The sequence below is a fragment of the Hyla sarda genome, chromosome 3 (genome assembly GCF_029499605.1).
Source record: "Hyla sarda isolate aHylSar1 chromosome 3, aHylSar1.hap1, whole genome shotgun sequence".
Lineage (NCBI taxonomy): Eukaryota > Metazoa > Chordata > Amphibia > Anura > Hylidae > Hyla > Hyla sarda.
The window spans coordinates 222,247,257-222,319,345 of record NC_079191.1 but is presented as its reverse complement, the minus strand read 5'-3'; the positions used below and the strand labels follow the sequence as shown (position 1 = coordinate 222,319,345).

The 72,089-nt window shown below is 42.8% G+C and overlaps 1 protein-coding gene across 11 annotated transcripts; it reads right to left on the bottom strand.

Annotated features, from left to right (window-relative positions):
- Positions 1–15,591: 15,591 nt before the first annotated feature.
- MANEA (mannosidase endo-alpha) lies at positions 15,592–68,825 on the bottom strand. Of its 11 annotated transcripts, none has more exons than XM_056566132.1 (7): positions 68,677–68,825; positions 63,920–63,963; positions 49,872–49,963; positions 49,213–49,755; positions 32,155–32,264; positions 26,184–26,260; positions 15,592–17,019 (listed from the first exon to the last, which is right to left on the bottom strand). In XM_056566132.1, the coding sequence occupies exons 4-7, from the start codon at positions 49,727–49,729 to the stop codon at positions 16,383–16,385; spliced, it is 1,341 nt and encodes a 446-aa protein (XP_056422107.1). In that variant the 5' UTR covers positions 49,730–49,755; positions 49,872–49,963; positions 63,920–63,963; positions 68,677–68,825; the 3' UTR covers positions 15,592–16,382. The 11 variants fall into 11 exon arrangements, with proteins under 11 accessions (XP_056422107.1, XP_056422111.1, XP_056422114.1 ...); XM_056566136.1 differs by lacking the exon at positions 68,677–68,825 and adding an exon at positions 68,481–68,615; XM_056566139.1 differs by lacking the exon at positions 68,677–68,825 and adding an exon at positions 68,488–68,614.
- Between the last annotated feature and the right edge of the window lie 3,264 nt (positions 68,826–72,089).

Here is a 72,089-nt window from a genome sequence, read left to right as displayed (position 1 = left end):
TATGGCTGGAGGCTGTGTGTCTGTGGGGGAACATACTACACCTAATGTGGGGGGGACTATACTGCACCTAATGTGGGGGGGACTATACTGCACCTAATGTGGGGGGGACTATACTGCACCTAATGTGGGGGGACTATACTGCACCTAATGTGGGGGAACTATAGCCTAATGTAGGGAGAACTATACTGCACCTAATTTGGGGGGACTATACTGCACCTAATGTGGGGGAACTATACTGGACCTAAGGTGGGGTAAACTATACTGCCAACCTAATGTGGAGAACTATACTGCACCTAATGTGGAGAACTATACTGCACATAATGTGGGGGACTATACTGCACCTAATGTGGGGGATTATACTGCACCTAATGTGGGAGAACACTGCTAGCCTAATGTGGGGGGAACTCTGCTGCACCTAATGTGGGGGGAACTCTGCTGCACCTAATGTGGGGGGAACTGTGCCGCACCTAACGTGGGGGGGAACTGTGCCGCACATAACGTGGGGGGAGCTGTGCCGCACCTAACGTGGGGGGAACTGTGCTGCACCTCATATCGACGTTCGCTCACGTCGCGCTCCCAGCATTCAAGGGCCGGCGATACTAGGTCCTGACGCCGGCCCTAGAGCGTGACGTGCGTGAACATCTAGGGGGGGGGGGTTTCCATGTCCATTTTTCTTGGGGCCCCCAAATTCCTTCAAACGGCCCTGTGCGCAGAAGACGTCTGCTGCGCACGGACGTCCCTGTGCGTCGTCGTCAAGGCAACGTCACTAGTCCTAGGCCGGCCCGGAGAAGAGGGCCTCCCGGTGAAAATGGACAGCCCAGAACGACTAACTCTCCCCATCGGACGGTCCCTGCAGCATAGCTGGCCCGGACCAGCTCACCCTTCCTTCCCACCGAGGGGAGGTGAGTAGAAAACTAAAAGGGGTCTGGATGATGACAAAGGCCGCAGTGGTCTTCAACCTGCGGACCTCCAGATGTTACAAAACTACAACTCCCAGGATGCCCGGACAGCTGATGGCTTTCCAGGCATGCTGGGAGTTGTAGTTTTGAAACATCTGGAGGTCCGCAGGTTGAAGACAACTGAAAGGGATTGACAGGCGGAGAGTTCACTCGAGTATAAGCCGAGGGGGCATTTTTAGCACAAAAAATCGTGCTGAAAAAGTTGACTTATACTCGAGTATATACGGTATATATTCTATATATATATATATATATATATATATATATATATATACAAGCAGTCCAAAATCACAACACCAGACAGGTCAAGGATCTTCAAAGAAACTGGGTAGTCTTTATTAACCCCACATCAAGAGCAACGTTTCGGCAGTAGTAGCCTTTGTCAAGCATAACAAGTTTGTGAACAGTGTACATATATCAGATACATTTCATTTGTCATAACACAAGTGACATACATGTGCAATCAATTAAAACCACACCTCTACTGAAATATCATTGGTTCGATCATCTACCTCTACTAATGATGTCAGGTTGGTATAGTAACCTCACATATACAAAGCAATAATTGCTGTTATAAAGTGGCCAGTGCTATAAACAATACAGTGCATAGTAGTGCCAGATGGGTACCTTCAATACCAGTCTTCCGTCATCGGCGATCATCTCAATGTCAGACCGATCATAATTTCTTGTACATGTGCGACTGTTTGTAAACATAATCACTGCGCATGTGCCGGGCGGTCACAGACACCCTCATGTCTGTGTCACTTCCGCCCTGCACCATGTTTCATCCGTTCTGTCAATCATGCTTACCTCATGCCCTCACCCTCAATGTGCATTCTGTGATCTGTGCGGCTGCGCAGACAATGTCCGCGATCACAGCGGAAAGCCGCGCATGCGCACTTACCACATATTCAACCATATTTGTGCACCTGCGTGTACCATACTGGCCATCGCAACGTTCTGTTGAACATATTGCAATCGCAGAGGTTAACCGCGCGTGCGCACTCGCATGGCCAGAATTTGCCAATAGAGGGGACCATGATTGACCTTAGAGAATATCAGAGAATTATTTTTATTTATGAAATGCATTTACACACATGAATATAGAGGAAAAAAAAGGGGACAATTGTTTTTTCTATCATAATGACATTGATCATGATGGTTTTGACTTCGGCTGCATTGAAGGACCTTCACAATATTGAGTGTTTCCCATAGTGATTCATTGATCTAAAAACAATAGAGAGGAAAGAGTAGTATTAAAATCACATCATTCCAACGAAGTTGCATATTCTGAACAGGAAGAAAGTAAAAATATAAACTGAAGAGGAGAGAAAAGAAAAGGAAAAAAGGGGTTTGGAGTGAAGATACAGAGATCATGAATATGTTGAAAAAATAGAGTGTATAAGAGGGAAAAATAAAAAGAGAGAAAAAAAGGAAAAGAAGGAGGGGAGAGGGAGGAAAAAGGGGCAGGGGAAGGGGAAAAGAAACATAAAGAAAAAGGGGAGACAAAACCAAGAAAAAGAAAGAGAAAAAAATTACAGAAGAAAAGAAAGAAAAAAAAGGGGGAAAAAGAAAAACAAGCCAAGTAAGTGAAAAAAGGAAAAGAGAAGCACGGGAAAAAAAGCAGAGAATAGGAGGGAGGGGAGGGGGGAAAAGATTAAAAAAAAGGGGAAGAAAAGGAAGGAAGGACAAAGAAAAAGGGAAAAGAGAACAAAAAGAGGGGAAAAAAGAGAAAATTGCACATAGAATACAAAAATATATTACATAAAAGGTTTTAAGCTAAAATCTATATTTAAGCCCTTGGGGGACATTGTATCCAACGTGTGGATCCATTTAAGTTCCTTTTGGCGTAATAACCTCTCTCGATCACCACCTCGACGTAATGGAGGAACATGGTTAATTATACGGAAACGGATTTGACTTATATTATGCCCCATCTCCAAATAGTGTTTGGAGATGGGTAAATCCCTCCTGCCCGTTCTAATGGAAGATTTATGCCCATTAAGACGAATTCTACATTCATTAGTTGTCTCGCCGACATAATATAGCCCACAAGGGCATTGTAATAAGTAGGTTATATAATTCGAGCAACAAGTGTAGTGGCTCCTGATTTTGAAGGGTTGCCCTGTATAAGGATGGTGAAAGGTATCACCCTTGACCATACTGTTACAGTGGCTACAGGATCTACACGGGAAATTCCAGTTTTTTTTAGATCCATAAGAAGGGTCTGTCCACTTTTGTGTTTTTGGCTGCCTATATCAGATGTAATCAATCGATCTTTTAATGTTTTGCTCCTCCTGTAGGCCATCATAGGGAATTCCCTAATTTTGGTGGTTCTACTCACAAGTGTCCAATTTTTACGTGAGATGTTTGCAATCCTGGAACTATTTTTATTAAAAGTGGACACAAATGGGATTCTCTCGGAGGCTGTCTTGGGTTGAGGTTTTAATAAAGTGCTTCTGTCTATAGAGGTAAGTTTAGTCTTGTGAGTATCCAACAGTTGTTGTGGATATCCCCTTTGACGGAACTTAGTACACATCTCATTTAATCTAGTCTCCGTTTTAACTGGATTAGAGGTAATACGTTTTACTCGGAGAAACTGGCTCCAGGGGAGGGATCTGATGGTGGAATGGGGGTGAAAACTGTCATAGGCCAAAATACTGTTTCTGTCTGTTTCCTTAACATAAAGGTCAGTAGACAATGTGGAATTCTCCAATTCCACAAGGGTATCTAAGAATTTTATAGCACAATCTGAAACCACCATAGTAAACTGTAGTTCTGGATAAATTCCATTCAATTCTTCAAAGAATAGATCAAGTTGGAGTCTGGTGCCTTTCCAAATTACAAAGGTATCATCAATATATTGGAACCATGTTCTGACATATTGAAACCACTGAGATGTATAGATGTACCTTTCTTCAAATTCAGTCATATAGATGTTTGCGTATGTTGGGGCCACATTGGACCCCATAGCCGTTCCTCTGTTCTAGACATAGAAATCATCCCCAAGCAGAAAGTAATTCTGCCTGAGGATGACCCCCAATAAGTCCAGAACAAAGGAGCGGGCTTGTTCACTTAACTCAGTTTTTAACAGACAATTTTCAACAGCTTTCAATCCTTTCGAGTGCTCTATTGATGTATAAAGATTAACTACATCAAATGATACTAGAAGGCAATCTCTGGGGCAATCCAATTATCTGAGTTTATTGATAAAGTCTGTGGTGTCTTCTATATACGATTTTGCCGACAATGCATGTATTCTTAAAACTTTATCCAGATAGATAGCCAATGGGGAAATAACGGATTCCCTCCCGGAGACAATTGGTCTGCCGGGAGGGTTTCGCAAGTTTTTATGTATTTTTGGCAAACAGTATAATACCGGTGTTTTTGGATATTTTTGTGTCAAGAAAATTTTTAGATCTTCATCAATAATGCCCTAAGACATTGCCTTCTCTATAATAATTTTTATATCCTCCTGTATTCTAAACAATGGATCACTTTCAAGTTTTTGATAGACCATATTATCAGACAGTTGCCTGTCAATCTCACTAAGATAAAGCAAGGTATCCATCACAACCAAGGCTCCGCCTTTATCGGCTGCCTTGATTGTGATGTCCTTGTTGCTTTGTAGCTGCCGCAAAACTTCTAGTTCTTTTTTTGTTAAGGTTACACCATCTCGCTGTATCTTGTTCTGACTGAGCACGTAACTCCTCGATCTCACGTGTTACAACCTCTATATAGGCTTCAATACCATTATGTCCGCGAGGTGGCATTAATGTGCTTTTGTTAAATAAACCCAAAGTTTTTAATGATAATTCAGTCTCTATGTGAGTACGTTTCTCCAACTCAACATTATCAGAAAAATGGCCTTTCAGCCTTAACCTTCTATAAAACATGTTCAAATCCACCATCAATTCGAACCAGTCTGTGTTTACAGTTGGGCAGAATGACAACCCCTTCTGTAACACAATCTCCATATCTGTTAACTGTAAAGAGATATTTACCACTAATGAGGGTGAGTCCTGTTGTGTGGTCGACCCCTTGGTGGTCTGGAGTTGTTCCGTTGGCGGGCTGTTGTTCCTCCTCTTCCTATGTTTTCTTCCACTGTAGAAAGAAAGCCATCAGGGTTTATTGCGGTTACGGGGGCGTTGCCGTCGCCGACTGCGGCCTCTCTCTCCGAATCCGTGTGTGATTGCCACATGTATATTTTTCCTTCATTATAGTCCTCCAAATCTCGGTGCCATTTGTTCCTCTTTGTCTCCTCTAGGTCCTGTTGATGCTTTAGCAATCGTGAGGCTAATTTCTCTTTTGCCTCCTGGTAATCCTGAGAAGATAATAAAGTCTTAAGTGATTCTCCCACTTCAAGGCATTTAGGTTTGGTCTTATCAATCTCCGTCTGAAGAAATTCCATGTTTAACAACATAACATCGAATGCATATTTGTTGGAAATTTGTATAAACTTCATATGAAATGCATCATTGTGTGGAAATAGGTTAGGGCTAAGGTTAGACCGCATGCCCCACGGTATCCGTTGCTCACGGAAGTACTTGCTCAAAGTGACAAGATGCAATTCTAGAGTGATGAGGCGCCTTGACTCATTGTCCCATTTTTTGCGCAGTAAATCTACTGAAGGTGCGCTTAAAAAGGTAGCACCTTTTTGAACAGTATTTAGGATTCTATGTGCATCCTTTTCAGTGTAGGAAAGGGTATTGGGGGTGTTATCACCTGACATTCCTGTTCTTGTCGGTGTAGACATCATCCCAGTGGATCCAGATGACTCTCCGTGCTTGTCCCAAATAGGCAAATGGATAGAAGAAGGTGGTGGGACAGCACCGGGGTTCGACCTCTGTGCCCGTGGTTGCCCAGGCAGCCAGCCCAGGATATTTGTACAAGCAGTCCAAAATCGCAGCACCAGACAGGTCAAGGATCTTCAAAGAAACTGGGTAGTCTTTATTAACCCCACATCAAGAGCAACGTTTCGGCAGTAGTAGCCTTTGTCAAGCATAACAAGTTTGTGAACAGTGTACACATGTATATCTCACAGATACATTTTATTTGTCATAACACAAGTGACATACATGTGCAATCAATTAAAACCACACCTCTACTGAAATATCATTGGTGCGATCATCTACCTCTACTAATGATGTCAGGTTGGTATAGCAACCTCACATATACAAAGCAATAATTGCTGTTAGGCTGGGTCCACGCTACGTTTTGTCCCATACGGGAGCGCATACGGCAGGAGGGAGCTAAAACCTCGCGCTCCCGTATGTGACCGTATGCGCTCCCGTATGTCATTCACTTCAATGAGCCGACCGGAGTGAAACGTTCGGTCCGGTCGGCTCATTTTTGCGCCGTATGCGCTTTTACAACCGGACCTAAAACCGTGGTTGACCACGGTTTTAGGTCCGGTTGTAAAAGCGCATACGGCGCAAAAATGAGCCGACCGGACCGAACGTTTCACTCCGGTCGGCTCATTGAAGTGAATGACATACGGGAGCGCAAGGTTTTAGCTCCCTCCTGCCGTATGCGCTCCCGTATGGGACAAAACGTAGTGTGGACCCAGCCTTATAAAGTGGCCAGTGCTATAAAAAATACAGTGCATAGTAGTGCCAGATGGGTACCTTCAATACCAGTCTTCCGTCATCGGCGATCATCTCAGTGTCAGACCGATCATAATTTCTTGTACATGTGCGACTGTTTGTAAACATAATCACTGCGCATGTGCCGGGCGATCACAGACACCCTCATGTCTGTGTCACTTCCGCCCTGCACCATGTTTCATCCGTTCTGTCAATCATGCTTACCTCATGCCCTCACCCTCAATGTGCACTATTTTTTCAAATTATTCATAATCTCTCCATCTTCACTCCAAACCCCTTTTTTCCTTTTCTTTTCTCTCCTCTTCAGTTTATATTTTTACTTTCTTCCTGTTCAGAATATGCAACTTCGTTGGAATGATGTGCTTTTAATACTACTCTTTCCTCTCTATTGTTTTTAGATTTATTAATTACTATGGGAAACACTCAATATTGAAGGATCTGCGCTTGTCGTGGGCTAAATGGCTATGCTGTGAGATTACCTGAACACTGTGGCTAGCTTTCTCTGAACTAGTATTTCCTGTTTTCAGTTTTCTTGTTTGCCTACAAATCCCATGATACCATTTTCCTCCTTCCCACATATAAGCTACCCCACCCATTGAGCTGCAGACCTGTGGTTTTCAATCAGAATGCCTCCAGCTGTTGCATTACTTGCAGATTGCTCTCTCCACCCATTGAAGCAGACAGGCTCCTTGTCATCAGCTGACTAGTGAGTCAGGTCTCGACCGCATTGCAAGCTGGGAAAATTCCGAGACAGCAGTCATTTTGTATGCTGTTAATAAATATTGGGATGAAAATCACATAAGAATTGAGAAAACGTCACACACAGGTAAAGACACTATATTATGAACTAGACTAACTTTACAGCCCCTGTAGCATAGTCAAATCAAAAAAATTCCCAGAATACCCCTTTAAGTCTGTGACAGCTCTATTTTACCCCGGAAAGAATACTACACTGGTGTGCATCATCTGCTACATTTGTAGATATTTTCCATCTTAGGGTGCGTTCACACTATGCAATTCCGCCGTTGAAATTGTTCCGTGCAAAGAAAGAACATAGCGGATTCCGCGAGCACTGCATCGCCGTCAATGGTGACGGCCCAGTGCCCCATGGCCCTAGCACCGAAGTATCGTTGGCGGTGGCCGCTCGCGCAATTCACTTCCAGAACTACTGCAACATTTGACACCATGCAACAAAATCTACAAAGGTTTCCCTAGTTGCTGCTTAGGCAAACATTTAGAAGGAACAACAGCATGGCACTATACATTGTAAGGTTAGGTTCACATTGCTGTTTGCATCCGACATATTAAGGGGTCAAGAGGACAAGCAGGGCTCTGTGCACTGAGGACAAGCTCTGTACACTGAGGACAAGCAGGGCTCTGTGCAGTGAGAACAAGCAGTGCTCTGTGCACTGAGGACAAGCAGGGCTCTGTACGCTGAGGACAAGCAGGGCTCTGTGCACGGAAGACAAGCAGGGCTCTGTACACTGAGGACAAGCAGGGCTCTGTGCAGTGATGCTCTGTGCATGTTCCCTGCTCACACAGCAGGATGATTGACAAGCCAGGAGCCTGCAAAGAGCCCTGCTCTATCTTTCTATATTTAGTCTTCTCACAGAAGCAATTGCTGCAGGGACATCATTTTTTCACCCAAAAATACACACATTTTTTAATCAATGTATATTACAAATATATATATAATGGTATTATCTACATTATATAAAAAGTTTTTGCTAACAACATGTACACTTTAAGTAATAAAGTGTCCATGGGAGTTGAAAGTTTATACATTGTATCTTTGATTTTATTATTTGTTTGTGTTTATTTTTTGTAAAACTGTATTTGGTATTGGATAGTAAAAAGCTTTAAATAACTTTTCATTAAGTTATTTGGTCCCTTAACCTCCCTGGCGGTATGATTCCGTCTGGAAATTTGTACCAAAAGCGGTACAATTTTTTGCATTGAAATTCCACATCTCCCCCCGTCACATTCCCCTCCCTTGTCACATTTCCCCCCCCATATCCCATTCCCCCCCCTTGTTGCATTCTCCCCCCCCCCCCCCTGTCACATTCATCCCCCCTGTCACATTCCCCCCTGGTTACCTTCTCCCCCCTCCATGTTACATTCCACTCCCCCCCTGTCACATCCCCCCTTTGTCACATTCCTCCCCCCTGTCACATCCCCCCCCCCCTTGTCACATTCTCCCCTCTGTCACATTCCCCCCTATGTCACATTCCCCCCCCCCCCTTGTTACATTCTCCCCTATGTCACATTCCCCCCCCCCCCTTGTCACATTCCCCCCCCCCCCCTTGTTACATTCTCCCCTCTGTCACATTCTACCCCCCCCCTTCTCACCTTGTTCTGCAGCAGAATACACTAGGTTTGCCGGCAGATTTCAAACCTAGTGTATTTGCTGCAGAACAAGCCCTTTCCCCTTCAGCCAATCACAGGCTTTACACCACTGCGGCCTGTGATTGGCTGAAAAGGGAAAGGTCCTGTAAGATGAATAGAGCAGGGACCAGAGCGCACGGAGGGGAACGACATCTTCAGGGACCGGGACTAGGTGAGCAAAAGCTTTTTTTTATTTTCTTCCTTCTTACTTTTACACTTAGTTCAGGGTTTTCTACCAGGGGGCCTCCAGCTGTTGTGAAACTACTGCTCCCAGCATGCCCGGACAGCCTTTGGCTGTCCGGGCATGCTGAGAGTTGTAGTTTTGCAACATCTGGAGGCCCCCTGGTTGAGAAACACTGACTTTTAGTATATGTCTTTACCTGCTCTGGCCGGCCCCCGCAACGGGAGCCGTCCCGAGCAGATAATCACATATTTTCCCGGGGGCTGCATCACTACATCGCAAAAAGCAAAAATCGCGATTTGATTGCTTTTGCGATATACTGTGCAGCCCGCACAGCAACTCTGCAATTCTACCCCGAGCGTGACTCGGGGTTACCGCTTCTAGCAGCGAAAATTAACCCCGAGTCACACTCGGGAATACCGCTAGGCTGGTTAAAGAAGTTGACTGTGAATTTTAAGTTTGCCATTGCAAATAAATGAGGTTATGTGCGCTCAATTTAACCCCTTAAGGACCAGGGTTTTTTCCGGTTTTGCACTTTCGTTTTTTCCTCCTTACCTTTAAAAAATCATAACCCTTTCAATTTTGCACCTAAAAATCCATATGATGGCTTTTTTTTGCGCCACCAATTCTACTTTGTAATAACATCAGTTATTTCACCCAAAAATCTACAGCGAAACGGAAAAAGAAATCACTGTGAAACAAAATTGAAAAAAAAATGCCATTTTGTAAATTTTGGGGGCTTCTGTTTCTACGCAGTAAATTTTTCGGTAAAAATGAAACCTTATCTTTATTCTGTAGGTCCATACGATTAAAATGATGCCCTATTCATATCGGTTTGATTTTGTCGTACTTCTGAAAAAAATCATAACTACATGCAGGAAAATGTATACGTTTAAAATGGTCATCTTTTGACCCCTATAACTTTTTTATTTTTCTGCGTATGGGTCGGTATGAGGGCTCATTTTGGACTTTGGAATTTTTTTGCGCGTACGCCATTGACCGTGCAGTTTAATTAACAATATATTTTTATAACTCGGACATTTCCGCACGCGTCAATACCACATGTTTATTTTTATTTACACTGTTTTTTTTTTTTTTTTTTTTATAATAAAGGGGGGTGATTCAAACTTTTAATAGGGAACGGGTTAAATGATCTTTTTTCACTTTTTTTTGCAGTGTTATAGCTCCCATAGGGACCTATAACACTGCACACACTGATCTTTTACATTGATCACTGGTTTCTCATAGGAAACCCGTGATCGATGATTCTGCCGCTTGACTGCTCAGGCCTGGATCTCAGGCACTGAGCAGTCATTCGGCAATCGGACACCAGGAGGCAGGTAGGGACCCGCCTCGTGTCCTACAGCTGTTCGGGACGCCGCGATTTCGCCGCGGCGGTCCCGAACAGCTCCCTGAGCTGACCGGCATGGTTTCACTTTCACTTTAGACGCAGCATTTAACTTTGAACGCCGCGTCTAAAGGGTTAATAGCGCGCGGCACCGCGATCACTGCCGCGCACTATTAGCCACGGGTCCCGGCCTCTATCCGCTATGATGCGCGTCGTGGCCCCACGTTATAGAAAGGGAAAGGACTCAGGACGTACCGGTACATCCTTTGTCCTTAAGGGGTTAATGGAATATGTGGGTAAACTAAAATACTTTGCTTACAACAAAAATCAAGGTTGGTCAGTACTATGTTTTATTCTATTGCAGTTCTAAATTTATTGCCTGTCAAATACTGAAGAAATGTACAGCTACATAGAAAAAAACAGAACAATAATCAATTGTTCAATTCAATGAAAAGACAGCTTTGTCATTACTGAAGAGGTTCAGGAGAATCCTTTAACCTAAGTGTGCACTGTATTTGGTGATCTATCAGTATCGATAGATCTTTCCATAGCTGCTAATAGATGCTTCATAGGAATATCAACTAAACAGATGGTGGTTTAACATGTCTTTGCTTGTGAATGTCTGTGTCAAGAGGAAATCTGTCAATACAATGTAGAAACCATAATGTATCAGCGCACTAGGGACCTACAAAGCCTTCATAATGGGCAGGTAAGACACGTGTACAAATACTATTTGACAGATGATTTTTTTTTTTTTTTTTTTTACTTGAGGGCACTGGATTGAGGACATTTTTACTTTAGTCCATATCTATATGTGCGCCCATATCACAGACCACCCTTAAAAATCCCAATTCTGAATAAATCACCTTGCTCTTCTCTTCAGGTCCCTAAATCACGATTCTGAATACATCAAGCTTGCTCCTCTGTTCGGGGAAATAAATCATGATTCTCAATAAATCACCCTGCTCCTCTGTTCGGGAAAGTAAATCACGATTCTTAATACATCACCTTGCTTCCCTCTTCAGGTTACTTAATCACTTTTTAACATGAAGATATTTAAAGTAAAGTATAAAAAAAAAAAGTCAAGCAATTCTGAACGGACAGGGGCACAGGCTTTAATGTAAGTTCAGTATGAAAAGTCTCATAAACTGACAGGAATTTTAAAGTCTAAGAAATGGTACAAGCACAATCGGAATAATCCATGAAGCATCGAGAAATTCAACAGCTGAGCTTCTCAGATAAACAGTTCTCTCTCTGCTTCCAAAATGAAGTCATTAGGTGATGTTTGAACAGCACCCAGAAAATAGAAGGCGGGATGTAACAAGTGTGAGGCATTCTAAGGAGAGTGTGATATTACATATTTCGGTAGAGAGCCTGTTCGACTTTATCTTACCGTACTTTTCATTGTTTTCTACTCCATCTGTTTCGACCTGAAACTGGATAAATTAATGTGTTTTAGAATTATTTGCCCTGCGTGGTCTCCTGATAACTTAAAATAATTTTTTTTTATTTTTGTAGTCTGATATTGGATTAGAATATAATGCATTGGTTCTACCTGACATAAGAATTCAGTAGTATCTTAACCCCTTAAGGACGCAGGGTTTTTCAGTTTTTGCATTTTCGTTTTTTCCTCCTTAATTTTTAAAAATCATAACCCTTTAAATTTTCCACCTAAAAGTCCATATTATGGCTTATTTTTTGCCTCACCAATTCTACTTTCCAGTGACATTAGTCATTTTACCCAAAAATCCATGGCGAAATGGAAAAAAAATCATTGTGCGACAAAATCGAAGAAAAAGTGCTTGTATCTTGTAACTTTTGGGGGCTTCCGTTTCTACGCAGTGCATATTTCGGTAAAAATTACACCTTATCATTATTCTGTAGGTCCATACGGTTAAAATGATACCCTACTTATATAGGTTTGATTTTGTCGTACTTCTGGAAAAAATCTTAACTTCATGCAGGAAAATGTATCCGTTTAAAAATGTCCTTCTGATCCCTATAACTTTTTTATTTTTCCACGTACAGGGCGGTATGAGGACTCATTTTTTGCAACGTGATCTGAAGTTTTTATCGGCACCATTTTTGTTTTGATCGGACTTTTTGATCGGAATTTTTATTCATTTTTTAATGGTATAAAAAGGGACCAAAAATACTCTATTTTGGATTTTTTTTTTTACGTGTACGCCATTGACCGTGCGGTTTAATTAACAATATATTTTTACAGCTCGGACATTTATGCAGGCGGCATTACCACATATGTTTATTTTTATTTACACTGTTTTATTTATTTTTTTATGGGAAAAGGGGGGTGATTCAAACTTTTATTAGGGAAGGGATTAAATGATCTTTATTAACACTTTTTTTTGCAGTGTTATAGCTCCCATAGGGACCTATAACACTGCACACACTGATCTTTTACACAGATCACTGTTGTGTATTAACACGCCTGTGATCAGTGTTATCGGCGCTTGACTGCTCCTGCCTGGATCTCAGGCACGGAGCAGTCATTCGCCGATCGGCCACTGAGGAGGCAGGTAAGGGCCCTCCCGGCGTCCTGTAAGCTGTTCGGAACGCTGTGATTTCACCGCGCTGTCCCGACCAGTCCGACTGAGCAGCCGGGATACTTTCACTTTTGCTTCAGACGTGGCGGTCAGCTTTGATCGCCGTCTCTGAAGGGTTAATACAGGGCATTAACGCGATTGGTGATGTCCTGTATTAGCCGCGGGTCCCGGCCGTTGCTGGCCGCCGGGACCGACCCGATATGACGCGGGGTCAATGTGTGACGACGTGGCATATCGCCGGAGCCGGCGGAGGACGTAAATATACATCCTTCGTCGTTAAGGGGTTAAACTGATAACATTTCAATCTAGTTATAACAATACAGAGGATACTGGAAGCATTGCTAATATAGGTTTTTATGAACAGGGTCTTGTCTTTTCTTACACTTTGATACAATCACAGCTGATTAGCCCCTGCTTATTTATTTCGCATACTTTTTTTTTTGCTTTGTTACCTTGCATTTGCACGGTTTCCAGTTATAATAATACATTTGCAAAATAGAAAAGCTGAAGCTCAGCTGTTGGAGACACTTATAACAGGGGACAGCATGCTAAAAACGTACCAACATATTCCCATTATCTATAGTTGTATATTTAAATGGGTATTGTCAGATACCAAAACTTTTTATATGTTGTACATCTTGGCAAAACATTAACCTTTCTAATATACTTCATGGCTTATAAAATCATGGCTTTGTCAAAGCTGAGGCACAGGCATGGACAAAGTCCAGTAAGTGAGGGTGGGCTAGCACTTCTCTGTGCTCTCTACTGTCTGATAGTACTCCTCTGTGCTCTCTCCTGTCTGACAGGACTCCTCTGTGCTTACTCCTGTTTGATAGGACTCCTCTGTGCTCCCTCCTGTTTGATAGCACTCCTCTGTGCTCTTTCCTGTCTGAAAGTACTCCTCTGTGCTCTCTCCTGTCTGAAAGTACTCCTCTGTGCTCTCTCCTATCTGAAAGTACTCCCCTGTGCTCTCTCCTGTCTGAAAGGACTCCTCTGTGCTCACTCCTGTCTGAAAGTACTCCTCTGTGCTCTCTCCTGTCTGAAAGTACTCCTCTGTGCTGTCTCCTGTCTGAAAGTACTCCTCTGTGCTCTCTCCTGTTTGATAGCACTCCTCTGTGCTCTCTCCTGTCTGATAGCAATCCTCTGTGCTCTCTCCTGTCTGAAAGTACTCCTCTGTGCTCTCTCCTGTCTGATAGTACTCCTCTGTGCTCTCTCCTGTCTGATAGTACTCCTCTGTGCTCACTCCTGTCTGATTGCCCTCCTCTGTGCTCTCTCCTGTTTGATAGGTCTCCTCTGTGCTCTCTCCTGTCTGATAGTACTCCTCTGTGCTCTCTCCTGTCTGATAGAACTCCTCTGTGCTCTCTCCTATCTGAAAGTACTCCCCTGTGCTCTCTCCTGTCTGACAGGACTCCTCTGTGCCCACTCCTGTCTGATTGCCCTCCTCTGTGCTCTCTCCTGTTTGATAGGTCTCCTCTGTGCTCTCTCCTGTCTGATAGAACTCCTCTGTGCTTTCTCCTGTCTGAAAGTACCCCTCTGTGCTCTCTCCTGTCTGAAAGTACTCCTCTGTGCTGTCTCCTGTCTGAAAGTACTCCTCTGTGCTCTCTCCTGTCTGATAGCACTCCTCTGTGCTCTCTCCTGTCTGATAGCAATCCTCTGTGCTCTCTCCTGTCTGAAAGTACTCCTCTGTGCTCTCTCCTGTCTGATATCCCTCCTCTCTGCTCTCTTCTGTTTGATAGGACTCCTCTGTGCTCTCTCCTGTCTGATAGTACTCCTCTGTGCTCTCTCCTGTCTGATAGTACTCCTCTGTGCTCTCTCCTGTCTGATATGACTCCTCTGTGCTCTCTCCTGTCTGATATGACTCCTCTGTGCTCTCTCCTGTCTGATATGACTCCTCTGATCTCTCTCCTGTCTGATAGCACTCCTCTGTGCTCTCTCCTGTCTGAAAGTACTCCTCTGTGCTCTCTCCTGTCTGATATCCCTCCTCTCTGCTCTCTTCTGTTTGATAGGACTCCTCTGTGCTCTCTCCTGTCTGATAGTACTCCTCTGTGCTCTCTCCTGTCTGATAGTACTCCTCTGTGCTCTCTCCTGTCTGATATGACTCCTCTGTGCTCTCTCCTGTCTGATATGACTCCTCTGTGCTCTCTCCTGTCTGATATGACTCCTCTGTGCTCTCTCCTGTCTGATAGCACTCCTCTGTGCTCTCTCCTGTCTGATAGCAATCCTCTGTGCTCTCTCCTGTCTGAAAGTACTCCTCTGTGCTCTCTCCTGTCTGATATCCCTCCTCTCTGCTCTCTTCTGTTTGATAGGACTCCTCTGTGCTCTCTCCTGTCTGATAGTACTCCTCTGTGCTCTCTCCTGTCTGATAGTACTCCTCTGTGCTCTCTCCTGTCTGATATGACTCCTCTGTGCTCTCTCCTGTCTGATATGACTCCTCTGTGCTCTCTCCTGTCTGATATGACTCCTCTGATCTCTCTCCTGTCTGATAGCACTCCTCTGTGCTCTCTCCTGTCTGAAAGTACTCCTCTGTGATTTCTCCTGTCTGATAGCAGTCCTCTGTGCTCTCTTCTGTCTGACAGCACTCCTCTGTGCTCTCTCCTGTCTGATATCACTCCTCTGTGCTCTCCCCTGTCTGATAGCAGTCCTATGTGCTCTCTCCTGTCTGATAGGAGAGGAGAGAGCACAGAGGAGTCCTATCAGACAGGAGAGAGCACAGAGGAGCACTAGCCACCCTCACTTACTGGACTTTGTCCATGCCTGTGCTTCAGTCTGGGCAAAGCCAAGATTTTATAAGCCATGATTTCTATAAAAAGGAAATACAATTGTCTTATGAAGTATATTACAAAGGTTAATGCTTTGCCGAAATGTACAACATATACAAAGTTTTTGAATCTGACAGTGCCCATTTGAAGAATATTTATTTACGTAGTGCAATCAACTATTTCGAAACAAGGAACTAGTATAAATTTGTGGAAAGACTTGTTCAACGTTACAACCATGTAATCTTGAATATCTAGATATAGTATTTTTATATTTAGTGTCTTAAACGATTTACCAATCACATTATTGTTGCTCAGCAATAAATATCACACAATAGACTAGTGTGCTCATGACACTAAGGATGCCTATGATCCCTTGTGCCCATTCTTACCTTTCCATGAATTAAGTTTAAAATTTCAATATCTCATTATACAAATTCAAATATTATACAAATTCAAATAAGTAAAACTAATAAACTTTACTTTAAATTCCAGTGTAAAATATTGATTTGTCAGCAGGTAAATACCAAATAAGACCTTAAACACCAATTAGAATATTGAACCCAAAAAATTAAACAAGTCATTAAACCAGCCATTGTTCTCTCTCCTTCATATATTTTTCCGACCACTTTCGCGTGAACTCCAAGTAAATATTTGGCTTATGAGGCAAATAGTCCTCATATTTTATGTGAGCATTTTTCTTAGGCACTGCTGCTTCAATCTGAGTTCCTTCATGCCATTCATTGAATGAAGTGATGGAAATAATGCTAGGGCGCACCATCAAGGCTGCATTTAGAGAAGTCTCATAATATTTTCCATTTATTCTGTTCCTGGTATTTTTGAAGTTCCAAGGACGTATACTAGTGTCTATATATCCTGGCCCAACGCTTGGAATGAACATTAAATTGTTGGAATCACAAAAATCTTTCAGACTTTGCCAGTGCTGGTGAGAGGAACCATATGTAAAACCATTTGTAGCAAAATAAGTGTAAATTCCATCAAAACCACTTCTCTGAATGTCAAGCTTATGTTTTTCTTCTACAAGCAAGGCCACAAAGATTCCATCGTACTTCGTATTCCGAATGCTATGGGATCCAGAAGTTGTAAAGAGGTGAGCCCAAGAGTCAGGTGATGTTATATAGGAATCATAAATGTAAAACATTGGTAAACTTCTACCAGTTCTTGTCTTGTATCTGTAAAATGCAGGGTGGTCCCCATATCTATAATATAAATACATAAAATTAATAGTCAGAAAACAAATAACATCAAAATATATATATTTGTATACATAATCTTTGATAACATAAACAATTTAACTATATATAGGTATTATGACTTTTTTTTCATAAAAATGAGAAGATACAAGGTGAGATTTATTAAAACCTGTGTAGAGAAAGGGTGGGGCAGTTAAGCTGTAAAATAAGGTGAAAAGAAAAGAATCTACAGATTCCCCAACAGCCAATGGAGAGGGAAACATCAGCACATTAATAATGTAAATGCCATTTCAGAAAACTTTTTACAATCGGGGGGGGGGGGGCTTATGGGTAGAGATGAGCGAACTTACAGTAAATTCGATTCGTGACGAACTTCTTGGCTCGGCAGTTGATGACTTATCCTGCGTAAATGAGTTCAGCCTTCAGGTGCTCCGGTGGGCTGAAGAAGGTGGATACATTCCTAGGAAAGAGTCTCCTAGGACTGTATCCACCTTTTCCAGCCCACCGGAGCACCTGAAAGCTGAACTAATTTATACAGGAGAAGTCATCAACTGTCGAGCCGAGAAGTTCGTGACAAATCGAATTTACTGTAAGTTCGCTCATCTCTAGGTATGGGTACTAAGGGAGATATTTATCAAAACCTCTGGAGAGGAAAAGTTGCTGAGTTGCCTATAGCAACCAATCAGATTGCTTCTTTTACTTTTCAGAGACCTTTTCAAAAATGAAAGAAGTGATCTGATTAGTTGCTATGGGCAACTCAGCAACTTTTCCTCTGGACAGGTTTTGATAAAGCTCCACCAAAGACCCCGACCAATCATTAGACTAAACAAGCAGAATTGTGCAGCTAAGTGCTGTTTCTCCCCGCTGAAGACAGGCTCCATAGACTTTCTTCCCACTTATTCTGATGATCAGTGGGGGTCTCATCACCCAGACCCACTCTAATGAAAACTTTTGACATGTCTATATGTCAAACTTTTTAAAAGAAATGACAGGTACACTTCAATAAATCCAATGATAAGCAATGGTAGACCAGGACTTTTTTTGATGGCTTATCCTAGTACACAATGAAAAGGCCTGTGCCATGGCTCTTCCAATCAGCTGATCTGCAGGAGTGCTAGAAGTTGGACCCCCACAATTTCAATATTTATGGCCTATCCTAAGGAAGTTTATAGAAACTAGAAACTAAACAAAGTTCTACTGTTAAGTAGGGAAGAAATACTATCCAAAGGATAGGGGATAAGATGTCAGATCGCCGTGGTCCCGCTGCTGGGGAGCCCCGGGATCGCCGCTGCGGCACCCCACTATCATTACAGCACAGAGAGAGTTCGCTCTGTGCGTATTGATGGGCGATACAGGGGACGGAGCAGCGTGACGTCATGGCTCCGCCCCTTGTGACATCACGGCCCGTCCCCTTAATGCAAGTCTATGGGAGGGGGCGTGACGACCGCCACGCCCCCTCCCATAGACTTGTATTGAAAGGGGCGGGCTATGACATCACAAGGGGCGGAGTCGTGACATAACGATGCTCCGTCATTACGTGCAGAGCGAACTCGCTCTGTGCTGTAATGATAGCGCAGTGCCAATCCCGGGGCTCCCCAGCAGCGGGACCGCGGTGATCTGACATCTTATCCCCTATCCTTTGGATAGGGGATAAGATGTATAGGGGCGGAGTACCCCTTTAAGGACGCAGACAATTTTATTTTTACGTTTTCGTTTTTCCTCCTCGCCTTCAAAAAATCATAACTCTTTTATATTTTCATCCACAGACTAGTATGTGGGCTTGTTTTTTGTGTGGCCAGTTGTCCGTTGTAATGCCATCACTCACTTTACCATAAAATGTATGGTGCAACCAAAAAAATACTATTTGTGTGGTGAAATTAAAAAGAAAACCGCAATTTTGCTAATTTTGGAAGGTTTTGTTTTCACGTTGTACAATTTACGGTAAAAATGACGCATTCCTTATTCTTTGGGTCAATATGATTAAAATGATACCCATGATAACATACTTTTCTATTACTGTTGCGCTTAAAAAAAAAAACGCAAACTTTTTAACCAAATTTTAAACCCAAATTATTTTTCCGTATAAGCGGCGGTATGAGGGCTAATTTACTAATGTACTTTTTATTGATACCATATTTGCTTATATAGAACTTTTAATCAATTTTTTATAACATTTTTTGGGAATAAAATGTTATAAAAAAGCATCTATTTTGGACTTTTTAAAAAAAATTTTTACCTTCACTGTACAGTATCATTAACATTTCATTTTAATAGTTCAGATATTTACGCACGCGGCGATACCAAATATGTATATAAAATATTTTTTTAACACTTTTTGGGGGTGAAATAGGGAAAATGGGACAATTGAAATTTTTTAGGGTGGATTGGGTTTTTCAAATTTTTTTTACTTTATTTTTTGACTTATTTTTATACTTTAATAGTCCCCATAGGGGACTATTTATAGCAATCGATTGCTAATACTGTTCAGGGCTATGTATAGGACATAGCACTGATCAGCATTATCGGTGATCTTCTGCTCTGGTCTGCGGGAAGGAAGATCAGAGCAGAAGACGCCGGGTAGGCAGTGGAGCCAGGTGAGGGGACCTCGGTCTGCTGTGCTGGATGATCGGATCGCTGTGGCAGCGCTGCGGGCGATCCGATCATCCATTTAAAGTACCGCGATGCTGCAGATGCCGTGATCTGTATTGATCACGACATCTGAAGGGTTAATGGCGGACATCCGCCGGATCGCGGATGTCCGCCATTACTGTCGGGTCCCTGGCTGCGATCAGTAGCCGGGATCTGCCGTGCATGATCCGGGCATCGCTCTGATTCTCGCGGTTATGCTTAGGACGTAAATGTACGTCCTGGTGCGTTAAGTACCACCTCACCAGGACGTACATTTACGTCATCTGTCGTTAAGGGGTTAAATGGGCACTGTCATATTTTTTTTTTTACATATCTCTAATATACTTCTATTATTTTTCCTTTCTGTCTCCCCCATAAAACTGTATGGGGACGGAGAGGAGACAGGGCGTCACCGTCGACCTCTAGGTCGACGCTACGCGCCTTAGCGCTCACATGAGCGCCAATAGCGGCACCCCGTTAGGGAGATCGCGGGGGGGTCCCAGCGGTTGGACCCCCCGCGATCAAAACACTTATCCCCTATCCTGTGGATAGGGGATAAGTGTAATACCGCTGCAGTTGTCCTTTAATAGTTAATTTCCTCATGTGGTTGGGCTTTTTTATTTTTTTTTATTTTTTGATTCAAACAAAAGGAGGTTTTAAATGTAAAAAAGGGGAATTTTTAAAAATGTTTTCTTTTCTGAACATGCAATTGCTTGTGCAGTACTCTGTAATAAATATGCACTGCAGTGTGCTATCAAACTGCCAACAGCCTCTAATAAGGCGAGATCTATCATGTCAGCCATAGAGGCCATCAGGAGGGAACTTGCCAATTTCAAGGTGTTGGTTGGCTGATGGCATCACTTAAAAAATTCTTGTTCCTCCAGATCCACGTGATCAGACACTTATCTCTATTCACAGGATAAGAGATAAGTGCTATAGGTTGAAATAGCCCTTTAAGTTGGACAAGCCAAAATGAAATACAGAATTAAAATGAAGTACTATCATTTTGCAGCTGACTGTACAATGTTAACATAAATCGTGGTCTCATTTTTAAAACTGCACTACAAAAATCTACTAATATGCTTAATTTAGATGTAAAGTAAATGTTTTGTCTTACAGACTATTATGCAAATATATGGCAAATATACAGTGAATATGTGTCAAAATCCCCAGGGGGTCTCTGGAGGCCCTGCAGGAGCATTGCTTTGACCTCAAAACATCATAATCAGAAAGGTAACCCATATAAACACCCTCCTGAGCACTTTTTATGCAACCCTTTAATATTGAAAGGAAAGAAAAAAATATATTTTAAATTTAGTTACTGCAGAAAGTTTGCAGATTTATTGTGGTTTTTAACTTGTCCTATTGGAGGCAATGGGAAAAATCTGTAACATAATAGAGCGAGTGCAATTTGAAAACCTGCATTGCAGGTCAATTTATGTGTGGATTTTTTTTTACCAAGTGTGTGACAAGATTTCTACAAATACCTATCGACACTGCTGCTACTAAAATCTAGGGCAATACACCTGCAGTGAACGGTTTCTGCCCTGTGTGCATATACCCCAAATCTAAAGGCAGGAATCAATTACGTCTCGGCTATCAGGGTAGGAATGGCGGGCCTGCCGTTAGGGGCCCGGACAGAAACTAAAATTAAGGGGGCCTGGCTGCCTGCTGCACCAGTTGCTTTCCTGAGGTCTTCTGCTCCCAGGGGCGGACTGACAGGGCAATGCCTGAGCCTGAGAGGGGGTCCCCTGTTGGCAATTTCTGCATGAAGGCCCTTTGAAATCAGCGCAGGGGCCACGGACACGCTGGATATCTGGGAGAAGGGCAGAGCGAGAGCTCCTCTCCCTCCCTCGCGCTCCCCTGCCTGAAGTGCTATTGGTGGAGCAGGAGCGTGCTTAGTTTCCTGCTTCACCACAGATACTAACACCTGCCGCTGGGAAGAGGAAGCCCTCCCCTGCCTACAGCTGGTGCCACCAAGAAAGTATCTATCTCAGTGTTTCCTAACCAGGGTGCCTCCAGCTGTTGCAAAACTACAACTCCCAGCATGCCTTTAACTGCATGGGCATGCTGGGAGTTGTAGTTTTGCAACAGCTGAAGGCACCCTGGTTGGGAAACACTTGTCTCTCTCTTTTTGATCTATCTATCTCTCTCTACCACCTATCTATCTTAGTGTTTCCTAAACTAAATTTGTGTGTGGGAGAGAAGCAGCTACAGGTGTCTGGCATTCGCTTATCTCCTATCTGTACCGAGTCCAATGCTTCTGCACAAGGTTTGATATATCTCCCCCATTGCTCTAGAGCAGTGTTTCCAACCAGAATGCCTCCAGCTGTTGCAAAACTAGAACTCCCAGTATGCCTTTGACTGTGTGGGCATGCTGGGAGTTGTAGTTTTTTCTACAACTGGAGGCACTCTGGTTGAGAAATGTATCTATCCTATCTATCTATGTACCTGTCTCCTCTCTATCCTATGTTTTTATTTCATATCTATCTATTTCATATCTATCTATCTATCTATCTATCTATCTATCTATCTATCTATCTATCTAGCAACAGAAGAATGCAGCAGCACACTGCCAGCACAAGGATATAGGTGAAACATGAACATGCAGATAAAACATGGAGAGCTATACAGCTATGGTGTAATAGATGCAAATGTGAAACTATGAGATAGTGAGGCACTTAGCTAGCAAATTTGTCTCCACCGGCGGTCAAATAGCTTGGACCGTCCCACCGCGATAAGGTGGCCTCATTGGGACGGATCCTACACTGTGAATATGCCTCTGTGTGAACAGTTCAGTAAGCATGGCAGGATCTGGAACATCCAAGACACCTTATATACACACCTGATAGAGGTGGGTGGGGTGCAAGGCCAACATGGAGGTAGCCACTCCCCCGTATGTGTAATACAGACAAAGAATAAGTCAGCCAGCACTTTAGTTGATACCAAACTATTATATGGACCTGGCCTACAGGTGCACGCTACTAGGCTAAATATACAGCAACAGAAGAATGCAGCAGCACACTGCCAGCACAAGGATATAGGTGAAACATGAACATGCAGATAAAACATGGAGAGCTATACAGCTATGGTGTAATAGATGCAAATGTGAAACTATGAGATAGTGAGGCACTTAGCTCGAGTTTGGTATCAACTAAAGTGCAGGCTGACTTATTCTTTGTCTGTATTACACATACAGGGGAGTGGCTACCTCCATGTTGGCCTTGCACCCCACCCACCTCCATTAGGTGTATATAAGGTGTCTTGGATGTTCCAGATCCTGCCATGCTTACTGAACTGTTCACACAGAGGCATATTCACAGTGTAGGGTCCGTCCCAATGAGGCCTCCTTATCGCGGTGGGACGGTCCAAGCTATTTGACCGCCGGTGGAGACAAATTTGCGAGCTAAGTGCCTCACTATCTCATAGTTTCACATTTGCATCTATTACACCATAGCTGTATAGCTCTCCATGTTTTATCTGCATGTTCATGTTTCACCTATATCCTTGTGCTGGCAGTGTGCTGCTGCATTCTTCTGTTGCTGTATATTTAGCCTAGTAGCGTGCACCTGTAGGCCAGGTCCATATAATAGTTTGGTATCAACTAAAGTGCTGGCTGACTTATTCTTTGTCTGTATCTATCTATCTATCGATCTACAACCAAAGAATAAATTGGCCAGCACTATTGATCCATTGTAAAAACCTGGCCTGCAGGTGCAGGCTGCTGGGCTAAATATACAGCAACAGGAGAATACAGCAGCACACTGCTAGCACAAAGATATAGATGAAACATGAGTATATAGATAAAACATGAGTATATAGATAGAACATGAAAAGCTATACCGCTGTAATGCAATAAATGAAGATATGAAACTATGAAATTATGAGGTACTTCACTTGCAAATTTGGCGCCAAATAGTGTGGACCGTCCCACCTGCACCTGCAAGCCAGGTTTTTACAATAGTTTGGATCAATAGTGCTGGCCAATTTATCCTTTGGTTGTATTACACATACGGGGGAGTAGCTACCTCCATGTTGGCTCTTGTACCCCACCCACCTCTATTAGGTGTATATAAGGTGCCTTGGATGTTTCAGACCTTGCATGCCTGCTGTACTGTTCACACAGAGGCATATTCACAGTGTAGGGCCCGTCCCAGAATGAGGTCACCTTACCGTGGTGGGACGGTCCACGCTGTTTGGCGCCAAATTTGCAAGCTAAGTACCTCATAATTTCATAGTTTCATATCTTCATTTATTGCATTACAGCTGTATAGCTTTTCATGTTCTATCTATATACTCATGTTTTATCTATATACTCATGTCCATATCAAATTTAACCATCTATCTCAGTGTTTTCTAACCTGGTGCCTTCAGCTATTGCAAAACAACAACTCCCGACATGCCTCTGGCAGTGTGGGCATGCTGGGAGTTGTAGTTTTGCCACAGCTGGAAGCACCCAGGTTGGGAAACACTGGTCTATCTATCTATCTATTTTTTTTATCTTCTATCTATCTCATATTTATTTATTTCATATCTATCAATCTCTCATATCTATCTCTCATATCTATCTCTCATATCTGTCTCTCATATCTATCTCTCATATCTATCTCTCTTCATATCTATCTCTCTCTCATATCTGTCTATCAATCTTTCATATCTATCTATCTATCTATCTATCTCTCATATCTATTTATCTCTCATATCTATCTATCATATCTATCTCTCATATCGATCTACATATCTATCTCTCATATCTATCCATCAATCTTTCATATCTATCTATCTAAGGTATCTATCTATCTATCTCTCATATCTATCTATCTCTCATATCTATCTAAAGCAAATAAAAACGGCACAACCAATATCTAGAGTACAAGTGAAATTCAGGGTGCCCACATAACTGGAACCTGGGTCCGCCGGTTCCTCAATCCAGACAATAGCAAAATACGATGCAGCACTCCACAGGTTGCAAATAAACGGTGGTTTTTATTCCATCATGTGCATTGACAACGTTTCGCCAGTCTCACACTTGAGAAATAAAAACCACCGTTAATTTGCAACCTGTGGAGTGCTGCATCGTATTTTGCTATTGTCTGGATTGAGGAACCGGCGGACCCAGGTTCCAGTTATCGTATTTTGCTATTATCTATCTATCTATCTCTAGGGTAAAATAACACTGCAGCACTCCAAGATGTGGTAAAATTTTTTAGAAAAGTGTTTATTCCATCAAAAATGCAGAAGGCAACGTTTCAGCTGCTAACATGCAGCCTTTCTCAAGCCTTGAGAAAGGCTGCATGTTAGCAGCTGAAACGTTGCCTTCTGCATTTTTGATGGAATAAACACTTTTCTACACGTTTTTTACCACATCTTGGAGTGCTGCAGTGTTATTTTACCCTCTTCAAGTTTGGAGTTCCATGACTGGGATCTCTCACTGAATTTCACCCACTTTCATCTACCCTGGTGGTGTGCTGCTTTTTCTTTATTTCTCTCTCTCTCATATCTATCTATCTATCTCTTTCTCTGTCTCTCTCTGTCTCTCATCTATCTCTTAAATCTATATATTTCATATTCAGGGGCAGACTTACAGGTTGGCACTACCTACTAGGGGCATTACCTACCTTGGGGGCACTATCTACTAGGGTCACTTACTACCTGGGGACGATACCTACTGGGAGCATTACCTACCTAGGGGCACAACTTTCCTGTGGGCCCTACCTGCTAGGGACATTACCTACCTGGGGGGCACTATCTAATGGGGGGATATTACCTACTGGTGGGATTACCTTCTTGGGGGCACTACCTACTGGGGGCATTACCTACAACCTACCTGAGTGCATTACCTATTACTTACTGGGGGCATTACCTATGTGGAAGTATTACAGGGGGGCATAACCTACTACCTACCTACTTAGGCATTACAAACCTACTGGGGGAATTTGCCTTTTATAGGGGGGATTCCCTACCTACCTACTGGGGGCATTACCTAACAGGGGAGGGGAAATCCCCTACAGATCACCACCTTATCCCCTACCCTTTCCCCCCCGCAGGCCTTGAACTGTGTAAGGGGCCCTGAAATTTCTGATGGCAGCCCTGGTCTCGGCACTCACCAATGATATGCAATAGATCAGTTTATAGATATCACATCTTTCCACTTAGAGAAACAGGATGTCTTTCCAAGACAAATGCCTTCCTCCGCTATCCTACAATGTTCCGACACCGATCTTGTGGATGCACACTTCTCTCCCCACTCTGTATCCATGAGACCAGGATGGCCCCATGGAGTTACATTATAAGTCTGTACAGGTCACGTTACACAGAGCCAGGAGAGAACAGGCTATGCACGGTTGGGGTCTGATCCAAACTTTCCATATGCCTCTACGGCACATCAAAGGTTTTCTTTTTGACAGTGCCCATTTAAGTTGTATGTGGATGACATTTTTTGCTTGTTCTCCTCCTGGCTAACAGCTTTCAATTTTATAAAACACATATCACATATAAAAAATAAATTCACAGGCCAAAACTGAAGCCAACTGAATACTTACTTGTCAACAATATATATTACATCAGTATGCAAACTACGGTCATCTCGATTTTTGTAAGGCTCAATGTGAAATGTAACCTAAAAAAAGGAAATTTGTATTAAAACACAAGCAATCATGAATGTAAAAAAATAAAAATAAAAAAAATGGAGTAAAAACTAGATTAAGATGACCTTTCTAAAACTGTTTATCTCTGAAAGGCCAATCTGGTCTGAAAATACATCTAGCAAGAGAAGGATATCTGCAGTTCCATTTTAAACAATAAGATGCAAACATATGTATAAGGAGCTGTCAATGTAAAGGTCATTCACACACAGCATCAGGTATTACAGTAACTATAGGACTAAATAAAATAATGGTTTAAAGGAAAACTTTATGAAATATGCTGATTTCTAAATATAGAAATGAAGGGGTTTAGGTGCACTGGTCTCATTACTGTATCCAATGATGCACCGATCCGTCTGCAGAGACTCGTGGAGGGGAGTCACAGCAGAGGATGAACATTCATCAGTAGGTGTTTTACAGGAACAGGCGAATCAGTGCATCAAGGGGTACAGTAATGCCCCAAGTGCACCTAAACCCTTCATTTCTATATTTAGAAATCAGCATATTTCACAAAAATGGCACACAGGACTAGAATAGCAAAGGAACCCTTTTTATAAGTATACCATGCCATATTAGCCCATATAAGCTGGCTACTAGCACTAAACTGCTAATAGTTTCCCTTCAAATACAATCAATGTGTATCTATGTCCAGTCAAAATACTGACCCAACATGGACCTCAGTCTTTACAGCAGTCTTTAACACCAGAACTGCTATGTGCTTAAAGGGCACCTCTCATCAAATAAACCTTTGATATATTTTAGATTAATGAATGTTGAATAACTTTCCAATAGCATGTTAATGAAAAATATGCTTCTTTCTATTGTATTTTTCCCGATCAGTCCTGTCAGCAAGCATTTCTGACTCATGCTGGAGTCCTAAACACTCAGAGCTGCCAGCCTGCTTTGTTCACAGACAAACAGGCTGTGAACAGAGCAGGCTGGCAGCTCTGAGTGTTCTCCTTTGTGAACAAAGCAGACTGGCAGCTCGTAGTGTTTAGGACTCCAGCATGAGTCTGAAATGCTTGCTGCCAGGACTGGTAGGGAGACCCCTAGTGGTCATTTCTTCAAAGTGGAAAATTAAATAGAAAGAAGCATATTTTTTAATAACATGCAATTGTAAAGTTATTCTGCATACATTAATCTATAATATATCCAAAGTTTTTTTGATGAGAGGTACCCTTTAAACTTGTCGAAGAGGCTTTGGAGGCATCCCATTGCTTCAGCAACTGGATCACCCACTACACCCCCCTTGTGACTCCATTTTGTCTCCATTGCTAAGTCAGCAAAGGACAGAAGAGGAAAGGGAGGGAACTAGAGTCTAATAGGTTTTCATTAATTAATTTATTTTCAAGTGCAACTGTTGTCATTTTAAACCTTTTAACCTAACCACAGTACGTAAAAGGTGTGTTCAATTCTAATGCAGCCATACTTTTGCAAGGATTTTAGCAGTTTGTATCATCCTAAAAACAGCTTTTATGAAGAGTCATCCACAGTTGGATAGACATGGCCAGGGGTTCGCAATGCCCCGCGGCCGCCATGCCTATCTCTATGACGTAAGTGAACGGACCACTGTGTGATTGACACATAGGTGCCCAGAGCATGGACCTTCATCTGTTTACCGTGCCCTCAGCGAGTTCTCAGAGCTAGCGCTCACTCCTGATAAGCTCATAGTGCATGTGTAATGTTAGAACAGATAAGTTGTTCACTCCCAGCATCTAGTGAGCATGCTCTCTGCTTCTAGCATTAATGAGGCCACCTCCGCGTGGTGGATGGGGGACATGTTTTGATCAAAGAGTGCGCTAAGAGCTTCCATTTTTTGACCAAGAGTGCTGCTGCAACCTTTCTCTCTTTTTCGTATACTCTGTATTTGCCACAGCAGCGTGCACCCATGTATTAGGTAGTTGTGCTGGCTATTTTTCTTTTTTGTGTTTTTGCTTTACAAGCAAGGAGCAGTGGCACCCTCTCTAGCCGTGCACCCCTCCCTGTTCACAGGAGGTTATAAATTGGTAGTGGATCCTTCATGTCACCCAGTCAGAGGCCATATGCCCAGCAGAAGGTGAGGGAATTAAGCATGTCAGGGTCCCATCCAAAATGGGGCCACCTCATAGGAGGTTTTTAATTTCAATTTGATAGTGGATCCTGCATGTCACACAGTCAGAGGCCATATGCCCAGCAGAAGGTGAGGGAATTAAGCATGTCAGGGTCCTATCCAAAATGGGGCCACCTCTGTGTGGTGGTTGGGGGCCACATTTTGATCAAAAAGTGCACTAAGAGCCTCCATTTTTTAACCAAGAGTGCTGCTGCAATCTTTCTCTCTTTTTTGTATTCTAGCATTACACGTGCACTATGAGCTGGGAGTGAGCACTTGATCTGAGAACCGACAAAGGATGCAAGCGCTAGGGAACTGTGTGCCAATCACACAGCGGTCCCAAAGCTTACATCAACAAGATAAGAGGGGCGGCCGCAGAGCATTGCAAATCCCTTGCCCCACCTATTCGACTGTGGATGACTCCTCATAAAATCTTTTTTTAGGATAATGCAAACTGCGAAAATCCTGGCAAAGGAATGGCTGCATTAGCACTGAACACACCTTTTACATACTGTGTTAGGAGGTGAAAATGAAGACAACAGTTGCACTTTAAACACGGTTTTAATGTTGCCAAGAGTAATAGAGAAAGCAATAAGTCCTGCTTCTCCTGCCCACACACAGTCATTGACAGCTCTTCTGTTTGAGCTTGTATTCCAAAACACATAGATGACTATAATCCTAAAATCACTATGTGCAACACAAACAACAGTCAGCTGGAGACATGTAAAACACACGGCCACATGACTCTGGAGCACCAGCAATGTATTCTATGGTTGATGAATTGTGCCTTCTCATTTGAGGCTAGGGAGGAATAAGAACCTGAGCTTGTCAGAGGCGTAGCGTGGGGGGTGCAGGGGGGGCCGTCCTCACCGGGCGCAACATCTGGGGGGGGGGGGGGGGGCACACTCTCCGGGATAGGAATACTTCTTTTTATGTGCCCGGGCCGGCTCCCATGTGTGGCTGCAGGTGGGGGCCGGCCAGAGCATATAAAAACTAATACTGTATACAAAAAACCAGGGGGCCTCCAGCTGTTGTGAAACTACAACTCCCAGCATGCCCAGACCGGCAAAGGCCCCCTGGAGGCCCCCTGATTTTTAGTATACAGTATTATTTTTAGATGCTCTGGTCGGCCCCCGCCTGCAGCCACACACAGGAGCTGGGCCGGGCACATAGAAAGAAGTATTCCTATCCCGGACATCCCTGTGTCCCGAAAAATCTTTTCGGGACATAAGGATGTCCGCCGGTCACTCACCATTCCCCGGCCAGCGCATCCTCCTTCGATCCTTCGCTTCTCCGCCTCTATGGTTGTACGCACGGAACGTCACTGACGTCCCGTGCGTACAACCATAGTGACGCAGGAGGACCGCAGGATCATCGCAGGAGGACGCGCGCTGGCCGGGGCCTGGTAAGTGACCGGCGGCGCCTCATCTTCAGTGTTCCGGTCACTGCTCCCCCGGTCCTGGCACCTACTGCTATAGTCCATAGGCCATAGCAGTAGATATGACCCCGGGCCGGAGGAGCGGTGACCGGATCACTGCGGGGGCAGCAGTACAGACATACAGCCTCCAGCCATACACTGTATATGGCTGGAAGCTGTATGTCTGTGGGGTGGGGGGAAGCTGCCTACTATTGTGGGGGAACTGCTGACCTAATGTGGGGGGGAGCTGCCTACAAATGTGGGGGGAGCTGCCTAATATTGTGGGGAGGAGCTGCCTAATATTGTGGGGGAACTGCCTACTATTGTGGGGAACCTGCCTACTATTGTGGGGGAAATGCTGACCTAATGTGGGGGAGCTGCCTACTATTGTGGGGGAACTGCTACTATTGTGGGGGAGCTGCCTATTAATGTGGGGGAGCTGCCTACTATTGTGGGGGAGCTGCCTACTATTGTGGGGGAACTCCCGACCTAATGTGGGGGAGCTGGCAATCTAATGTGTGGGAACTGCCAACCTAATGTGGGGGAACTATACTGCCTACCTAATGTGGGGGGAACTATACTGCCTACCTAATGTGGGGGAACTATACTGCCTACCTAATGTGGGGGAACTATACTGCCTACCTAATGTGGGGGAACTATACTGGCTACCTAATGTGGGGGAACTATACTGGCTACCTAATGTGGGGGAACTTTACTGCCTACCTAATGTGGGGGAACTTTACTGCCTACCTAATGTGGGGGAACTTTACTGCCTACCTAATGTGGGGGAACTTTACTGCCTACCTAATGTGGGGAACTTTACTGCCTACCTAATGTGGGGAACTATACTGCCTACCTAATGTGGGGGGAACTACAAGGTACCGTACATCATGGTAGGAGTGGTAGTCTTATACAGTGAGTATATCCTAAACTCTACATTTTAACTGTAAAAGTTGGGGGTCGTCTTATACGCCCAGTCGTCTTATACGCCGGCATATACAGTAGGAGTCACGAGTGACAGGAGTCAGGACTGACTGGAGTAGTACTGGGCTCAGTGGGATGGCTGTGTAGTGCTAGCATCTCCAAAACTGAAGTTTCTTTGTAGATTTGTAATCATAGACCTGCTGAAAATGTGGAGAATGTGTAATGCATGTTCGCACTCAATAAAGTGTTTGAAAATAAACTTGTATTTAGATGCATTTTACTTTAATTACATCAGTATTTTCATAACAAACAATACATGTGCTTAGGGGGTAAGGGTTTCTTTAACTAATCTAGTGGAAGAGACTCGAGTGCTAAAATCCACGGGTTAGGAGGCGCAAATTACTTGTCTTGCCCCGGGTGCTGACAACCCATGCTACGCCACTGGAGCTTGTTCAGTTTTTTTTATTGGGCTGGACAAAGCTAAAGCATTAAACTGATCAATTCCAACTTTGGGAAAGTCTGGCATGTAGAAATGATAAAGAGTGATAACTGCAGAGTCCTAACTCACTCCCCTCTATTGCAGTGGTCAAAGCAGCACTTTAAAGGGGTTATCCAGGAAAAAACTTTTTTTTATATATCAACTGGCTCCAGAAAGTTAAACAGATTTGTAAATGACTTCTATAAAAAAAATATTAATCCTTTCAGTACTTATGACCTGCTGAAGTTAAGTTGTTCTTTTTTTTGTCTAAGTGCTCTCTGATGACACCTGTCTCGGGAACTGTCCAGAGTAGACGCAAATCCCCGTAGCAAACCTCTTCTACTCTGTGCAGTTCCCGAGACAAGCAGAGATGTCAGCAGAGAGCACTGTTGCCAGACAGAAAAGAACAACTCAACTTCAGCAGCTGATAATTATTGGAAGGATTAAGATTATTTTAATAGAAGTAATTTACAAATCTGTTTAACTTTCTGGAGCCAGTTGATATAAAAAAAAAAAAAGTTTTTTCCTGGAATACCCCTTTAACTTTTTGCCATGGACAAATAGGAATAAATCAAGTAGCACACACCATCCGTCTTTTCTTCTTGCTTTATTGTATTTTCAACTGTACAAACAATGAATACAATGCTGGGAAAGGAAGGAAGGGAGACAGGGTGCGGAGGAGAGCGAGACTCGCTCTCCCCAGCACTCTGTCTCCCTCCCTGCCTTTCCCAGCATTGTATCCAGTGTTTGTACAGTTGAAAATACAATAAAGCAAGAAGATAAGCAGGATGGTGAGTGCTACGTGATTTATTCCTATTCGTTCATGGTTATTGCATATCTTGTTCCGCACGTCTAGCACCCCATACCACAGCGCTAGGATCATCGCACCATACATGTATTGCTGTGCCGAGGCACTGCCTGTCTTCCCTTTGTGATTTATGTCTTAACTTTTTGCACTTACCTTTATGCTATATTTATGAGCAATGTCTAATATATTTGGTACTAAGTCATCAGATGGGATGCCGCTGTCATCACTCATGTGTGCTGGATACCACGACAAGGAGAGCACTCCTGTAAATAGTATTTAACAAAGTTCTTGTTTTGACACTTTGAAAAAACATACACAGTATACAATTGTAAAACAGACAACTCTCAACATTATTTTTTTTATAAAGTAAATACTTGCATTCCCTATGAAATAACAATGACCAATCTTTCACTTCTCCTAGAAATGTATGAGTAAATTGACAACTGGGAGTTACCAGTTGGCGGTGTGTCCCTGCACACAATGACACTGTCCAATCAGTGCTGACAGTATTAGACTGTGTAGGGACACATCCCTTTGTCAAGATGAATGGCAACATACAGTTGTCAATTTATCCATACATTTCTAGGAGGTATAACAGAAAATCTGCACAATAAAGAGTAATAAGAAACCATGTTCCAGAATTGTTCTTTTGTGGAGAATACAAATATTTACTTAGACATGTCTATAGAGCGGACAGGTCCTTACACTGTACACAAAGAGGACCCGCCACGGACAACACAATCCCAATGAATTGTTCTTTAGTAAGAGTGTATAGGTATGCCATAACTGAGCACAGAATCAATGAAGACTTCTTTTGCTTATTGTGTAAGCAGATATGTTGTATTTTACCACTGTTGTTTCACAGGTGGAAACCAGACTATTTTATATGTCACAGGTTAAAGATCTGATAAGTTTTTTGTCTGCTGGGGACTTAACCTTGTTGCCGTAAAGTCCTTTCAATATACCACTCTGCAGTATATCACCTGTTGGACAACACTGTATTTTTTTTTTAGAACCTTCACAAGTAAAGGGGTACTCCAGTGGAAATTTTTTTTTTTTAAATCAAATGGTGCCAAAAAGTTAAACAGATTTGTAAATGACTTCTATTAAAAATCTTAATAATCTTCCACTACTAAACCTTACTAAAGAAAAGAATTTCCTCTGTAGCATCCATCTGCTAAAAAGTAATGGAAGGGTAAAGATTTTTTTTTATTAGAAGTCATTTACAAATCTGTTTAACTTTGTGGCACCAGTTGGTTAAAAAAAAAAAAATAAATAAAAAAAAAAAAAAAGATTCCACCGGAGTACCCCTTTAACTGCATTGTAATAAAAAAAACTTCAGGTCCACTTATAATCTGAAAACACCATTTATACATTATTGGTGCATACAGATGGATTTTAACCCCTTAAGGACACAACCCATTTTGGCCTAAAAGGATATAGACAATTTTATTTTTGCATTTTTGTTATTTTCTCATCGCTTCTAAGAGGCATAACTTTTTTATTTTTCCATTTTCAGACCCATTTGAGGGCTTTTTTTTTGCGCTACTAATTGTACTTTGTAATGACACCTTTCATTTTATTATTAAATGTATTATACTGCTTAAAAAAAATAATTATTTAGTCTGTTTAAAATTGCCCTAATCTGACCCCCTATAAAACGTTTTCATTTTTCTATATACTGTATGAGGGCTACTTTTTTGCGCCGTGATCTGTAGCTTTTAATGCTACCACGTTTGTGTATATATGACTACGTGATCATTTTTTCTTTATTTTTTCTGGGATGTGATGTGTCTAAAAGCAGCAGTTTAGGACTTTTTAATTTATTTTTTATACGTTTACCGTAAGGGATCATTAACATTTTATATAAATAGTTCAGACATTTACGCACACAGCGATACAAATTATGTTGATTTTTTTGTTTCCTTTTTGTTTTTTACTTTTTGTTTTGTAAAATGGAAAAATAGGGGACTATTGATTGCAATCTTTGGATTGCAGATACTGATCAGTGCTATGCATAGCACTGATCAGTATTATCTGTGATCTACGTCTCTGGTCTGTTAGAAGGCAGACCAGAGAGAAGGACTAAAGGAGCAGGCCGGAGGAGGTGAGAAGAGCTCCAGCTGCCATCTTAATACATTGGACCACCCAGGATTTCACCATGGGTGGTCCGATGTGTTTGTGTAAACCTCTGCCATAGTTCAGATGCCGTGATCGGTATTGATCACGGCATCTGAAGGGTTAATGGTAGACATCAGCTGGAGCGCTGATCGCCATTATCCATGAGGTCCCAGCTGCTGATAGGAGCCGGCCGGTTCCGTTCACCGTGTCAGGAGACGCGGTGATTGCAGAACTGCTCGCCATACATGTACAAGTACCAGGACACTGCAATGTACATGTAGGGGTTAAGATTTACGTTAATATTTTGGGCGTCCTAAATATTTATAAAGTGAGAGCTATTATATAATGCAAACACCTGACTTCTGATCAGAAATAAAGGATGTTGGGAGAATGTATTTCTCATTAAACACAGGTCAGAGGTCATTTCTAAAATGTAACTGACCCTAACGTGTCCTAATATCAGTCATTTTGGCCACTGCTTATCAAGAGGGTGAATATCAGAAAGCAGTCAAACTACATCTAAAATAGGGCGCGGAGCTGTGGACAGAGACCAAATCTTCTATTTCGTCCAAGTATTCTTCTCACAGATCATCCCTTAAGATGGGTCATTGAATTCTTAATTTTAACAATGCATCACAACTGCACTCACAGTGGTATTTTATAACTTCACACAGTTGTAATAGAAGTCCTTACATTGTTCAATTGCCCTGAAAATGTCTCATACTGTTCCAGTGATAAAAGGCGCCAGTGACTGTAGACTGGAATGCCGAAGGATAATACATGGTATGAAATGAGTTTAATGTCACCCATTCACGTGTTGGCCTTTTATGTTGCAACGTAGAACGAGTTTTATGGTTGTTCATATTAGAAATCTTTACTGTTTATTTGGAATTTACAGAAGCATTTGTTAAAATATTGCAATAAGAAACCTGAATGTGTGGCCTACAGCAACCAAAAGACAACCTTCATTTTGTAGCCGATGGTTAAAAAAGCTGCTTGCTGTGACAATTGGGTAACAATTTAATTTGCAGTCGTAAAAATTTTCATTAACATTATTTTTTTTTAGAGTGCCCTTGGTTCCAGGGCACTGTTCATATAAGGGCTTAAAAAGCATATTCTAACACAAAAGCAAATACAATGAGCATGAGAGAGTAAATGACAGAATGAGGGGGAGAAAGAGTAAGGGCCCTGCCTGCAACCTACAAGGTGAGAGGAGGGAAACAGAACTGAGGAGACCACCGATCATCCGGTACTGCACTGTTTCACAACAGGGTTCATATAGGTTTTCAGGTTCTGAAGGTCTTGATGGTGGGTGAGAGCCACATGGGTTAGGGTAGCGAGATCCAGCATATGGGGAAAGCACAGCAGAAGTCTTGCAAACAGTCATGTGAGGTGCGAACAAGAGGAGAGCACAGACTGAAGTCTTGAATGGATCAGAGATTACATGAAGGGCGGTATCAGAAGATCAGTTCAGAGATATATGGAGGGGACAGCAAATTCAACTGAATTTGTTTAAACAGTGCAATGGGTAGCCAGTGAAGGGATCAGTGGAGGAAAGAGGCAAGGGAAGAGCGAGGGGAGAGGTGGATTAGTCGGATTGCAGTCGGACTGAGGATGGATTGAGGGAGAGCACGAGTGTTCGATAAAAGGTTAGCTTTTTAAAACTCAACATGGAGAAAATAGAACTTATTTGGGGGAAGAAATAAAAACTGTGAAAACAAAAGCTGTCTGGTTTTACCCATAACAACCAATCACAGCTCAGCTTTCATATCTAAATGAGCTCTGGTAAAGTGAAAGCTGAGCTGTGATTGGTTGTTATTGGCAAAATCAGGCAGTTTTTGTTTACACAGTTTTTATTTATTGCCCCCAATAAGTTCTGTTTTCCCCATGTTAAGAACTATGATATAGCCAACAGGAACTCCTGGATCCTGGATAGCAGGTATATTTGAGTGTTATTAACATAGATGTGGTACTTAAAGGGGTTGTGCGCTGCCCTGCCTTTCGGAGCTCCGCACGCAGCGTGCGGAAGTTCTTTACTCCGAATGCTGTGTGCGGGCTTCCGTGTTCGCGGCCGCCGGGTGTGACGTCACGCCCGGCCCCCTCGTGACGTCACACCCGCCCCCTCAACGAAAGTCCCATAGACTTTGGTAGAGGGGGCGGACGTGATGTCACGAGGGTGGCCGGGGGTGACGTCACGCCCGGCGGCCGCGAACATGGAAGCCCGCACACAGCGTTCGGAGTAATGAACATTCCGGACGCTGCGTGCAGAGTTCCGAAAGGCAGGGCAGCGCACAACCCCTTTAAAGCCATTGGATTCTATGATCTGACCCAGTGTAATATAGTTTTGACACTATATAAACAGTCTCTGGACCCCCTGTTCATGAAAAATAGCATTTGAGAGACAGACTGAAGCTTGTAAATGATATCACACAGGAAGCTTTGATGCCTGTAAGGCATTGTTTCCTCTCAATGGTTTTATGACTGTGCAGAGGTAACATGAATTAGTTCTGTTGGCAATCACAGATGTAAATCTTTTCTTGAACGAAAAGACCAATGAACTGGATGATGCGTCATTGAAACGAAACAGCCTGTGCCCATCTCCCTCCCTGCACCCGGTGATGTCTGTCCTATGTCACAATTTGTGGATGAATAAAACTCTTTTGGATTTACTTTACCGGTGAGAGCAGGAAGTCTTTTCGTTCTTTACCTTTTGATTGACTCATTGTATGTATATACTTACCTGGCACCCCGATATGGACTTTTTCCCCTGGCTCCATCAGCTTTATCTTTGGCTCTGTTTATACGGCAGTGCCCTCCTGTTCTATTTGGATATACTTTTCTAGTAGTTGGCCACCAGGTTTACACACATGTCAGGAGGGGGTTTGTGCAGCTCTTTTTTGCAAATCCTGTCCAAGTCATTATGGTTTTGAGGCGGACATTTGGCAAATCGAACTTTCAGCAACACTCACAGATTTTCTATGGGTTTAAAGGGTACTTCTCATCAAAAAAACCTTTTGATATATTATAGATTAATGTATGCAGAATAACTTTACAATTGCATGTTATTAAAAAATATGCTTCTTTCTATTTAAATTTTCCACTTTGAAGAAATGATCACTAGGGGTCTCCCTACCAGTCCTGGCAGCAAGCATTTCAGACTCATGCTGGAGTCCTAAACACTACGAGCTGCCAGTCTGCTTTGTTCACAAAGGAGAACACTCAGAGCTACCAGCCTGCTCTGTTCACAGCCTGTTTGTCTGAGAACAAAGCAGGCTGGCAGCTCTGAGTGTTTAGGACTCCAGCATGAGTCAGAAATGCTTGCTGACAGGACTGATCGGGAAAAATACAATAGAAAGAAGCATATTTTTCATTAACATGCTATTGGAAAGTTATTCAACATTCATTAATCTAAAATATATCAAAAGTTTATTTGATGAGAGGTACCATTTAAGGTCTGGAGACTAGCTAGGCCACTCAAATACCATAATGTGCTTCTTCTTGAGCCACTTCTTGGCCATGTGTTTTCAGTCATTGACATGCTTGAATACCCACCCATGACCCATTTTTAATGTCCTGGCTGAGGGATGGAGGTTCTTACCCAGGCTTTGATAGTACATGGCCCCATCCATCTCTTTCATGCAATAAAGTTGTCCTGTCCCCTTAGCAGAAAAACATCCCAAAGCATGCTTCCACCCTCATGTTTGATGAGGTTTTGAGGTCATAGGCAGCACTCTTTCTCCAAACACAGCCAGTTGAGTTGATGCCAAAGGACCACAAACAGTTTCACACAGTTTTCCTCTAAATCATTGTGATGTTCATTGGCTATCTTCAGACAGGCCTATGCATGTCCTTTTTGAGCAGGGGAACCTTGTGGGCACAGCAGGATTTCAGTCCTTTAAGGTGTAGTGTGTTACTAATTATTTTTTGGGTGACTATGGGGGAGACTTATCAAAACCTGTGCAAAGGAATAGTTGCCAATCAGATTGCTTCTTTCATTTTGCAGAGGCCTTGTTAAAAATGAAAGAAGTAAGCTTATTGGTTGCTGATTGGCTGCTTTCCTTTGGAAAGGTTTTGATAAATCTCCCCCTATGGTCCCAGCTTTCTTGAGATAATTTACAATGCCTCCTGTGTAGTTCTGGGCTGCTTCCTGACCATTTATATGATCACTGAATTTTACAAGATGACATCTTGCATGGAGCCCCCGACTAAGGGAGATTGACAGTTATTTTCTGTTTCTTCCATTTGTGAATAATTGCACCAAATGTTGTAAACTTCTCACCAAGCTGCTTGGCAATGGTCTTGCAGCCCATTACAGCCTTGTGTAGGTCTGCAATCTTGTCTCTGACATACTTACAGTAGATGGCTCTTTGGTCTTGCTCATGGGGGAGAGTTTGGAATCAATTTAATAATTGCTAATCTTATATATAAAAAGAGAAGACCTGACTCACTGACTCATCAACGCCCAGTCTAAACCCTTGAAACCTGAATTTTTGCACAGGTGTTGTTTTTAAGACGTAGGCAAGGAATAAGGAAGGATTTTTCGAAATTCCACCCTTAAGGGGGTGAAAAATTTTTTTTTTTTTTTTTTTTTAAAGTCCCATACAAGTCTATGGGAAATATATGTTACAGCCTAACTTCCAAACGGCTTGAGATATTTCGACAATACTTGGTCACATGTTACTTATATGTCCACTAATTTAACCCTTAACTACCCCCATTTGTGAGGGTCGGGGCTTTTGTTTAAAGACCCATGCAAATCAATGGGAAATGTATGTTCCCACATAACTTCCGTACAGCTGGAGATATTTCAATACCTGGTACACATATTACAGGTCGGGATATGAGATCGGGATAGGAGGTCGAGATAGGAGGTCGAGATAGGAGGTCGAGATAGGAGGTCGAGATAGGAGGACGGGATGATCGGGATTGGAGGTCGAGTTAGTAGGTCCGGATAGAAGGTAGGGATTGGAGGTCGGGATAGGAGGACGAGATAGGAGGTCGGGATGGTTGGAGATAGGAGGTCGAGATAGGAGGACGGGATAGGAGGTCGGGATAGGAGGAAGAGATAGGAGGACGACATAGGAGGACGACATAGGAGGTTAAGATAGGAGGTCGGGATAGGAGGTCGGGATAGGAGGACGGGATGATCGGGATTAGAGGTCGAGTTAGTAGGTCCGGATAGAAGGTAGGGATTGGAGGTCGGGATAGGAGGACGGGATAGGAGGTCGGGATGGTTGGAGATAGGAGGTCGAGATAGGAGGACGGGATAGGAGGTCGGGATAGGAGGACGAGATAGGAGGTCAAGATAGGAGGTCGAGATAGGAGGTGGGGATAGGAGGTGGGGAGGATAGGAGGTGGGGATAGGAGGACGGGATAGGAGGTCGGGATAGGAGGTCGAGATAGGAGGTCGAGATAGGAGGTCGAGATAGGAGGTCGAGATAGGAGGTCGAGATAGGAGGTCGAGATAGGAGGTCGAGATAGGAGGACGGGATAGGAGGACGGGATAGGAGGACGGGATAGGAGGACGGGATAGGAGGACGGGATAGGAGGACGGGATAGGAGGACGGGATAGGAGGTCGGGATAGGAGGTCGGGATAGGAGGTCGGGATAGGAGGTCGGGATAGGAGGTCGGGATAGGAGGTCGGGATAGGAGGTCGGGATAGGAGGTCGGGATAGGAGGTCGGGATAGGAGGTCGGGATAGGAGGTCGGGATAGGAGGTCGGGATAGGAGGTCGGGATAGGAGGTCGGGATAGGAGGTCGGGATAGGAGGTCGGGATAGGAGGTCGGGATAGGAGGACGGGATAGGAGGACGGGATAGGAGGACGGGATAGGAGGACGGGATAGGAGGACGGGATAGGAGGACGGGATAGGAGGACGGGATAGGAGGACGGGATAGGAGGACGGGATAGGAGGTCGGGATATATAAAATATATGTTACAGCATAACTTCCAAACGGCTTGAGATATTTCGACAATATTTGGTCACATGTTACTTATATGTCCACTTAAAATATAGGATAGTTAATTTAACCCTTAACTACCCCCATTTGTGAGGGTCGGGGCTTTTGTTTAAAGACCCATGCAAATCAATGGGAAATGTATGTTCCCACAGGAGGACGGGATAGGAGGACGGGATAGGAGGACGGGATAGGAGGTCGGGATAGGAGGTCGGGATAGGAGGTCGGGATAGGAGGTCGGGATAGGAGGTCGGGATAGGAGGTCGGGATAGGAGGTCGGGATAGGAGGTCGGGATAGGAGGTCGGGATAGGAGGTCGGGATAGGAGGTCGGGATAGGAGGACGGGATAGGAGGACGGGATAGGAGGACGGGATAGGAGGACGGGATAGGAGGACGGGATAGGAGGACGGGATAGGAGGACGGGATAGGAGGACGGGATAGGAGGACGGGATAGGAGGACGAGATAGGAGGACGAGATAGGAGGACGAGATAGGAGGACGAGATAGGAGGACGAGATAGGAGGACGAGATAGGAGGACGAGATAGGAGGACAAGATAGGAGGACGAAATAAGAGGACGAAATAAGAGGACGAAATATGAGGACGAAATATGAGGACTGTTGGCAGTATATAAGCAGCGCGAGAAGGCGGGTTCCCCTGCGCGCAGACTCGGTAAAAGTCCTCAAAGGATGTCGATCTTCAATTCCATGAAACAGCAGATGTAATGTTTCGGGTTGTTTGGATGCCTGTAGACTTTACCCAGAGTGGCCTCATTACTATAGGATCGCAAAACAGTTGCCCCAAATTTAACGCGAGCGAAGCCGTGGGCAAAAGCTAGTTGGATATATATATATATATATATATATATATATATATATATATATATGCAAAGTAAGGAGTCAGCACTAAAGAGTCCCCAGTGGATCTGCAAGTGTCCAACCAGCGTGCCACCACTGGATAAGGCAATTTCCAACCAGAACGAAGACACAGCAAACTGTAGCAGTGTATGGGTGAACAAAGTGGCTAAAAGTTTATTGCACCAACAAGTACATGCAACGTTTCGGCAAAATGGCCTTTCTCAAGCACGAGAAAGGCCATGTGGCCGAAACGTTGCATGTACTTGTTGGTGCAATAAACTTTTAGCCACTTTATTCACCCATACACCGCTGCAGTTTGCCGTGTCTTCGTTCTGGTTGGAAATTTATATATAAGGGATCGACCGATATTGATTTTTACCGATAGTCTGTGACCTTTCAGGGCGATAGCCCATAACTTATACCGATATTCCAGTATAAGTTATCGGCTATTCCCCAGGCGAATAAATAAAATAAAAACGGGGATGGGAGAGGCAATGGGGCAGCAGCGGTCTCTAGATGGGGAGGCGGGGCATTATCGGCATATCAGCAAGGTAATTGCCGATACCGATAATGTCCAAAATCGTGAATATCGTCCGATAATACCGGCCAAACCGATAATCGGTCGATCCCTAATTTTATATTATATATATATATATATATATATATATATATATATATATATATATATACACACACACACACACACACACACACACACTGATCTCATTGGTATCTATAAAGACTAGATAATTCTCTTATCCAAACAAGTATCCTGCATGCACAACTATTGCTTATCTTCGGAGCAGTGTGGCTGCAGTCACACTCGCTCTATTGCACACTTGGACCAGAGGGATGATATTAAAATCCTAGAACATGACCCCCCACTCCACACACAAACTCACACTCTCTTTTACCACTGCTGTGGCTTTTTCAAGGGAAAATGGCATCTAGGTTACGTAGACTGGGGGTTATACAGGGTCGGCCATTTATATGGATACACCTTAATAAAATGGGAATGGTTGGTGATATTAACTTCCTGTTTGTGGCACATTAGTATATGTGAGGGGGGAAACTTTTCAAGATGGGTAGTGACCATGGCAGCCATTTTGAAGTCAGCCATTTTGAATCAAACTTTTGTTTTCTCAATAGGAAGAGGGTCATATGACACATCAAACTTATTGGGAATTTCACAAGAAAAACAATGATGTGCTTGGTTTTAAAGTAACTTTATTCTTTCATGAGTTATAAAATGTGTTCAATGTGCTGCCCATTGTGTTGGATTGTCAATGCAACCCTCTTCTCCCACTCTTCACACACTGATAGCAACACCGCAGGAGAAATGCTAGCACAGGCTTCCAGTATCCGTAGTTTCAGGTGCTGCAGAATGGGCAAAGCAAAAATTGGAACAGGACCCTCAGTTTACGCAGAAGATTTTGTTAAGTGATGAGGCAAACTTTTATGTGAATGGTGAAGTTAACAAACAAAACCACCGCTATTGGTCTGACACTAACCCACATTGGATAGATCCCTCCAAGACTGTTAAAACAACAAAAATTGATGGTATGGTGTGGTATATGGGGTACAAAGATAGTGGGGCCATTCTTCATCAATGAAACCTCAAGGCCACAGGATATGCGAAATTGCTACATGATGATGTGTTTCCCTCTTTATGCACTGAAGCTGGCACATTCCCTGAGTTTTTCCAGCAAGATGGTGCACCACTACATTATGGGTGTCAGATCCGAGCATTATTAGATGAACAGTTTCCTGGAAAGTGGATTGGTCATCGTGGGTCAGTTAAATGGCCCCCAAGGTCTCCTGATCTGACCCCCTTAGAATTTTATCTTTAGGGTCATCTGAAGGCAATTGTCTATGCTATGAAGATACGAGATGTGCAGCACCTGAAACTACGGATACTGGAAGCCTGTCCTAGCATTTCTCCTGCGGTGTTGCTATCAGTGTGTGAAGAGTGGGAGAAGAGGGTTGCATTGACAATCCAACACAATGGGCAGCACATTGAACACATTTTATAAGTGGTCAGAAACTTGTAAATAACTCATGAAAGAATAAAAAGTTACGTTAAAACCAAGCACATCATTGTTTTTCTTGTGACATTCCCAATAAGTTTGATGTGTCAAAATGGCAGACTTCAAAATGGCCACCATGGTCACCACCCATCTTAAAAAGTTTCCCCCCTCACATATACTAATGTGCCACAAACAGGAAGTTAATATCCCCAACCATTCCCATTTTATTAAGGTGTATCCCATATAAATGGCCCACCCTGTATAACTTCCCTTTGGTGATGCAGGCATGATTGACAACCAGGCAATTCAATCAGCAACTAGAATCCACACACTTTGTAGTTCTATTTGAACACCAGCTGACTGACATTTTACACTGCCAAACCACTTGGGACAATTACAAGTCAGTTAGAATTGACAGAGATCTGCCCCAGTTAAAGGGGTACTCCAGTGGAAAATATTTTTTTTTTTTATCAACTGGTGCTAGAAAGTTAAAGGGGTAGTCCAGTGGTGAAAAACTTATCCCCTATCATAAGGATAGGGGATAAGTTTGAGATCGCGGTGGGTCCGACCGCTGGGGCCCCCTGCGATCTCTCTGTACAGGGCCCCAGCTCTCCGGCCAGATAGCGGGTGTCGACCTCCGCACGAAGCGGCGGCCGACACGCCCCCTCAATACATCTCTATGGCAAAGACGGAGATTGCCGAAGGCAGCGCTTCGGCTCTGCCATAGAGTTGTATTGAGGGGGCGTGTCAGCCACCGCTTCGTGCGGAGGTCGACACGCCCCCTTCCCACGGGCTGTCGGGGCTCCGTACAGGAGATCGCAGGGGGCTCCAGTGGTCAGACCCCCCGCAATCTCAAACTTATCCCCTATCCTTAGGATAGGGGATAAGTTGTTCACCACTGGGTCACCACTGGACTACTCCTTTAAAACAGATTTGTAAATTACTTCAATTTAAAAATCTTAATCCTTCCAGTACTTATCAGCTAATGTATGCTCCAGGGGAGGATCTTTTCTTTTTGAATTTCTTATCAGTCTGACCACAGTGCTCTCTGCTGACACCTCTGTCCATGTCAGGAACTGTCCAGAGCAAGAGAGGTTTGCTATGGGGATTTGTTCCTACTCCGGACAGTTCCTAAAATGTCAGCGGAGAGCACTGTGGTCTGACAGAAGAGAACAACTCCACTTCCTCTGGAGCATACAGAGGCTGATAAGTACAGAAATGGTTAAGATTTTTACTCCACCGGAGTACCCCTTTAAGCTCTTTATTGGTTCACAGATTTCTGCCATAACTGCTCATAGCAACCTGCACCAGCACTAAATCCCGGACGGCGCCTGCACTGCACATGTGCGGAGGCCACAATGCGCAGTGAGACCTGCGCTGACTGACAAATTTAAGGCTGCTAAATAGAGAAAAGGTGCGACTACGTGCACTTAACTGTGTATTCCTACTTGGGGTAGCCTAAGTATACAAAATACCCTGTCATATACTGCGTGTCCTTTTTAATAAAACCAACATGAGCATATTATTCATGAACCTGATGTCACCATATTAATAAAAGTGAACCCATAGAGCTATTTCCAGCATGACAATGAACCAATTACTCTCTCCATTAAATTATTCCATATATATATATATATATATATATATATATATATATATACACATACACACACATACACACACTCTACAGGCATAAGGGTTCTAAAAATCTCTTCATAGTGAGTCCTCCTTTATACATCCATATTGATTTACCACATTTATAAAGGTTATATCATATTCTAGTAAAGCAGGACATTATGGTAAAGCAGGACATAGATAATGGATATATATACTAAAGTATTCATACATCTATTTCCAAATAGAAATAGTCACTTACGTGTACCATTTTGGTAAAGAGATAGATGACAGACATATTTTACTAAAGAAGGATTTTTTTTTTTTTTTTTAACAGCAGGTTCCGCATTTATCGGCATTTAAAAACGCAATTTTAAAGCTAAAATACAAGGCAAAAACCCTATCTGGGTGTTATATGCCTATAAATCTGCCGGTCACTGCTTGAAAGTGGCTGCAGCGCCGGCTGCTTGTTAACAATCAGCAGCCGGCGCTGCATCCACTTTAGAACAGTGACCAGCGTCGACTGCAGGGACTAATGAGTGACAACCCTGATGCTGCGCAGTGCTTGACCCAGCAAAACCGCCATCTGAGGCTACCGGAGCCCGGCCAGGTAAATAAAATAAAAAAGCAGGGGAGAAGGAGAGGGGGGAATTATTAAGCAGGGGGGTGGATGATGATGCACAGGGGGGAAAATGATTAAGCAAGGGGGGGAATACAGGGGAAAATTATGAGGCACAAGAGGGAAAATTATGAGGAACAAGGGGAAAATGATGAGGTACAGGGGGGGGGGGGGGGTATCCCAGTGAGGGTAATGTTGCGGCACAGGGGGTAATAAAGGGGAGGAATGATCAGTCTAAGGAGCAGGGGGAATAATGTGGCATTAAGTTCAGAGCTTACAAGTACCGTAATTTATTTTACATTTATTTATTTTTTTTACAGAAATTTCCCTGTTAAAACACTGGCGCGTGTTATATGCCGATAAATACTGTATTCATAACAACGATTTTTGGCCCAAAATGATATTGAGATCCTAAACAGAAAGGGTGTAGTGGCACTGGCATAACCTATATATCTCTAAATATGTAGGCATACAAAGAATTGGTGGACAATACTGCTAAAATGGGAGTTGGCATCCCAACCTCCATTTGATTAATAAATCAGACATTATCCTCAACCACGCGACTTGGTTTTTCAGCATACAAATTGATCTCTAAAATTCCATCCACGACAGTAGGTTAAAGATTAAAAATGTGAAATCACCTCTCTTAGGTCAGAGTCAGCAGTCAAGGTCAATACCTTTCCAATATTCCCAGAATCTTCCTGTTATTTTGGTCATGCGTGCCAATACACATTACCCTATTGGGCTCCCTTTTGATGGGTTTGGATTGAAAACTATTAGAAAACTATTTGTGGACGAGAGATCTCTATATGAGCATGACAATTAAATGGTAACTCTCATTAAAACAATTTGTTTTCTATAGCACTCCTTATGGTAAATAAAAAACATTTCTAATATACTTTGTTTAAAAAAAAAGAAGTTTTCTATGTTTTATTTGTGCTTTCCCCCATCTCATACACAGACTTTGGACTGAAGTCCAAACACAGGAAGTGCCGTCTAGAGTGTTGGGGGGGGGGGGGGGGGTCGTGTCCAACCAACAGCATATGGCAGTTAAGTGTGAGAGGAGCTAGGATTGGATGAGGCTGGACACACACCCCTCAGCACTCCAGGCTGCACTTCCTGTGTTTGGGCTTCGGTCCAAAGTCTGTGTATGAGATGGGGGAAAATGTGCTCTTGAGCTTTTTTAAGCACAAATAAAACATAGAAAACTCAATTTATTTAAAAAAAAAAAAGTATATTAGAAATATTTTTTATTTACTATAAGGAGTGCAATAGCAAAAATTTGTTTTAATGACAGTGCCAATTTATGATCCAAAGAAATTGTTGTATTATTGTGATTTGTATTATTGTGAATTCCTGAAGGTGTATTATTGTGAATTTCTGAAGTAAAAATGGAATAGTGCCCAAATAAACGGATTGTGCACACTGTACTGTCTATCTTTTGTTCTCAAAAAAAATTGTTGAACAGCACATAAACCTAAACCATGCTTTATATTTGTATATAGAGACTTCACGTCCCAATTGGAAATATAGGATCTGCAGCTTCATGACTGCATCCTTCGTATCTCTAATAAACAAAGGTAGAGTTGTGACAAAAGGGGCCAAAAGCCGGTCCACATAGAGACTGATATTCTTGAGGAAGTTAACATACCCAGGCACCCAGACACAATTGGGCAGCCAGGGACAGGGCAACTACTCTTATGGATCTTCAACAAGCATACAGCATTGTATGCATTTCCGAAGATATATAAGCCTTCCAGCAATCTGTAATATAGAAATAAAGTGAATACTCTGGACACCTCTAATAGCAAAGTTGAGGATGATGTCCGGTTTATTAATCATGTGAAGGTGGGGATGCCAACTCCCTTATCAGCAATATTGTCCACCAATTATTTGTATGCATACATATTTAGAGATATACAAGTTATGCAAGTGCCACATCAGGTTCTAGGATTTTAATATCATCCCTCTGGTCCAAGTGTGCAATAGAGCGAGTGTGAAGCCACACTTCTCTAAAGATAAGTAATATAAGTGCATGCAGGTCACCTAGGTGATCATATATACATATGAGCCCCTTCCCCACCCCCCAAAAAAAAAAAAATAATAATAATAATAATAATAATTAACAGTCTTTTAATTTCACCTCACAAGTATTTTTTCTAGTTTTGTAGCATATTTGATGTAAATGTAAGATCTGTCATTACAAAGTATAATTGGTCTCACAAAAAAACAAGCCTTAATATGGGTTTGTAGATAGAGAAATTAGGCAAAGAGGAAACAATACTTGAGTTGTTAAGGGGTTAAATAATACAATATATAGTATAACGCAGGCACAGAAAAGTTTCTAAGCAAGCATTCACAAACCTAACCAATCTATTATCCTTGCTAGAGGTGATGTTCTGATACAGTATATTCATGGTGAACAACTGCTAAAATGAACAGCCGTGGGAACAAGTATCTTAACAGAACTAATACTATTAACACAATTGTAGGAAAAAAAATCTAGGAAAAAAAATTGCTTTCTATTCGTGTTACTGAGTACACAAGTGTACCAAAATAAACCTAGGTTAGGCTACGTTCACACGGCCGTTGTCCCCTGTCTAGATTTTGTCCGTTATTGCCTTCTAAACGGACCATTCTATTACTGCGTTCCCCGGCTGCCCTGACGCGCTTCAGGAGGGCAAGATCTATAGGTAGCGCAGCTGGGGGCAATATACATACCTAGTGCAGTGGGGGACCAGACATATAGCGCTATATGTCTGGCCCCCTGCTGCGCCAGCTATGTATATTGCCCCCCGCTGCGTTAGCTATATATTTTGCCCCCCGCAGCGCTTACATATGTCCCCCACCAGCGAGCGCATACATATGTCCCTCACAGCGCATCTGTGAACCATACTATCAGCAGTGCATCATGCTGCTGGCCGGGAAAGGCAGCGCAATGCCGCCCGCTTCCTGGCCAGCAGATGCGCTGCTGATAGCATACTTTTCACAGATAGCGCTGCGAGGGACATATGTGTATAGAAGCGCTGCAGGGGACAGATATATATCACTATGTATGTATATTGCCCCCCGCTGCGCTACCTATAGATCTTGCCCTCCTGCAGCGTGTCAGGGCAGCAGGGGAATGCAGCGCAATGTTTCCCCGGCCGCCAGTGTAGTGCAACATTACAATCCTCGCTAATGACTTTAAAAACCCCGCCAGGAGCCCTGAATGGCCCCTCTGTGCCAGCCATTCAGGGCTCCCGGCGGGGTATTTGAAAATGAAAGTAAAAACACACACACACGATCTACATCGCAGGGTTGCGGAGCATGCTACCCGCTCCCCTGGTTAATAACTTCTGATCGCATCGGATCTCAGAAGTGACTGTGCAATCAATCCCTCAGCACCTGTACTACTACCCCCAACATGTAACAGACTCTGTTGCATTTTGGGGGTAGTAGTGCAAGCACTAATCTAGCCTCCCCAGACTCCCGCAGCCTGGAAACTACTACTCCAATCATGGAAACAAGTCTGTTCCATGATGGGCGTAATAGTAATCCCGCAGCACAGCAAGAATTTGCTGATTTCACTCATGTTCAGAAGTAATAACATGCTCAAAATGATAATAGAAACCGGGTGCAAACGGATGACATTATATGCTCATCCGTTTGCTATAGACCTCAATGTTAAATATTTAATATCCGTTTCTATTCCGTTATTTTTCAGGGGAGAAAAAATATTGCATGCCACGTCTTTTCCCTGTCATAACAAACGGAACAGGAAGCAAACGGTTGCAAGCGCATGATAAAGGATTGTAAAAAAATCCTATTGACATCAATGGGATTATTTTACAGCCGCTTGCAACCCGTTTGAAAAATGATCAAACAGATTACAGAACGGGCATGAATTTACGGGGGCAGACGGCCGCGTGAAAGAGCACTTACTATAAAACTTTATATAAATAACAAAACCCTGATAAAGCAAGAACAGTAACATTATACAACACTAAATAAATATACCATACATCTTAGGGCTCACCTATAGCTGCCGATCGTAGCTGCTTCATGTGGGCTTCAAGAACAGAAGAATCCCTCGAGCTGTACAAGCCTAGTTCTGGGTAGAAATTTGATCCAATGTCCTCAGGAGGATTGTGTTTTCCAGTCGGGTAATTGCCAGCGATCTTGGCATCCCAATGTTTCAACTGGTCATGGTTCCAGTGAATATACTTTCCATCAAATTGAGGATTTCCATACCAGGTATAATAAAAGACATGAAAGTCATAATTTGGAGTAGGAAACTCCACGTCCAGGTCGGCAGGTTTGGGTGAAGCCACTTTATCCTCCTGTTTTTTGGTGCGCTCTTGGTTACTCATTTTAATGCCTGAATTTTTATCAAAAACAGTGACTTTCTGAAGTTCTGGTAAAAGGCCAAGGCCAAAAGGATTTCCAAAAGCAGCTGTTTCAGGTCTCAGTGACTTCAAGCCCATCATAATAGAGCAAACAATAAAAATAAAAACTGCTAAGGTGATACATGTTCTTCTACGGAATCTTGTCATGGTGGCACAGCTCCATTAATTCTACGCTGTAGGATGCAAAGAAAAACATATAACAATTATCTAGTGTACATGACATATAAGCAACACAATATAGCCAGCTTCCTTACGCCTCAAGACTTCTAATTCCCACATTTCTGCTTACCGATGCAAACCTCTACAATTTCCATGCAATGGTTATACAGCTCACTTCCTAGTAAGTCACAGCAAGTTGTTGAAACTTGAGAAACTGGCGAGCTGGGAAAGAGAAAAGATTAACTCTTAAAGCTTTTGTAACCCTATGTAAGCCACCTTCTTCTAATGGAGATTGCTGTGGGTGTGAAATCTTATGTAATCATGGATACAGAATAAATCTCAATGTTATATAGCATGAGACACCAAAAAGTGGGCCAAAATTGTGATGTGAACATTTTGAAGTATAGCAAGTATGACTAAGAGCTTATGTTCGAAATGTGTCGGCGTTTCAGTTTGATTTTAGAGTGACCACTCACTTCCACAGATTTTTTTTTTTAATTGGATGAAGTAAACGTTAGGTTTTATTGCATTTGCACCTTGGGAGCTGGATTTCCTCTTCTTTTCTGTGCCAGGTTTATCAAACAGCCTGAAATACTGTGATAAATCTGGCTCCTTTTTTAGATTAGTCTAATTCAAAGCATCACTGTCATTTGGAATAACTTTTAACATGATGTCTAGATATGAGAAAAGTTTAGATCGCAAGTTATAAGCTGGTGAAGTGTGCAGCAGACTTCTACACTCCCCCACCAGCTGCTCTGCCAAACTCATTTTCTGCATTAGAGTCTATTGGGAATGAGTTAGATTTAAGGGGGTTATCCAACATAAGGTGACTTTATTACTTACCTGCCAGACAGTAATGGACATGCTTCGCAAGGATTTGTGCTTTTGTTGGTGGTGAATTGCCTTGTCCTAAGTTGTCCATATCGCTGCTGGCATGTGTGTATGAACTGGCTATTTCCTGTTGGAGTTCCCTCCCTCCAACAACAATCCCCAGGATCCCTTGTTTGTAAGTGTGAGGTCACTTTTCTCTCTCCAAAACATCAGCCACCCCACCCTTTGCAGCACAGCTAGGCTCCCTTCCATGAGTGTTGTGCTTAAAACTACAATTCCTTGCAGCCCTTTGGAGAATTCGCTCTCTCCCATTTAGTGGTCGCTGAACCCATTGAAGCACTGCCATGCTACATTTCAACACCTGACTAGTGATACAATTACTCAGGCCGCACTGCAATGTAGAAAAAGCCAGAGAGACAACACTCATTTTGTATGCTGCTAAGGATAAACATCAGGGCAAAGGTCAAATAATTGCGAGACCAGACATCGAACACAGGTAGAAACACTATATTATGAACTACACAGCCTATGTAGCACAGTCAAATAAAAAAATAAAAATAGAGAAACATCAGGGCAATGGTCAAATAATAATTGCGAGACCAGCCATCCTACACAGGTACAGACACTAGATTATAAACTACACAGCCCATGTAGCACAGTCAAATAAAAAATAAAAAAAGAATTATCTCAGAATACCCCTTTAAGTGATAGCCAAAAGTGAGCCACATACATCATTCGGCTGTAACTTCTGAGACCTGATGCAATGTAAACTTTTAGCATGTCTGGACAACATGTCAAAAGTTGACAGTATTAGTAATTATGGGCCAATGTATTTAAAAACTGCAGATTTTGTAATATGTTCTGTTACTATGATATACTACAGATTTTGTAATATGTTCTGTTACTATGATATACTGCAGATTTTATAATATGTTCTGTTACTATGATATACTGCAGATTTTGTAATATGTTCTGTTACTATGATATACTGCAGATTTTATAATATGTTCTGTTACTATGATATACTGCAGATTTTGTAATGTGTTCTGTTATTATGATATTCTGCAGATTTTATAATATGTACTGTTACTATGATATACTGCAGATTTTGTAATATGTTCTGTTACTATGATATACTGCAGATTTTGTAATATGTTCTGTTACTATGATATACTGCAGATTTTGTAATATGTTCTGTTACTATGATATACTGCAGATTTTATAATATGTTCTGTTACTATGATATACTGCAGATTTTGTAATATGTTCTGTTACTATGATATACTGCAGATTTTGTAATATGTTCTGTTACTATGATATACTGCAGATTTTGTAATGTGTTCGGTTAATGATATACTGCAGATTTTATAATGTGTTCTGTTACTATGATATACTGCAGATTTTGTAATATGTTCTGTTACTATGATATACTGCAGATTTTGTAATATGTTCTGTTACTATGATATACTGCAGATTTTATAATATGTTCTGTTACTATGATATACTGCAGATTTTGTAATATGTTCGGTTACTATGATATACTGCAGATTTTGTAATATGTTCTGTTACTATGATATACTGCAGATTTTATAATGTGTTCTGTTACTATGATATACTGCAGATTTTGTAATATGTTCTGTTACTATGATATACTGCAGATTTTATAATATGTTCTGTTACTATGATATACTGCAGATTTTATAATATGTTGTTACTATTATATACTGCAGATTTTATAATATGTTGTTACTATTATATACTGCAGATTTTGTAATATGTTCTGTTACTATGATATACTGCAGATTTTGTAATATGTTCTGTTACTATGATATACTGCAGATTTTATAATATGTTCTGTTACTATGATATACTGCAGATTTTATAATATGTTCTGTTACTATGATATACTGCAGATTTTATAATATGTTCTGTTACTATGATATACTGCAGATTTTGTAATATGTTCTGTTACTATGATATACTGCAGATTTTGTAATGTGTTCTGTTACCATGATATACTGCAGATTTTGTAATATGTTCTGTTACTATGATATACTGCAGATTTTGTAATATGTTCTGTTACTATGATATACTGCAGATTTTATAATATGTTCTGTTAGTGATATACTGCAGATTTTGTAATATGTTCTGTTACTATGATATACTGCAGATTTTGTAATATGTTCTGTTACCATGATATACTGCAGATTTTGTAATGTGTTCTGTTACCATGATATACTGCAGATTTTATAATATGTTCTGTTACTATGATATACTGCAGATTTTGTAATATGTTCTGTTACTATGATATACTGCAGATTTTGTAATATGTTCTGTTACTATGATATACTGCAGATTTTGTAATATGTTCTGTTACTATGATATACTGCAGATTTTGTAATATGTTCTGTTAATGATATACTGCAGATTTTGTAATGTGTTCTGTTACTATGATATACTGCAGATTTTGTAATATGTTCTGTTACTATGATATACTGCAGATTTTGTAATATGTTCTGTTACTATGATATACTGCAGATTTTATAATATGTTCTGTTACTATGATATACTGCAGATTTTATAATATGTTCTGTTACTATGATATACTGCAGATTTTATAATATGTTCTGTTACTATGATATACTGCAGATTTTGTAATATGTTCTGTTACTATGATATACTGCAGATTTTGTAATGTGTTCTGTTACCATGATATACTGCAGATTTTGTAATATGTTCTGTTACTATGATATACTGCAGATTTTGTAATATGTTCTGTTACTATGATATACTGCAGATTTTATAATATGTTCTGTTAGTATGATATACTGCAGATTTTATAATATGTTCTGTTACTATGATATACTGCAGATTTTGTAATATGTTCTGTTACTATGATATACTGCAGATTTTGTAATGTGTTCTGTTACCATGATATACTGCAGATTTTGTAATGTGTTCTGTTACCATGATATACTGCAGATTTTGTAATATGTTCTGTTACTATGATATACTGCAGATTTTATAATATGTTCTGTTAGTATGATATACTGCAGATTTTATAATATGTTCTGTTAGTGATATACTGCAGATTTTGTAATATGTTCTGTTACTATGATATACTGCAGATTTTGTAATATGTTCTGTTACTATGATATACTGCAGATTTTGTAATGTGTTCTGTTACCATGATATACTGCAGATTTTGTAATGTGTTCTGTTACCATGATATACTGCAGATTTTATAATATGTTCTGTTACTATGATATACTGCAGATTTTGTAATATGTTCTGTTACTATGATATACTGCAGATTTTGTAATATGTTCTGTTACTATGATATACTGCAGATTTTGTAATATGTTCTGTTACTATGATATACTGCAGATTTTGTAATATGTTCTGTTAATGATATACTGCAGATTTTGTAATGTGTTCTGTTACCATGATATACTGCAGATTTTATAATATGTTCTGTTACTATGATATACTGCAGATTTTGTAATATGTTCTGTTACTATGATATACTGCAGATTTTGTAATATGTTCTGTTACTATGATATACTGCAGATTTTGTAATATGTTCTGTTACTATGATATACTGCAGATTTTGTAATATGTTCTGTTAATGATATACTGCAGATTTTGTAATGTGTTCTGTTACTATGATATACTGCAGATTTTGTAATGTGTTCTGTTACTATGATATACTGCAGATTTTGTAATATGTTCTGTTACTATGATATACTGCAGATTTTGTAATATGTTCTGTTACTATGATATACTGCAGATTTTGTAATATGTTCTGTTACTATGATATACTGCAGATTTTGTAATATGTTCTGTTAATGATATACTGCAGATTTTGTAATGTGTTCTGTTACTATGATATACTGCAGATTTTATAATATGTTCTGTTACTATGATATACTGCAGATTTTATAATATGTTCTGTTACTATGATATACTGCAGATTTTGTAATATGTTCTGTTACTATGATATACTGCAGATTTTGTAATATGTTCTGTTACTATGATATTCTGCAGATTTTATAATACGTACTGTTACTATGATATACTGCAGATTTTGTAATATGTTCTGTTACTATGATATACTGCAGATTTTGTAATATGTTCTGTTACTATGATATACTGCAGATTTTATAATATGTTGTTACTATGATATACTGCAGATTTTGTAATATGTTCTGTTACTATGATATTCTGCAGATTTTATAATATGTTCTGTTACTATGATATACTGCAGATTTTATAATATGTTCTATTACTATGATATACTGCAGATTTTGTAATATGTTCTGTTACTATGATATACTGCAGATTTTGTAATATGTTCTGTTACTATGATATACTGCAGATTTTGTAATATGTTCTGTTACTATGATATACTGCAGATTTTATAATATGTTCTATTACTATGATATACTGCAGATTTTGTAATATGTTCTATTACTATGATATACTACAGATTTTGTAATATGTTCTGTTACTATGATATACTGCAGATTTTGTAATATGTTCTGTTACCATGATATACTGCAGATTTTGTAATGTGTTCTGTTACTATGATATACTGCAGATTTTATAATATGTTGTTACTATGATATACTGCAGATTTTGTAATATGTTCTATTACTATGATATACTGTAGATTTTGTAATATGTTCTATTACTATGATATACTGCAGATTTTGTAATATGTTCTGTTACTATGATATACTGCAGATTTTGTAATATGTTCTGTTACTATGATATACTGCAGATTTTATAATATGTTCTGTTACTATGATATACTGCAGATTTTGTAATATGTTCTGTTACTATGATATACTGCAGATTTTGTAATATGTTCTGTTACTGTGATATACTGCAGATTTTATAATATGTTCTATTACTATGATATACTGCAGATTTTGTAATATGTTCTGTTACTATGATATACTGCAGATTTTATAATACGTACTGTTACTATGATATACTGCAGATTTTGTAATATGTTCTGTTACTATGATATACTGCAGATTTTACTCATGTAATGTGCGATGGAAAATCTGCAGCGTATTTGGTGTTTAGGTGAAACCAGCTGAAACCATGTCAATGAATCACTGACCCATGCTGCTTCAGTCTTAGGTTACTTGCGAAAAGGTTGAATATACAACCGATTTTTCATGGATTTTCTGCATGCAATTCTGCAGTGGAAAATGCATCAAATTGTGGGATTTTGGTGCAGGTTTGCCCCAGCTGAAATAAAAAGAAACAACTAAACAGATTACTGTTTTGGGGTAGAAATGGAATTTAGTTTTTTTTTTTATTTTTTATTTTTTATTTGAAGGTGACACAAACTGGTAACTGGAACAGGTTACCACATACCAAAAGCAAGTGCCCACCTGCATGCTAGATCGTATAGAGGAACTTTTTAAATCTCCCAATTCAAGTGCTTCTAAAACATAAAAGCATACATCCAGACTAAAATGAAAACCTTACAATTTAACAGATCCTTATGTGTAGGCTCTTTGAACAATAAATAATGCGCGTGAGTTATAGAAGCAAGCGCTGACTAAGGATACGATCACACATACAGGATCCTGTAGATTTGATGCGCAGGATTTGTAACTGCAGATTAGAAGCTGTGCTCAGTCATTTAGTTTACAGTGAAATCTGTCCTGTCTCTGTCTCATGGCTCTCAAAGTGCCACATTGCCAGGTTCTGCTGCTACAGATTACTATGTATGTAAGTAAGTGCATAAAGTAAAGACTAAGGGGAGATTTATCAAAACCTGTCCAGAGGAAAAGTTACTGAGTTGCTCATAGCAACCAATCAGATCACTTCTTTCATTTCTCAGAGGCCTTTTCAAAAATGAAAGAAGCAATCTGATTGGTTGCTATGGACAACTCAGCAACTTTTCCTCTGGACAGGTTTTGATAAAACTTCCCCTAACTCTTTCTACTAGTTGTTATACCCTCTATCTGCTGAAATTTATCTAAGAACTTAACTTAAAGGAGTACTCTAGTGCTGAGCCTTTTCTCTAAATCATGCCGAATCTGCTAGCAGTTAAACAATTGAACCTCCACTTACCTCCAGCAGCTCACCTGGTGCCTCCTGGTTTTGGGTGTCGATGCGTCTGGCCACATCGATGTCCCAACTTGACCAGTGAGTTGCTGGGCAGCAATGTGACATATAAGGCCCCAGCACCAGGAAGAAGACTGGAAGAGGAGGGAGATTGCTGTGGCAAATGATTAGCTGCAGTCTGACGTGTATACTCCCGGGACCATCAAGAGGATTGCACCAGGGGAGTGGCGGGAGGTATATTGAGATTTTTTTTATTTATTTAAATTCTGGCAGTCTGGGCAGGATTTTGAAAAAAAAAGTTCTAGGGCGGGAGTACCCCATTACATCAAATGTCCACTGAACACCCCATGGTATACTTTTAGATAAATGTCATTTACTTTACTTCAACTAAATGTCATCACTAAAAACAGCCAATGCTGGCCACAAGGGGGAGTCAGTGTCTTCTAAAATGCCTTTCACTGGTGGTAGGCAAGTGGAGACCATCTCTAATAGCAGAGATGTCAAGATGAATTACAGAAAGTGGGGACAGGTCTCTGCCTTTGTCTGTGTGCTTCCATTTATAACATCAAGCAAGGACAGCAATTCCTGTGATCTTTAGTTTCCTGCCATAGCTTGTGCCTGCTAGGTATTGTAAAGTGCCTGCTTTGCTCTCTCATCGTTGTTCTTGTGCAATGTAATGTGTTAGATTTACTTAGCAGAAGCTGTGTATCAGAATTAGAGCAGAATTTAGATAATGATGATCATCGTGCACAGCTCAGTAACAGAGACGGAGCTGATCCACATCATCATTATATGTTCCCAGTTTTCTCTCATTGTCCCTGCCCCCTGCTGAGTACTATAGGCATCAAAAGAGCTTTAGACTGACTTATCAGAGGCTGTCTCTGCCTAAGTAATTCTTTTAGCAGCTAGATATAAAGCTATGTGGGATTACCATCATTATCTAGCTGCTGAAAGTATTGCTTATGCCCAGATGGTATCAAAAGGGCATTAGATTCTAGAACCTATTTGTGCTTAGAGGGTCTCTCGAAAGTTGAACTTCCGCCCATATTTAGGATCCTTATGGAGAGTAGCATTCCACACAAGGTGTTACAGTTGCTATCGTATGACACGTAACAAGTTTTGTGCACTAGCCCATTTCTATTTAACAGGACTTGTGCAAGGAACTCGCAGGGCATTATAAGGCTATATTCACATGGCGGAATTTCCGAGCTGAATTCAGTGGGAATATTGATTTCAGTGGGATTCTGCTGCATTATGCGTGAAATGCATGATTTTCGCATCAGAGATCGTTCACCGTGCTTCATTTATGATGTATAAAACCAATAGACACTTCTACCAGTGACGTCAACGCGTTTATGGCTAAGGAACAGTCGTCAACACGATTAAAAAGGTTATTCCGGGAAAGAAATGTATTTTTATATATCAACTGGCTCCAGAAAGTTAAACATTTGTAAATTACTTCTATTAAAAAATCTTATTCCTTCCAGTACTTAGCTGCTGAAGTTGAGCTGCTCTTTTCTGTCTTCCAGTACTCTCTGCTGACACCTCTGCTTGTCTCGGGAACTGCACAGAGTAGAAGAGGTTTGCTATGGGGATTTGCTTCTACTCTGGACAGTTCCTGAAGAACAACTCAACTTCAGCAGCTGATAAGTACTGGAAGGATTAAGATTTTTTTTTATAGAAGTGATTTACAAATCTGTTTAACTTTCTGGAGCCAGTTGTGAGATATACACAGTTTTTTCCCTGGATAACTCCTCTAAGTGCATTTCTTGCGCCAGAAATGCGTTGACTTCAATGGCTTTGAGTGTCTGTTGGTTTTATGCATCACAAATAAAGCACCTTGCAACGATCTCCGATGTCAGCTGGCTCCTTTTCTGCTGCTATTTCAAGTAAAGAAAGCCTAGACATGACTTGTCCCATGCAGATCAGAGGATAAGGATCATGGGCCACCTGAATTCTGCCATTTTAAATGCGTCTCTCTGTACCTGATCTGAGGCACGGATGGGGTTCAAATTTACAGGGACACTTTGAACAGTACTTTCAGCATACAGAAGGTGATGATGAACCCATATAGCTTAATATCTAACTGCTAACAATATCAGCCTCTGGTTAGTCAATCTAATGCCTTTTGATGCCTATTGAACAGAGTTGGGGGCAGGGAATTTTATCACTTTTCGCCTCCAGCTACTACATGATAGAGTACTTTGATTTATGTGTCTTCACTTTTAACAGTAAAGATCAACTCTGTTCTCCAACCACTGATTCTATATTGTGCTGGACAGTAGTGAATTGAAAGGGTCACTAACATTTAAAAATACTACATTTACCACATATCATAGAGACACCTCAAAAGGTTTTAATCGGTCTGGGTTTGGATCCCGAGAACCCAACGATCACTAGAACGAAAAGGGGTACTCCACTGCTCAGCGTTTGGAACAAACTGTTCCAAACACTGGAGTCGGCAACGGGAGTTTGTGATGGCAAAGCCCCGCCCTCTCAATGCAAGTATATGGGACAGCAGTCACGCCCCCTCCCATAGACTTGCATTGAGGGGGCGGGGCGTGACAACATGAGGGGCAGGGCTATGATGTCACCAGCTCCCGCCTCCAGTGTTCGGAACAGTTTGTTCCAAACGCTGAGCAGTGGAGAATCCCTTTAAGCCCTTTTCTCCACATCTCTCTACTTGGTGCAGGCAAGTTCTATAGATGGATTTTCCTGCAGTTCGGAAGGAGACAAGCATTTAGCAGAACACTTCTCTCCGCTTGTCCTAGCTGTAAGTGGGGTGTTAATACCCAGACACAATAGTATACTATAATGGATAAAGGTTGAAAGGGGTACTCCAGTGGAAAACTTTTTTTTTTTTTTCAACTGGTGCCAGAAAGTTAAACAGATTTGTAAATGACTTCTTTTAAAAAATCTTAATCCTTCCAGTACTTATTAGCTGCTGAATACTACAGAGGAAATTATTTTCTTTTTTAGAACACAGAGCTCTCTGCTGACATCATGAGCACAGTGCTCTCTGCTGACATCTCTGTCTATTTTAGGAACTGTTCAGAGCAGCATTTGTTTGCTATGGGGATTTTCTCCTACTCTGGACAGTTCTTAAAATGGACAGATGTGTCAGCAGAGAGCAATGTGGTCATGATGTCAGCAGAGAGCTCTGCGTTCCAAAAAGGGAACCATTTCCTCTGTAGTATTCAGCAGCTAATAAGTACTGGAAGGATTAAGATTTTTTTTATAGAAGTAATTTAAAAATCTGTTTAACTTTCTGGCACCAGTTGATAAAAAAATAATAAAAAAAAGTTTTCCACCGGAGTACCCCTTTAACCTCTTAAGGACCCAGGGCGTATGGATACGCCCTCACACCCTGGGCCTTAAGGACCCAGGGCGTATCCATACGCCCTGGCATTTTCCGGTCTCTGCCGCGCGCCGGGCAGAGATCGGAACTGGATGCCTGCTGAAATCCTTCAGCAGGCATCCAGGGCAAACGCCGAGGGGGGCCATGTAGGCCCCCCATGTCGGCGATCGCCGCAAATCGCAAGGGAAATCGCCCTTGTGATCTGCGGCGATACCGGGCTGATCGGGTCTCTGGGACCCGACCGCCCGGTAATTTCGCATGATCCCGGCTGTCACAGACAGCCAGGACCATGCTGGAGCCTAGGAGCAAGGTGGCAAGCCTGCCACCTCCTCCTATACCCTGCGATCTGTCGGTTAGTTAACCGACCAATCGCAGGAGGGGGGGCGGTTACTTCCTTCCGTCCTGCCCGGCCCCTGAAAGTCCGGAGAGGACGGGAGGAAGACCGGAGGACGCTGCGGGGTACGGGGGAGTGCTGGGGACCGGCCCCGGTACTTACCTCATCCCTGAAGACCCGGATCCCGGCGAGGAAGATGGCGGCGGCGGCGACAGGTGAGTAGATCTTCAGCCGCGGTCGGGCCCTTTACAGCAATGCACGTCGCCGTAAAGCGACATGCATTGCTGTAATGGGACCCTGTAAACTACAACTCACAGCATGCCCAGACAGCCCTTGGCGTCTGGGCATGCTGGGAGATGCAGTTTTGCAACATCTGGAGGTCCACAGTTTGGGACCACTGTGCCCTTCCAGATGTTGCAAAACTACACATCCTCAGCATGCCCTTACTGTCCAGGCATGCTGGGAGTTGTAGTTCTGTAACATCTGGCCCTTCAGATGTTGCATAACTACAACTCCCAGCATGCCTGGACAGTTTTGGCATACTGGGAGTTGTAGTTTTGCAACATCTGGAAGGGCACAGATTGGGAACCACTGTATTAGTGGTCTACAAACTAGTCCTCCAGATGTTGCAAAGCTACAACTCCAAGCATGCTGGGAGTTGTAGTTCGGCAACATCTGGCTCTAAAGATGTTGCCGAACTACTACTCCCAGCATGCTTGAGAATGCTGAGAGTTGTGGTTTTGCAACAACTGGAGGCACACTGGTTGGGAAAACATTGTCTGTTTCCTTACTCAGTGTTTCCCAACCCATGTGCCTCCAGCTGTGGCACAGCTATAACTACCAGCATGCACTGATAGACTGTGCATGCTGGGAGTCGTAGTTTTGCAACAGCTGGAGGTCCCCCCCTGTGAATGTACAGGGTACATTCACATGGGCAGGGGGCTTACAGTGAGTATCAGGCTGCAAGTTTGCGATGCAGAAAATTTTGCGCGGCAGCTCAAACTTGCAGCGGGAAAATCGCTGTAATCCCCCGCCCGTGTGACTGTACCCTAAAAACACTACACTACCATAAAATAAAAAGTAAAAAAAACACTACATATACACATACCCCTACACAGCCCCCCTCCCCAATAAAAATGAAAAACGTCTGGTACACCACTGTTTCCAAAATGGAGCCTCCAGCTGTTGCAAAACAACAACTTCCAGTATTGCTGGACAGCCGTTGACTGTCCAAGTATGCTGGGAGTTTTGCAACAGCTGGAGGCACCCTGTTTGGGAATCACTGGCGTACAATACCCCTATGTCCACCCCTATGCAAATCCCTAATTTAGGCCTCAAATGCGCATGGCGCTCTCACTTTGGAGCCCTGTCGTATTTCAGGGCAACAGTTTAGGGCCACATATGGGGTATCGCCGTACTCGGGAGAGATTGCTTAACAAATTTTGGGGGGCTTTTTCTCCTTTCACCCCTTATGAAAATGTGAAGTTGGGGTCTACACCAGCATGTTAGTGTAAAAAAATAAAAAAAATTTACACCAACATGCTGGTGTTGCCCTATACTTTTCATTTTGACAAGAGGTAAAAGGGAAAAAAACCCTGCCAAAATTTGTAACGCAATTTCTCCCGAGTACGGAGATACCCCATATGTGGGCGCAAAGTGCTCTGGGGGCGCACAACAAGGCCCAGAAGGGAGAGTGCACCATGTACATTTGAGGTGATTTGCACAGGGGTGGCTGATTGTTACAGCGGTTTTGACAAACGCAAAAAAAAAACGAAAGCCCACATGTGACCCCATTTCGGAAACTACACCCCTCACGGAATGTAATGAGGGGTGTAGTGAGAATTTACACCCCACTGGTGTCTGACAGATCTTTGGAAAAGTGGGCTGTGCAAATTAAAAATGTTGTACAGACCACTGTTCCAAAGATCTGACAGACACCAATGGGGGTAAATGCTCACTGTACCCCTTGTTACGTTCCTCAAGGGGTCTAGTTTCCAAAATGGTATGCCATGTGGGGGTTATTTTGCTGTCCTGGCACCATAGGGGCTTCCTAAATGCGACATGCCCCCCCGAGCAAAATTTGCTCTCAAAAAGCCAAATATGACTCCTTCTCTTCTGAGCATTGTAGTTCGCTCGTAGTGCACTTCAGGTCAACTTATGGGGTACCTCCATACTCAGAAGAGATGGGGTTTCAAATTTTGGGGGGTATTTTTTGCTATTAACCCTTGCAAAAATGTGAAATTTGGGGGGAAACACACATTTTAGTGAAATTTTATTTTATTTTTTTACATATGCAAAAGTTGTGAAACACATGTGGGGTATTAAGGCTCACTTAATTCCTTGTTACGTTCCTCAAGGGGTCTTGTTTCCAAAATGGTATGGCATGTGTTTTTTTTTTGCTGTTCTGGCACCATAGGGGCTTCCTAAATGCAACATGCCCCCCAAAAACCATTTCAGAAAAACGTACTCTCCAAAATCCCCTTGTCACTCCTTCGGTTCTGAGCCCTCTACTGCGCCCACCGAACACTTTACATAGACATATGAGGTATGTGCTTACTCGAGAGAAATTGGGCTACAAATATAAGTATACATTTTCTCCTTTTACCCCTCGTAAAAATTAAAAAATTGGGTCTACAAGAACATGCGAGTGTAAAAAATGAAGATTGTGAATTTTCTCCTTCACTTTCCTGCTATTCCTGTGACATACGTAAAGGGTTAAAATGCTGACTGAATGTCATTATGAATACTTTAGGGGGTGCATTTTTTATAATGGGGTCATTTATGGGGTATTTCTAAGATGAAGACCCTTCAAATCCACTTCAAACCTGAACTGGTCCCTGAAAAATAGTGAGTTTGGAAATTTTGTGAAAAATTGGAAAATTGCTGCTGAACTTTGAAGCCCTCTGGTGTCTTCCAAAAGTAAAAACTTGTCAATTTTATGATGCAATCATAAAGTAGACATATTGTATATGTGAAAAAAAAAATTAAATATTTTGAATATCCATTTTCCTTACAAACAGAGAGCTTCAAAGTTGGAAAAATGCAAAATTTTCAAATTTTTCATAAAATGTTCACATTTTTCACCAAGAAAGGATGCAAGTTACAATTTTTTTTTACCACTATGTTAAAGTAGAATATGTCACGAAAAAACAATCTCGGAATCAGAATGATAACTAAAAGCATTCCAGAGTTATTAATGTTTAAAGTGACAGTGGTCAGATGTTCAAAAAATGGCCGGGTCCTAAGGTGTAAAATGGCTGGGTCCTTAAGAGGTTAAAGAGATGAAGAATATCATACATTATATTGTCTATAAGGATAAATCTACGCAGCTTTTAAAGACCTCCAGATGTTCGGTGTCCTTTAAAATGTTGCTTAACAGCAAACATATCTGTCTAGAGATAAAAATGGACTATTGAACTTTACCTCCTACAAAAACCACAGAATTTTGTACACAGTTTACACCATACTTCTACATTAACTTACATAAGCAGCCTAATGTTCCAGTGGCTTTACAATAACTGTGTACATTATATAAAGTAATAGAAGCCTAATAAATCTGCTTTACCTTAACAAATGGAAAAGATCACATCACTGGAGCTAGTATCAGACCTGAAAGAGAACAAAGCAAGAACATATTACAAGACACATAAGAGGTATAACAAGACCTTCTTTACAGTCCTGTATTGTGCACGGGCATCTCTTACAGTACAGTCACACAAATGCTTGTCATACAACGCATTAACGTGGATTTGTACCTTACGAAGGAGGTTGCATCTCCGAAACGCATCATTGCCATTTGCCACTGTCCTCCGCTTTTTCATTGTACGTTTCCTTAAACACTTTAAAGGGGTACTCTGCTGCTAGACATGTTATCCCCTATCCAAAGGATAAAGGATAACGTCTCTGATGACTAACCGGATGACTAACGAATACAGCCACCACGCCCCCTCCAGTGATCTCTATGGGAGGAGGTGTGATGGCCGATTCATGATCACGGAAGTGCCAGCTTAGAGATCGCTAGGGGGTCCCATCGGCCGGACTCCACACGATCAGACATGTTATCCCGTATCCTTTGGACCCTTTAAAAACATAAGAACGCTGTGAATTATAGTTAAGCTTCTGTCACAATCTCGAGCATACAGCATACCCGACAGTACTAATAAAATCATCAGAATGGATATATTTATCAATATGCAACCTGATTCTGATGGATATAGTCATTCTTTCATTAGGGGTTCAATTATGACAGGTGGATAGTTCTCAATGTTCCGCTCCCGTCCTAGTCCTGTAAAAAACGACACCTTGCTGAAATGTTATCGGGAGAAGATTTCTGCTGAATGTTTTTCCCACGGATCCTCTCTGTTTATCTCAGCCAGGCCACAGCGTGCCATCATATAGCTTTGACGTGTACCTGTTGTTTTAGGTGACTATTCCGAATAAGCTGTCAGATGTGAACATAAACAATAGCAGTGATTTTGGTCAGTATATAACTTGTAGACCGTATTTTCCTCCAGTTTTCCCCTGCAGGCAACAGTCAGTTTTCCATAAACTTCCTTACAGCGTTGTTAAAGGGGTTCTCCGGTGCTTAAACATCTTATCCCCTATCCAAAGGATAGGGGATAAGATGCCTGATCGCGGGAGTCCCGCCGCTGGGGACCCCCGGGATCATGCATGGGGCACCCTGTTTGTAATCAGTCACCGGAGCGTGTTCACTCCGGGACTGATTACCGGCGACTACAGGGCGGGCGGCGTGTGACGTCACACCTGCGCCGGCGTGTGACATCACGCTCCGCCCCACAATGCAAGCCTACGGGAGGGGGCGTGATAGCTATCACGAGGGATGTGGCCAATCCCCGCTGCGAGAATACAGCTTTCGGAACATTTACTTCTGAATGCTGGCCAGTGGAGTACCACTTTAAAGACTAGCTGTTATGATGAAACAACATTTCAAGAGAAAACTAATAAAACAACATACAGTGACCACCCGACCTCCGATGGCCCCGAAATACGATAATTTCAACATGCGATGGCCATCGCATGTTGAAGGCAGCATCAACATACGATGCTTTTGTATGTCGGGGCCATCGCATAAACGGCTATCCGGCAGCGCAGACTGCTTCAGCTGCCACCGGATAGCCGTTTACAGTGCCCCGTGGGGTCCGCTGACGATCACTTACCTGTCCTCGGGGCTCCGGCGCGTCCTCTTCAGGATCCCCTGCATGGCCGGCATTCTCCATCGTCGTCATCACGTCGCTGCGCAAGCCGTCCCGTCATCCAATAGGAGTGGCGTGCGTAGCGACGTGATGGCGGCGACAGAGAGTGAGGATGCCAGGGAAGCAGAGGCCTTGCCGGAGCGTCGGGGACACCTCGGGGATGCGGCGACATCCAGGGCAGGGGTGACGGTCCGGAGCGTCGAGGACACGCGAGTATAACCTCCAATACCAGTGGTCTTCAACCTGCGGACCTCCAGATATTGCCGTTGGCTGTCCGGGCATGCTGGGTGTTGTAGTTTTGCAACATCTGGAGGTCCGCAGGTTGTACACCACTGTCCTATACTTTACATTGCACGGATCCCTCAACATGCGATGGTTTCAACAAACGATGGTCCATTTGGAACGGATTACCATCATATGTTGAGGGACCACTGTAATAGCATGGTAGCGAAATGAGGGCAAAATGATCCTTCTAGATCTCCTTTAGATGTCTGCCTCTGGTCAAAGCAGGGTCCGGCCTATCTGTTTAGTTACACTATGTATGTATTTTATGTTATGTTTATGCAACAGTCTAATGTTCTTTGTATTGTCATATAAAATCTGTTTGCTTAGATTGCGGATTTTAGACAAGTTGCAGAGGAATGCGAGGGCACTTTTTAGGCCATAAAACAGATGGACATTCTAAACAAATGACCCAAACCTTCAGAATCATAGACTACTAAGGTCATGTGACCTGCAGCTTATCTGCAACCACTTCCCTGTAAGACCACCTCGACATGGCAGTATTTGGGTAGGTAATTAGCAACTGTATTTTTAAGACAAAACTAGGAGTGGGGGTCAAGTCAAGTCAAAGTTATTAAAGGAAAGCTGTCAGTAAACCCTACTCTCCCCCCCCCCCCCCCCCAAAAGACGGGCGGTGCTGCGGACGAGTGGGGCTAATCAGAGGTACTGGCTGGTAGTGCAGTGGACGCTGAATAATATGCTGCCTACCATGCCTGGAACCGCCCCGCCGTTCGCCCGTTATCTTCATTCTTCTAGATATACAAATGAGCAGCTAACTGGCATGGGCGGGGTTACAAGGCCCCTTCTTGCACTCTGACGTCAGCGCCGCGCAGGTTATGAATATTCATCCCCTCCCTCCGACTGTTCCTCCCCTCCCCGCTCTGTACTGGACTCCACTGAGGAGGGGATGACTAGTCAAAAGACGGGCGGTGCTGCGGACGAGTGGCGCTAATCAGAGGTACTGGCTGGTAGTGCGGGGGACGCTGATCAATATGCTGCCTACCATGCCCGAATTCTCCCCGCCGTTGATTGTTATCTTCATTATTCTGGATATGCAAATAAGCTGCTAACTGGCATGGGCGGGGTAAGGCTGGGTTCACATGATGTTTTTGCCATACTGTTTTCAATCAGTTTTTCTTAAGAATCAGCCAGTACCTCTGGTTAGTGCAGGGGGGAGTTTACTGACAGTTTTCCTTTAACCCCTATACCAGTGGTCTTCAACCTGCGGACCTCCAGATGTTTCAAAACTACAACTCCCAGCATGCTCAGACAGCAAACGGCTGTACGGGCATGCTGGTAGTTGTAGTTTTGTAACATCTGGAGGTCCGCAGGTTGAAGACCCCTGCCCTAGAGGATGCAGGGCACCAAGGAACCCTCCCCCCCCAGGAGAAATGGCAGGAGCTGTGCTCACTTCATAGAGCATGATGATGCCCGGTAACACTTTTCCCTGTATGTGATATCATACCGACATTAATAACTGACACAGGGGAGAGATGAGGGGACAGTAATAACTGACACAGGGGGGAGATGAGGGGACAGTAATAACTGACACAGGGGGGAGATGAGGGGACAGTAATAACTGACACACAGGGGGGGATGAGGGGACAGTAATAACTGACACACAGGGGGGGATGAGGGGACAGTAATAACTGACACAGGGGGGAGATGAGGGGACAGTAATAACTGACACAGGGGGGGGGGATGAGGGGACAGTAATAACTGACACAGGGGGGAGATGAGGGGACAGTAATAACTGACACAGGGGGGAGATGAGGGGACAGTAATAACTGACACAGGGGGGAGATGAGGGGACAGTAATAACTGACACAGGGGGGAGATGAGGGGACAGTAATAACTGACACACAGGGGGGGATGAGGGGACAGTAATTACTGACACAGGGGGGAGATGAGAGGACAGTAATAACTGACACAGGGGGGAGATAAAGGGTCAGTAATGACTGTCACACAGGGGGGAGATAAAGGGTCAGTAATGACTGTCACACAGGGGGGAGATAAAGGGTCAGTAATGACTGTCACACAGGGGGAGATAAAGGGTCAGTAATGACTGTCACAAAGGGGGGAGATGAGGGGACAGTAATAACTGTCACACAGGGGGGAGATGAGGGGACAGTAATAACTGTCACACAGGGGGGAGATGAGGGGACAGTAATAACTGACACAGGGGGGAGATGAGGGGTCAGTAATAACTGACACACAGGGGGGAGATGAGGGGACAGTAATGTCATGGTGCGTGACCTGCAGCATCCTGGCTACTAACTATTTTTAGCTGGCTCCTAGATTTATTATACATTTGTCAAGCTCTGTTAGAATTGGATCACTGTATTGATTTCCCTCCCGGTATATACTTGTGATGATGATTGTGGCTGGTGTACAGTTATATAATACATGTGGAGCACACCTCTACGTCTCCTCTCCCCAGTGATGCGCCAGTCACATGACATGCTGTCAGTCATGTGCTCCACTCTTTTGGGGGCAATCCCTCCATACCTTGGAGTGTATATCACACAGCAGAGTCTGGGTCACAATGTCAGAGATTAGATACATGACCCCTGGTATCCCTACAGTCACATGGTTCCTACTCAGAGGGACAGGCGCTGGACCTCATTGTACCTCTCACCACACACAAACATATGGCTCTGCAAAGCCTGCAACTGCTTCACTCTGCACTATATTCTCCAAGCTGAACACCACACGACATCCCCTGTGAGAGCCATAGAGACGGCAGGTGCATCCCTGACACCCAGCGGCGGGAACAGACAGCAGGGGGTAGATACCCTGGCACAGAGCTGCTCGGGTGGTACATTACCTCCTCAGGTCCCTGCACGGAGATGGCTAGTCACACGGCCGACACTTCCTGGATGACAGGCTGCGGGGAGGAGCTGTGTGTGTTGGGAGGAGCAGAGCTGTGTGTGCTGGGAGGAGCAGAGCTGTGGGTGCTGGGAGGAGCAGAGCGGAGTGTGCTGGGAGGAGAGGAGCAGAGCTGTGTGTGCTGGGAGGAGCAGAGCTGTGGGTGCTGGGAGGAGCAGAGCTGTGTGTGCTGGGAGGAGAGGAGCAGAGCTGTGTGTGCTGGGAGGAGCAGAGCGGTGTGTGCTGGGAGGAGAGGAGCAGAGCTGTGTGTGCTGGGAGGAGAGGAGCAGAGCAGAGTGTGCTGGGAGGAGAGGAGCAGAGCTGTGTGTGCTGGGAGGAGCAGAGCGGTGTGTGCTGGGAGGAGAGGAGCAGAGCTGTGTGTGCTGGGAGGAGCAGAGCAGAGTGTGCTGGGAGGAGAGGAGCAGAGCTGTGTGTGCTGGGAGGAGCAGAGCAGAGTGTGCTGGGAGGAGAGGAGCAGAGCTGTGTGTGCTGGGAGGAGCAGAGCAGAGTGTGCTGGGAGGAGAGGAGCAGAGCTGTGTGTGCTGGGAGGAGCAGAGCAGAGTGTGCTGGGAGGAGAGGAGCAGAGCTGTGTGTGTGCTGGGAGGAGAGGAGCAGAGCTGTGTGTGCTGGGAGGAGCAGAGCTGATACTACTACTACTACTACTCTCATCCTGCCCCCATACAATGCTGGGAGGAGCAGAGCTGTGTGTCCTAGGAGGAGCAGAGCTGTGTGTGCTGAGAGGAGCAGAGCTGATACTACTACTCTCATCCTGCCCCCATACAATGCTGGAAGGAGCAGAGCTGATACTACTACTACTCTCATCCTGTCCCCATACAATGCTGGGAGGAGCAGAGCTGTGTGTCCTAGGAGGAGCAGAGCTGTGTGTGCTGAGAGGAGCAGAGCTGATACTACTACTACTACTCTCATCCTGTCCCCATACGATGCTAGGATGTAACACTACAACAGCCAACATAGAGGAGCGAAGCAGGAATAATGAATGGATAAGATAGACAGACCAGTGTTCCCGAACTGGTTGGCAAATACTGAGAGAGACAGACAGGTGATAGATAGTAGGGTTGAATATTGCCATTTAGATATGCAATTGCAATATAATACTTCAGTGATTCACCATTGGAGTGACGCGGCCCCCGTGGGAAAATGGCGGCTGAATTTATAATTTTTTTTTTTTAACTTTTATTTTATTTTTCAAAATTCCCACCTTGTGGTAAGCGTCATGACGCTTACCGCTGGACGAAGCAGTTGTGGGGCACTTACTGCCAACACATCGAAGGCGTCCCTCGGGAAAGGAGCCTCTGTTCACCTGACTACTTAGGTGAGATGGTCGGGGTGCAAGGGGGGGGGGGGGTCTACCTGCTGAAGTCCCATCACTATGGACGTGTTTCCCAACCCGAGTGCCTCCAGCTGTTGCAAATCTATAACTCCCAGCATGCTCGGACAGCCTTTGGCACCCAGGTTGAGAAACATGTCTGGACAGCATTTGGCTGGCATGCTGGAAGTTGTAGTTTTGCTCCAGCTGGAGACACACTTTTGGAAAACACTGGACTAATGGCCTACCTACCAAATGTGTTCCCTGCCTGCCTACCCAACTACCAAGCAAACATATTACCTGCCTACTACCGAGCAAGCATATTACCTGCCTACCTACCAACCAAACATAAAACCTACCTACAAGTGTATTTTCTGCCTACCTACCTAGCAAACGTATTACCTGCCTGCCTACCTACAAAAGGGTCCTACATACAGGGGACAAATTACTTACAGGGGGCAACCTACCTACAAAATGTTCCTACATACAGCGGCGAAGCTGCCTAGAGGAGGGTCCTACATACAGTGGGCAAGCTACCTACAGGAGAGTTCTATATATATGGGTCGTTACCTACAGAGACCAAGGTACTTACAGGAGGGTCCTACATAAAGGGGACAAGCTGCATACAAGGGACACCTACCTAATGTGGAAAAACTACCCCTATTGGAGCAACCAATCTACCCAATGGGGGGATGGGAACCTACCTACTCGTCCCCAAACGACCTACCCCTTCCCACCAACCCATTTACCTACCCATTTTACTGTGTGTAAAGACAGAATTATTAGTGTTTGGGACCCTATAGATGGGGAAATGGGGAGGAGGATGCTGGAAAAGTGCCGAGCCTAATATGTTTGTTGCATGTTCTGCAGTGAAGAGTTGTGGCTGAAAGAAATCGTCATGATGGCCCCGGCCAGATGGTGAAGAAAAGGGAAAGTGACCGACTGCATTTAGAAGCACTGTAATCTACATACAGTCAGGTCCATAAATATTGGGACATCAACACCATTCCAACATTTTTGGCTCTATACACCACCACAATGGATTTGAAATGACATGAGCAAGATGTGCTTTAACTGCAGATTGTCAGCTTTAATTTCAGGGTATTTACATCCAAATCAGGGGAACGGTGTATGAATTACAACAGTTTGCATGTGTGCCTCCCTCTTGTTAAAGGAGTACTCTAGTGCAGAGTATTCCTGCTCCGTCCTGCCCGGGCTGCAAAATAAATTAAAATGAACCATCACTCACCTCCCTGGGTTCCCGCGGAGCGCCACTACAGCTGATCGGTCCTCCGGTCCATCTCCTTCATACTTCCGGGTGAAACGAAGTGTCACATGGCGCTCAGCCTATCGCCGGCCGCCGTGATGTTCCGCCTCGGCCGGCGATAGGCTGAGTGCCATGTGACACTTCGTTACACCAGGAAGTATGAAGGAGATGGACCGGAGGACCGATCAGCTGTAGTGGTGCTCCGCGGGAACCCAGGGAGGTGAGTGATGGTTCATTTTCATTTATTTTGCAGCCCGGGCAGGACAGAGCAGGAATACTCTGCACTAGAGTACTCCTTTAAGGGACAGAATAATAATCATAAATCAAACTTTCACTTTTTAATACTTGGTTGCATATCCTTTACAGTCAATTACAGCATGAAGTCTGGAACGCATAGACATCACCAGACATCTGTCAGGCCTCTAATGCAACTGTCTTCAGTTCTTGCTTGGTCTCATCTGTCCATCCATAGGATGTTGTTCTAGAACTGTGAAGGCTTTTTTAGATGTCGTTTGGCAAACTCTAATCTGGCCTTCCTGATTTTGAGGCTCCTCAATGGTTTCCATCTTGTGGTGAACCCTCTGCATTCACTCTGGCGAAGTCTTCTCTTGATTGTTGGCTTTGACACACATACACCTACCTCCTGGAGAGTGTTCTTGATCTGGCCAACTGTTGTGAAGGAGGTTTTCTTCACCAGGGAAAGAATGACTTGCTTCACTGATAGTGACAGCTCTTTGGATCTCATCTTGAGAGTTGACAACAGATTCCAAATTCAAAT

Bases quoted from the DNA above. Each gene is read 5' to 3' on its own strand.
- MANEA (XM_056566132.1), bottom strand. From the start codon at position 49,729: ATGACAAGATTCCGTAGAAGAACATGTATCACCTTAGCAGTTTTTATT. The intron at 32,265-49,212 runs GTGAGCCCTAAG...TACTATTTACAG, and splicing joins GCTACGATCGGCAGCTATAG to GAGTGCTCTCCTTGTCGTGG. The intron at 17,020-26,183 runs GTAAGTATTCAG...TTTATATTATAG, and splicing joins GTAATATATATTGTTGACAA to ATATGGGGACCACCCTGCAT.